Here is a 72089-nt window from a genome sequence, read left to right on the forward strand (position 1 = left end):
ATACACGTTCCAAACACTGTCAAGACTCAACATATCTAAGCACAACAAGCATATGTTTATATCTTGATTTGTTTGACTCAGTGATGAAATGAGGCACACATGCCCAGGGATAGGAGTCTAGCTAACCTGTAAAGTATGGTTCAGTTTGGCCGCATGGTGGCGCTGTTGAAAAGGAAAACCATACCAGCCCTATTGTTTGACCAAGAGTTTTGGAAAGTATTGTGTTTAAAGATGTGCATCTATAGATGCGATATACCAAATTTGGTGCCGATCGGTTCAGCGGTTCTGTAGAAGAGTACATTTTAAAGTAGTCATAATAATTTTAAATGGTCCAAAATACATCAAAAACATATCATATTGCATGATCAGTTTGATTTTGATTTCTGATATTTGGCAAGCGTGGTAAACAGTACCGAAGTAACTCATCCTAGGACAGGCAATGTCTCCAATTTTTCCTGATGGCACAGTGATGGGTAATTAATTATCAGAGCACCATGCAAGCCAGGGAGGCACCATATGCGAGAACAATGAATGCAAGGACAATATTTCATGTATAAAAAAACACTTTTATTGGTAAAGCATTTCTATGACAATATAAAAATATTACAAGGCAATCTTTACAATTATCTAGGATGGTGTGCTTATTGCACACCATGTTTGCTCAGCAATGAACATTATGTTCGTTTTTAAGGCATCTAGATGTTTACAATCCCAAACTTTGTCCAAAAACACAGATTTGCAGTCATTGTCTGTGGGTGTTTAGAACTAAATAAATACTCTGTCTTTCATTATTTGTTCCACAACTCTGTATTGCTGTTCTTCAATCTCATGAATGTAACTGTGCTTTATTACTACACAATAGAATGATTACGACATTCCTGCTATAGACTCTGCAACAATACAAGAGACTATATGCAGACAGTTTCAACATACCAGAATAAGGATAAAATACCCTTGATTCACCCAAAACAGAACGTTAAGCAACAAAAATGCTAATCTCTTGCCATAACAAAAGGCAGAACCTAAAACATCACTACACAATGAATGACTGATAACTGTAGATTCACTGAAATGATTACAATATAATAATCTGATTTATTATAGACACATTTATTATTATTAATTGACGCATTATCAGTCAATATATTCCTGACAGTGCTTATGTGGAATGGTTACTTTGGTATCAGTTGTCCAGTGATTTGACTGATGAATGTGCTTCCTGTCATGAAATTTTGACTAAATATATCATTAAAAAATCAAATCTTAGGCCAACCAGCACTGTGGCTTATACAAGTGATATACAGGTAACTGCCAGAATAAAACACTTGAGTAAATGAGGTATACTGAAAGCAGGTGCTTCCACACAGGTGTGGTTCCTGAGTTAATTAAGCAATTAATGTATAAAAATGCCCAGTTGCCCATTATTTTGGCTACCATGGCATGAAGGAAATATCTCAGTAGGCAGGTTTCCATTGACCCAGGTATATTTGACATAAGCAATGTCACAAAATAAATCATTGCAACATGTGTTATGGAAACGACAGATATAGGAGACATTTTCTAAAGATCGACAACATTTTTATCCGTTCGACAGATGGATTTGTATTTTGTCAAACTTTTTTTATTGCTATAAATGTTGATGGAAACATTCTTTTTCAAATAAATGATGATTGTCAAATCGTTTTGAAGGTACGCGAGGCATGTGATGTCACCACGTAACTATAAAGCTCCACTCTACAATTCATTCTAAATGCCTATGTCTTGCAAAATACATTTTTACAACTATAAAAACAATGTTTCTTTGCAGGACACTGATTGTCCTGACTTTCAAGAATGTGTGAATTGCTTCGCCTTGCTTTTGTGGTTGGCTGGCAAGTTTCACCATCCAATTATTTCAGATCTACAGGAGTGCAAGTTTTACAATGGCACGGACTGTGGTGATACGTTGGCACATGAGAATGATTAGAATATGTTAAATATTAGTCAGTTATTGCATTCTATTCATGCTGGCTTTCGCAGGCTACCTGAGACATGAAACAGATAGGTGGGAGGGCATACAGGCTTTCGCCAATTTATTAACGTGCAATTTGCCTAAATGAGTAATGAAAACACTTCACCCACTACATTTTTATTCCACACTAGGTTTTTGCGAAGTGTGACACCAATCAGACCCCCGAGGACTGGAGTTGCCCATCCCTGGTCGACACCGTCCAACAAAATGCTTACTTGCAGGTTCCTTCTCGACCATGCAAAAACAAATAATAAAATATAAATATACAAACAAAGTAAATGTAGAATACAATAAATATTTCAGCATACGTATAATATAGGAAGGCACAATTTATAGTCCAATATTTACAAGTGTTTTGGAAAGGGGAGATTGGGGGGAAAGTGTTTTTAAATTTTGCAGTATTTAGCAATCATAATAAGAGTCTGGTAGCAGCAGTTGGCTTGTACAGTGCCTTCTAAAAGTATTCACACCCCTTGACTTTTTCCACATTATGTTGTGGTACAGCCTGAATTTTAAACGGATTACATGTAGATTTTTTTTTGTCACTGGCCTAAACACAATACCCCATAATGTCAAAGTGGAATTATGTTTTTATAAATGTTTACAAATTAATAACAAATTAAAAGCTGAAATGTCTTGAGTCAATAAGTATTCAACCCCTTTGTTATGGTAAGCCTAAATAACATGATTTTTGAAAGACTACCTCATCACTGTAGCCCTCACATACAATTATCTTAAAGGTCCCTCAGTCAAGCAGTGAATTTCAAACACAGATTCAATGACAAAGACCAGGGAGGTTTTCCAATGCCTCGCAAAGAAGGGTGTGTAAAAAAACAAACAGATATTGAATATCCCTTTAAGCATGGTGAAGTTATTAATTATACTTTGGATGGTGTATCAATACACCCAGTCACTAGAAAGATACAGGCATCATTCCTAACTCAAGTTGCCGGAGAGGAAGGAAACCGCTCAGGGATTTCACCATGAGGCCAATGGTGACTTTAAAACAGTTATAGGAGAAAACTGAGGATGGATCAACAACATTGTAGTTACTCCAGAATACTAACCTAATTGACAGAGTGAAAAGAAGAAAGCCTGTACAGAATAAAAAATATTCCAAAACATGCATCCTGTTTGCAACAAGGTCCTAAAGTAATACTGCAAAAAATGTGGCAAAGCAATTAACCTTTTGTCCTGAATACAAAGTGTTATGTTTGGGTCAAATCCAATACATTACGGAGTACCACTGTCCATATTTTCAAGAATAGTGGTGGCTGGCATGTTATGGGTATGCTTGTAATCGTTAAGGACTGGGGATTTTTTCAGGATAGAAAATAAATGGAATGGAGCTAAGCACAGGCAAAATACTAGAGGAAAATCTGGTTCAGTCTACTTTCCACCAGATACTGGGAGATTAATTCACCTTTCAGCAGAACAATAACCTAAAACACAAGGCCAAATCTACCCTGGAGTTGCTTACCAAGAAGACTGTAAATGTTCCTGAGTGTCCGAGTTACAGTTTTGACTTAAATCTACTTGAAAATCTAATGGCAAGACCTGAAAATGGTTGTCTACAATCAATCTGATAGAGCTTGAAGAATTTTGAAAATTATGTGAAAATGTTGCACAATCCAGGTGTGGAAAGCTCTTAAGAGATTTACCCAGAAAGACTCACAGCTGTAATCGCTGCCAAAGGTGCTTCTAAAAAGCATTGACTTAGGGGTGTGAATACATATATAAATGAGATATTTCTGTATTTAATTTTCAATCAATTTGAAAACATTTCTAAAAATGTGTTTTCATTTTGTAATTATGTTGTATTGTGTGTAGATTGTTAAGAAAATAAATTAATTTAATAAATGTTGAATTCAGGCTGTTACACAACAAAATGTGGAATAGGTCAATACTTTCTGAAGGCACTGTAGATCGAAACTGTCTCTGAGCCTGTTCGTATCTGACCTCATGCTCTGATATCGTCTGCCCGATGTTAAGGGAGTGGCTGGGGTGTGTGGGGTCCTTGATGATACTGCGGGCCTTCCTCAGGCACCATTTCGAGTAGATGTCCTGGATGGGTAGGAGCACGGCCCCAGTGATGTATGAGAACGCCTTCACCACCCACTGGAGGGTCTTCTGGTCGTGGACGGCGCAATTCCCGTACCAGGCCGTGATGCAACCGGTCAGGACGCTCTTGATGGGGCAGCGGTAGTTTTTGGAGAAGACCTGGGATGGCATGCCAAATTTCTTCAGCCACCTTAGAAGGTAGAGACGCTGTTGCGCCCTCTTGACAAGAGTGGTGGTGTTGTTGCTCCATGTCAAGTCCTCTGTGATGTGGACGCCGAGGAACTTAAAACCGCTGACTCTGTAATACAGTCCCATTGATATGTATCAGGGCATGTTCCCTCCTCTGCTTCCTGAAGTCAACAATCAACTCCTTTGTTTTGCTGACGTTGAGGGAGAGGTTGTTGTCCTGGCACCATAATGCCAGTTCACTTACCTCCTCCCTGTAGGCTGACTCATCGTTGTTGGTTATCAGGCCTATAACCGGGGTGTCATCAGCAAACTTGATGATGGAGTTGGTGACGTGCAAAGCCACACAGTCATTGGTGAACAGGGCGTACAGCAGAGGGCTGAGGACACACCCCTGTGTGGAGGAGGTGTTGTGCCGCCAATCCTCTTGTCCAGATGTGTTAGGGCAGTGTGAATAGCGATGAAAATGGCATCTTCCATGGATCTGTTGGAGCGGTAGGCAAATTTGAGTGGATCCAGTTTGCCTGGCATGCTGGCCTTGATGTGGGCCATAACCAGCCTCTCGTAGCACTTCATGATGATCGGGGTGAGTGCGACGGGGCGATTGTCATTTGGGGATGTCACCTTGTTTTTCTTGAGCACTGGGACGATGGTGGTATCCTTGAAGCAGGTGGGGACTATGGTCTGGGACAGGTTGAAGATGTCAGAGAAGAAACAAATAGTTTTAAACATACTTGGTTAAAATCACCCGTGACAATAAAGACTGCTTCCGGGTGAGAGGATTCATGCTGGCTAATGTTCTTGTACAGTTCGCTGAGTACCACCTTGGTGTTTGCTTATGGCGGTATGTACACAGCTGTGTTAATGACGCACGTGAATTCCCTCGGCATATAGTGGGGTCGGAATTTTTGCATCGGAAACTCCAGGTCGGGGCAACAGGAGCTTGAGATGTTTTCAACTTCAGTACACCAGGAATTCTTGATGAGGAAGCGTACCCCTTGGAGTCCCCCTTTACTTCCTCGTCGGCGTTGACTTCGGTCATCTTGGTCAGCAGCAACAGGTGCGGGGAACAAAGGAGCGAATGTAGTATTCCATATCTGGGAGGTTGAAGTGTGCAGCTTCTGATTCATGATCCAGAAGTGTTTGTCGGTCGTTGGAAATTGCACAAACATTCTGAGCAATCAAGGTAATAATTAATGTAAAAATCATTTTAAAAAAGTCTAACAGGAACCGGCAAGACACGCCCTCCTCAGCGACGCCATCTTATGTGTGTGTGTTTCAGTCACCAGATCTCAACCCAACTGAACACTTATGGGAGATTCTGGAGCGGCGCCTGAGACAGCATTTTCCACCACCATCAACTAAACAGCAAATGATGGAATTTCTTGAGGAAGAATGGTGTCGCATCCCTCCAATAGAGTTCCAACACTTGTAAAATCTATGCCAAGGTGCATTGCAGCTGTTCTGGTGGCTCGTGGTGGCCCAAGACACTTTAAAGTCGGTGTTTCCTTTATTTTGGCACTTACCTGTAGGTTTCCTTGTAATTAAATCAGTGAAACGCATAGATAATGTTCTCTTCCGAGTCTCATTGATAGCACTGTCGAGAGAGGGTGAAGCAACATTCAGTGTTATCAAAAGCTTCAGTATTTCATGGAATTTAAACTGCCATTGTAGAGTCATGGCTCTGTTCCCCTTCGTTTGCACTTGCTCTTTTGGCCTCAGAGAAATTCTCTCTTTCCACACAGCAGCAAAGGTCAGCAGGTATGATACTCCCAACTTTCCATAGATCCACATCTTTGATGCATCTTTTGGAACATTGTCATCATCATCATAGTCATGAAGTCATCATTGGTTTTTGACATCAACAGACTTCTCTAGATTTAGCAGCAATTGTAAGAACCTCTACTATTGCCTTTTAAAATAACGCATCCTCCTCGCTCCATGGAAAGATTGGGATGTTCATCTTCAAAGTTTGTGCAAGTGAGGTCCTCTGCTGCATTGCCTGTTTTATAAGAGCTCCTTTGTACCCATTCGACTGGGGTCACTTCTCTGTGTTACTGAGCTTGCCGTCAAATGCCCCGATCATGGCCCGGAATCTGGAGTTTACGTCTGCCAGCAGGGCAGCAGGGGTGTCGAATTCCAAAATCTGTTATGGAATTAAGAAAATAATTAAGTTCAAGTATTTTCTGACCAACAAGTATTTTGACTCACAACAGAAATGTGCCTTTAGGTATACTGTAGTATATCAAATATTTTGTTTAGTACATTAGCCCATCTTTCGTATGATTCAATAGATTTGAGCTACTTTTGACCAGAGCCCTATAGGCCCTTTTTAAAAGTAGTGCACTACATAGGGAATAGGGTGCCATTTGAGACACATTGTATATTTCTATGGCGCAGAAGACCCACCTGTCCCTGGTCCAATACCATGATCCTGTTACAGCTCATCACAGTGTTGAGGCGATGAGCGATGATCAGTGTGGTGCAGCTGCTGAACGACTCGCGGATGGTCTCCTGAATCAGCCGGTCTGTCTCTGTGTCAATGGCTGCCGTCGCCTCGTCCAACAGCAAGATCTGGCAACACCCAACACATGTCACATTTAAGCACACTTTGCAGAGAATGGTTCAATCACTAAGGTTGGTAGAAAAAGGAAGTAGCAATATAGTAAAGACTGGAAAAATAGTGTTGGGTCTTTGAATATGGACATGTATATTATAATCTTAAGGAGTGTTATAACTTTAATGTTAGGCTAGTCCCTAAATGCTAGGTATTTTGTCATCCTCAGTTGTTTGTATTTACAACTGCATTCTACAGAATCAGAGTGAAATAGCAATAGAAGCCATGTGGTGGCAATGTTACACCTTTGGGAAGCTGCTGCCTTACATTCTCAATGTTCTTATGTGACTACCTCAAAAGTAGGATGTGACGATGCACCCAAGCTTTCCTATGTGGTAACAGAAAAGAGAAAAATCTAATCTAACTGCCCTCATCTATTGTCCTGTGTGTGTGGTGTGGAGAGAAAGAGACGTGACGCTAGTGTGTATGTGCACGCGTTTACCTTACTGTGTCTAAGCAGTGCTCTTGCCACACACAGTAGTTGTCTCTCTCCCACTGAGAAGTTCTCTCCGTTCTCTGTCACCTCGGACTGGAGGGAATGGGGCAGTTGGCTGATCTGAATATGATGGGAGACAAAATAGAGTCAAAACACAATTACTGTTATAAATTACTCTCAGCAGTAATAACACTTTATCTGAAGACGTATAAGGCAATGCATATATACTATAATGCCAAAATAAAGACTACTTGACATTTTTAAACAGACATGTATCAATATATTTGGGGTCAAACTGACATAGTTATCTGTACATGTATTGCTTACTCTATTTATGTTTCGATTGACTATCTATCCCAACTTACCATCTCCTTTATATGGGTCCTCTCAAGTGCATCCCAGATCTGGGCATCTGAGTATTGATTCCATGGGTCCAGATTGGACCTATTTGGTAAGAAAAAATAAGAATAAAGAATCAGACACTGATCTGGGGTCAGTACATTTTCCCACTAATGGTTAAGGTTAGGATTGGGGGAGGGGAAGCTGATCATATATCTGTACCTAGGGGAAACTTAAATAAATCATTCATACATACTTGATGGTGCCAATGAAGAGAACGGGCTCCTGGGGAATGATTGACAGCTTGCTTCTCAGGTCGTCCAATCCAATCTGGGCAATGTTGATGCCGTCGATGGTGATGGAGCCCCCAGTCAGCTCCACCAGTCTGAAGAAAGATACGCCCAGTGATGACTTCCCTGGATAGATAGAAACGGGGTTGGGAGTGAACTACTCAGTGTACATGATAACCACACCAATATGTGAAGATCACAGTTAACTTGATAATGACTACTCTTTTGTTTCTATGAGAATCATTCAAAAACAAACACCAATACAATCAATTCGACACCATTGTTATTACATTATTTCTTAGTAAATACCAGGTAAACACCAGTGGAAATGGGACTATGAAATGAAACATTACCGATGTAAAACTACACATGGGAATAAAGGACGGTAAGTACCTGAACCAGTGCGACCCACAATTCCGATGGTCTCCTCTGGCAGGATGTTAAAGGAGAGTTTCTTGAGCACCATCGGCAGGTCGTCCCGGTAACACATCTCCACGTCCTGGAAGGAGATCCGTCCCTTATCTGGCCAGCAGGGGGCAGGAGAGGATGGCCCACTGATCTGCCTCGGCGCTTCACCCTCCAAGGTCTGACAGAAAAAATGTATCCAATATCGAGTGTTAATCTCTGTATCTCCAATCCCAAGAAGTGAAGCCACCTCCCTTTCAACATAAAATGTATTTATAGATCTCCAAAAGCTTGTTGGCGCTTTGAGAAAAAGTTCCTCTATCAGAGTTCCTCTGATATTTTACATTTTAGTCATTTAGCAGACGCTCTTATCCAGAGTGACTTACAGTTAGTGAGTGCATACATTTTTCATACTGGCCCCCCGTGGGAACGGGGGTGTTTATGGTTTGATGGGTGTTGTGTGAAACAGGTCCTGTCATGTGCTGTGATGTAACGGGCCACACACTGGGTTCTGTATCGGCTTCCTGCTGGGATGTCATTGTGTTATTGGGATGTTGTGTGGGTGCACTGTGCGCAGTAATGTGTATTGTGCGTGTGCCTGCTTGCGAGTATCCTATCTCTGTGTAAGTGTGTGTGTTGTTGCTTCATCTGTGCCTGTGTCCTGCTGCGTTAAGTCTATAGGTGTGTGTTTGTTTGTGTCAGGCTCAGCATGTGTGTACTTTCGATTCAGCCACACATGGTTCAGCCAATCAGCAACCCTTCCCCAGACTGTTTGCAGCACTCCCTGGTGTCATTAGGCCTACCTACCTTTATATAATGATTGATCCTCTCCACTGATGTGAAGCGAGCCTCAGTCTCCGACAGCAGCCTCACGGTGAACTGAAAAAGACCAGTCAGCTGGAGAGGAGAGAGACGGAGAGGGAGATAGAGAAGAGAGCGAGAGAAGCGATAAGTCAATGATTAACACCCTCACACCCTATTACAATCAACCTAGACCCATGTCAACACTAGTGTCCGTCCCAGTGTGCAATGATACCCTATGAATGAGCAGCACAAACCATAAACCTTTACGACCCCTATAGACAGGTATGCTGATAAGGCTATACTTCTCCATTCGGCTCAATCAATTTAGATTCATAGTTCCCTAAGAGTGAACTCCTTCCCACGCCTGTAGTAATCCCACAGTGGAATTATAAATAATACATAAAAAAGCCTTTCCATTAAAGGGGCAGTCTAAATAATTCAACCATAGCAAAAATACACTCTAACATTGTGTGTGTGTATGTGTACCTGCACGGCGTAGGATATAGCCAAGCCTGCGTAGGCTGGGGGGATCTGGTTGTGCATGAAAACGATGAGCAGGGCTACAGTGGTGATGAGAGTAATGCTGATCAGGTCCAGTCGTACAGCCAGCCAGCGCATAGCACAGCTAAACAGGTAGTGGGAGGCCTGGTTGGTGTCCAGTAAAGCCTGGTACCTGAGATACACAGCGATAGACCACTAACAACGGTTAGTGAAAGTCAACGGACTTATAACAGACTTTGTGGAAGTCAACAGCCAATAAGATAGACTTGGTAAAAGTCAACAAACCAATAACAGACTTAGTCAGAGTCAATGGACAAATAGCAGCCTTGGTGAGAGTCTAAGGACCAATAACAAGGGACTTGGTGAGAGTCGAGGGAGTCCAGGCCAAACATGTTGAACCAAGGACACATACATTAAAGGGATACTTCGGGAATTTTGGCAATGATCATTTTTATGTCTCTGAGTCCAGTATGAAGGAAGTTAGAGGTAGTTTCGCGAGCCAATGCTAACTAGCGTCATTGCGAGCAACTTCCTTCAAACTGCATGCAGACTTAAAATGGTATCCACGAGTTCATCTGACTTTGGGGAAGTAGATAAAGGGCCTCATTGCCAAAATCCCAAAGTATCCCTTTAAGGGGCTGGTAAACTGGACATATGTGCTGTGCTAGCCAGGATTCTACTCTCCTCACCTATAAGTCTGCCTGGCACACATGGGTTTCAATGTGAGACTGGCTTCCCTAACCAACTCGTACGATAGAGGCTGCACAGTGTCCACATTAGCTCTGCAGAAATCAAATGCTACTCAACTCAAACTCCAGGAAATGTTACTTAGGGACATTATCTCATTATTAGTTGTGCCATTTGGTAGACTTCTGGTGGGCGAAGCTAATTGGACATGAACTGTCAAAACCAATGTCTTAACAGTGTTTGAACACACGTCCTGTGACAGACAAAGGAAGTGTCTACCTATGAACACTATACACTGAGTTTACAAAACATTAGGAACACCTTCCTCATATTGAGTTGCCCTCAGAACAGCTTTAATTCGTCGGAGCATGGACTCTACAAGGTGTCGAAAGCAAAGGATGATGGCACATGTTGACTCCAATTCTTCCTACAGTTGTGTCAAGTTGGCTGGATGTTCCGTGGGTGGTGGACCATTCTCTACACACAGGAAACTGTTGAGCGTGAAAACCCCAGCAGTGTTCCCGAGTGGCGCAGCGGTCTAAGGCACTGCATCTCAGTGCTAGAGGCGTCACTACAGACCCTGGTTCGATTCCAGGCTGTATCACAACCCGGCCGTGATTGGGAGTCCCATAGGGCGGCGCACAATTGGCCCAGCGTTGACCCTGGCCATCATTGTAAATAAGAATTTGTTCTTAACTGACTTGCGTAGTTAAATAAAGGTAAAATAAAAAGTGTTGCAGTTCTTGACACACACCGGTCCACCTACTACCATACCCCGTTCAAAGGCACTTAAATATTTTGTCTTTCCCATTCTGTTCTCACCTGTTCAAGAAGTCGTCCCCTCTGCCGTAGGCGTGAATGGTGGACAGCCCCTGGAGACTGCTGGTGATGTGCGAAGTGAAAGGTGATTGGCTGATGTTCTCTAGACGCTTCAGCTCACGAATCAGAACCCTAGTCAGAAAAACAGAAAGTGGAACGTCAAGTCTATTACATATAAACGTACCAGAGCACCACTTTAGGGATTGTAAAAAAAGTCAATTCACTCAGCATTTCTAAAACCTCTACTCTGTGACCCTTCTGTGACTCTGTGACCCCCAGCCAGCAACATTGTTGTTTGAGCATGAAACACCCTTTTTCCTACAACAGCCTTGTGAAATATCTAGGGATGGTGCTTGAGGAGAGGATTGAGAAACACTGCATTATAACTCCAATGACAGTGCAGTTATCTGACAGGTTAGTGGACTATGATATGATGAGAGGACACAGGGAGTCAGTGTAATTCTGCCCAGGACAACCATTTCCTGGCACAGCTCGCGCCATTTCTGGGCTCCGCTAGAATAATTTCTGATTTATGTGCGATTTTATGAGCCACACACCCACACTACCACGACCGGACTACACCAGACTGAGTCGGCAGGGAAGTGAGAGAGAGGGGTTTATTGACAAAGGTGGGGTGGAGTTCTACTTTTAGGTCCATAGATAGGATGGGCTGCGCATGTGAATAACAAATCTGACCACGAATAAATCATCCCTTTTTCTCATAAAGCGGAGGGTGGGAGGCAGGCAGGGAGGGAGGACAGAGCATGAAAGAACATGACAGTCCTTGTTGTGAGGTTACCTACACAAACATGTTTATGCAGTTGGTACTTTCATCTATCGATGTCAACTGGCAAAGTAAACCACATCAACAAAGGAGATGTGTCGCAAATGGCACTCTATTCCCTATTTAGTGCGGGCCTTGGTCATAGGTAATGCACTATATAGGGAATAGGGTGCCTTTTGGGTTTGCTTTTAAATGAGGAAATCGGTTTGATGCGATTCAGATGAGTCATGCTGAATAACAAATCTCGAAAAGTCACTGAGTTGTGACTTGGCACGCCATTTCATCACATTTACTTCATCATGCATTGTGGGGGTAGGAGGCTAGACGTGACCCATAAAACATATACAGTGAGGTAAAAAAGTATTTGATCCCCTGCTGATTTTGTACGTTTGCCCACTGACAAAGAAATGATCAGTCTATAATTTTAATGGTAGGTTTATTTGAACAGTGAGAGACAGAATAACAACAAAATAATCCAGAAAAACGCATGTCAAAAATGTTATAAATTGATTTGCATTTTAATGAGGGAAATAAGTATTTGACCCCTCTGCAAAACATGACTTAGAACTTGGGGTGGCAAACCCTTGTTGGCAATCACAGAGGTCAGACGTTTCTTGTAGTTGGCCACCAGTTTGCACAGATCTCAGGAGGGATTTTTGTTCCACTCCTCTTTGCAGATCTTCTCCAAGTCATTAAGGTTTCGAGCCTGACTTTTGGCAACTCAAACCTTCAGCTACCTCCACAGATTTTCTATGGGATTAAGGTCTGGAGACTGGCTAGGCCACTCCAGGACCTTAATGTGCTTCTTCTTGAGCCACTCCTTTGTTGCCTTGGCTGTGTGTTTTGGGCCATTGTCATGCTGGAATACACATCCACGACCCATTTTCAATGCCCTGGCTGAGGGAAGGAGGTTCTCACCCAAGATTTGATGGTGCATGGCGGCGTCCATCGTCCCTTTGATGCGGTGAAGTTGTCCTGTCCCCTTAGCAGAAAAACACCCCCAAAGCATAATGTTTCCACCTCCATGTTTGACGGTGGGGATGGTGTTCTTGGGGTCATAGGCAGCATTCCTCCTCCTCCAAACACGGCGAGTTGAGTTGATGCCAAAGAGCTCCATTTTGGTCTCATCTGACCACAACACTTTCACCCAGTTCTCCTCTGAATCATTCAGATGTTCATTGGCAAACTTCAGACGGGCCTGTATATGTGCTTTCTTGAGCAGGGGGACCTCCGGCGCTCCAGGATTTCAGTCCTTCACGGCGTAGTGTGTTACCAATTGTTTTCTTGGTGACTATGGTCCCAGCTGCCTTGAGATCATTGACAAGATCCTCCCGTGTACTTCTGGGCTGATTCCTCACCGTTCTCATGATCATTGCAACTCCACGAGGTGAGATTTTGCATGGAGCCGCAGGCCGAGGGAGATTGACAGTTCTTATGTGTTTCTTCCATTTGCGAATAATCGCACCAACTGTTGTCACCTTCTCACCAAGCTGCTCGGCGATGGTCTTGTAGCCCATTCCAGCCTTGTGTAGGTCTATAATCTTGTCCCTGACATCCTTGGACAGCTATTTGGTCTTGGCCATGGTGGAGAGTTTGGAATCTGATTGATTGATTGCTTCTGTGGACAGGTGTCTTTTATACAGGTAACAAGCTGAGATTAGGAGCACTCCCTTTAAGAGTGCGCTCCTAATCTCAGCTCGTTACCTGTATAAAAGACACATGGGAGCCAGAAATCTTTCTAATTGAAAGGGGGTCAAATACTTATTTCTCGCATTAAAATGCAAATCAATTTATAACATTTTTGACATGCGTTTTTCTGGATTATTTTGTTGTTATTCTGTCTCTCACTGTTCAAATAAACCTACCATTAAAATTATAGACTGATCATTTCTTTGTTAGTGGGCAAACGTACAAAATCAGCAGGGGATCAAATACTTTTTTCCCTCACTGTACAGGGGAAATCCTACCTTTTTGTGTGGGTGTTGCAAAAAAAAGCTGCACTTTTTATATCTTGTGAATCAAACATGCTTCTTGTCCCACTGATTTTGTATATTACCCAAAGACCTACAGAACCCTAATCCATCTCTACACTTCTTATATTTTAATCAGCACACACACACACACACACACACAGCCAACATAATCCCTCTCGTCTAAATCCATTGGTTGGAGCCTGACCTGGAGACGCGGTTGACAATGAGGAGGAAGGCTCCCAGGGGCAGGAGGGAGAGCAGGAACCAGGGGAATACGATGCCCACCATGGCCAGGCAGAAGAGCACCAGGGTCAGGTTCTGGAGCAGCATCTCAGCCTGCATGGCCAGACGGACATCCACTGTGGATGGAGAGGGAGAGAGAGATAGACAAAGAGATCAACAGAGAGAGAGATAAAACAACAACTGTCAGATTGTCCGCGTTGTATGGGGACCTCAATGCTCTGAGTATGAAGTCAAGGCAAATCATCGGGTGCCTCACCCTCGTCCATGTCGCGGGAGAAGCGGTTGAGGATGCGGCCCAGCGGTGTCGTGTCAAAGAAGCGCATGGGGCTCAGGAGGAGGCGGCGGAATAGCTTGTCGTGGAGCACCGAGGCAGCCCGAACAGTGCACTGTCAGACAGAAACACAGATGTGCTTGAACACGGAGCCAAACATAACACAAGCAAACATAACAAATACATCAAAACAGTCATAACACCGGTAAACAGATTGTAGGGACTCAGGAAAGCTTTCCCAAACACCCAGATGCAACAAATGCAAACATAATACCAGTAGAGCCTAGAGAATCATTGCCAGCATACACAGCTATGTACACATACTAACACTCATATAACACATATGCTATGTTGCTAATGCTAGCTAACCGACAGTGACTACTAATAGGGACACATCGCTATTAGTAGTCACTGTCGGTACCCAAACAAAGCCAAAGGAGAAGGGGACACCTGGCTACTGTGTCAGTGGTTATTAAAAGTTTGACAGCATTGTGAAGTTCCTCTCTGACATCGAATGCATGCGTCCGTACAACACAGAAGTAAGACTTGAGGCTACAGAGCTGCTGAAGGCGGTGACGGACCATGGCTTTAAGTTTACAGCCACCATGTTGCACAGAATCCTCAGTCTTCTCGATCCTCGAAACAAATGACCCCAGGCAAAAGCAACGGATCTTTCCACTGGAGTCAAAGTGGTCCACAGCGCGTTGGAGTGTGTCGAGAAGCTGAGGTGTGACAGCGAGTTCGAAGCCATTTGGGCACAGTTCAGTGCACTGACACACCACCAGCTTCAAGCAATTAGGACAACGTTATGTAAGCACAAATCTCTAGCAATACGTGGTGCACAGTACAGTAGGCCAGCAGGACAGAGTGTAAAATATTGTTCTTGGATGCTGTCATTGGTGAAACGTCAGCACAATTCAGCAAACGCAACAGCCAACTGATGGAGGCTCTATGTGCACTTAACCACAGAAGAAGCATGCTACACCCGAGGAACGCTCAACTAATCCAACTGGCATTTGAGAGGGATCTTACAATAAGATTTCGGGTAGAATATTATGATCGATTATGCAGGAAGTTCCACAGAGCATCAAGGAGGCTGCAACTCTTTTGAAAAGGTAAGAAAATCGAGCTGGTTGGTTTTTTATCAAAATCTTGGGGGTATAGCCAGTGGCATCATTTCAGCAAAAACCTAGGGTATGGGATGGCAAAATGACTTCCTTAGCCGGCCTATAGGTTTTCAACAGCCTTGCTTTAGTGTGTAGGGCACTGTCCATGGTGCTGACAAGATATGCTTATAAGTCCCATGCCATTATTTTATATTATATTATAGTAAGAAGAATATAATTGAATAAAATAGAAAATATATTTTTCCCATTCCGGAGAAAGTGCGCATACGAAGTGCCTATGTTGAGCGTAAAAGTGATCATTTGAAACAGGTCGTATACACAAGAGCTATTTGTCAACTTTAGTTGTGAATGATACAAACCTTAGAATGTCTTAGAAATCAAAACATATATGGGCTGCATGATGCGGCTATAGGCTATTGATTTGAGAAAGTCAAAAAAATAAGCTTGCGCTCTGTTTGTTCCCTCAGGCTGCACAGCTGTTCTCTCGTCAAGTGATCAAATTTTCACCCATCAGAATATTCTCTATTTAATCTTTATTAATATGTACAATTAGTTTAGATTTAGAATGGCTCATTATCAAATGGGCAGGAACAGGGGCAGGGGAAAAAATACATCAATCGTATGCACTCAAACAGCGAATGGAGGCCACACGCTTTCCCGCCGGTCCATTTTCCAATGATGCTGCGTAGGCTACATCGGTTTTATAGCGGAGCATGTGCTTAATATGAGCAGCTGAGAAATAAATATAAGAACACTTAGTTCACTCCACGCGTCAACCACTGTTTGAGGAGCATGCTCTCGCTGCGCGACTGGTGATATTCCGCCCCAACTCTGTTTGCCATGGGCTCTCCAACCCTGTTCCTGCAGCTACCCAGTGCTTAATTTGGGAAACAAAGTGAAATCTGTTTGGGAACATCAATAGAAACATGTTTTCGCAACAAAACATATTTCACTAAACTGTTGGCAGCCCCTCTGCGCACTCGAGGAAGGAATAAAGGATTGAGAGGAGGAGATGGAAAAGGATGGAGGTGAGATATTCTGTATAGCTCAAGGTAATTGTGTCACCCAATTAATTATGAAAATATAAAACATTCCCCAATACTAAGCTATTGAAGATCTAATCATCACCTTAGAAAGCGCTGTCCATTTCGTTGTGTTACGCTTTGAAATAACATCCACAACGACCATGTTTTACACTTCTTTCTTCAAATTGATCATCATAGTGAGCTGAGTTTTAAAAGCATGATATTGTTCTGATAAGCGTTTGATGTGATTTTCGATTGCATTTTCCCAAGTTCTCTCATGTCACCCCGCTCCTCCGCACACTCCACTGGCATCCAGTTGAGGATAGCATCTACTACAAGACCATGGTGCTTGCCTACGGAGCTGTGAGGGGAACGGCACCTCCTTACCTTCAGGCTCTGATCAGACCCTACACCCAAACGAGGGCACTACGTTCATCCACCTCTGGCCTGCTAGCTCCCCTACCTCTACAGAAGCACAGTTCCCGCTCAGCCCAGTGAAAGCTATTTGCTGCTTTGGCACCCCAATGGTGGAACAAGCTCCCCCACGACGCCAGGACAGCGGAGTCACTGACCACCTTCCGGAGACACTTGAAACCCTACCTCTTTAAGGAATACCTGGAATAGTATAAAGTAATCCTTCTACCCCCCCCCTCCCCATAAAAAAAAAGAAGAAAAAAAGTGGTTGTCCCACTTGCTATCATAAGTTGAATGCACCAATTTGTAAGTCGCTCTGGATAAGAGTGTCTGCTAAATGATGTAAATGTAAATTTGCATTGATGTCAGAGTGGACCATGCCATTAGTGAACCAGGCCATTAGGACCTGATGGTCGTTAGCAAGTTGGGTACTACCAAAGCATGTCCAGAGTGCATTACAGGAGATTACCATGACTCAACGATCCCGTGGAATTTTACTGCGGTCATGACTCATGACTGCCGGTGTGGCGGTAATACGGTCACCGCAACAGCCCTAGTATAGCGTGATAGAAGCATAATTTAATATAATTAAAATGCAAGAACCCAAATGACGCCCCTGGGTATAGCTACATATTGGTGCATTTCATCATTATGGTTCTCTTGGTAGCCTATTGGTTTTCGTGGTTGTAAGTGGAACTGTACGTATTGAAAACGTGTTTATGGTAGGCTGGCATTGCTTAATTGATTGCGTGGGTCAAATTTGATCCACAGAAGTGTATTGTGCCATATCACAACGTGTTGCTGAACTCATGAGCGCCATTGATTTTCCATGTTAGAGGCAGGCCTATAGGCCTATTTATTTGGTAAGACAGCAGTGCATGGCTGCATCTCACTGTAGTAGTAGGCTTTGCTTTGGTTATTTGGATCTACATTCACCTTTTGTTTACTGCGTTTGTTTACTGTTAATGTAACTAACCTAAATATAGATTGTGTCATGCCTTTATCGAGCTGATATTTGGTTTACTAGGCCTACTTGGTACCGCTGTTTTGTTCTGTTGGCCTTAATTTGTTCACATTCGCAGTTGTCGGTATTCTAAGCCAAACTGCTATTCAGTATTTTTGTTTGCATGCATAAATAACTTGGCTACTACTTTCAGCATTTAGTTTGCATTATTTTGGTAAGACAGCTGTGTAGGGCTGCATTCACATTGGCTGTTTGTAATAGGTGAATTAGATAACCTACAGATTTCGCGCCAACCTGTCACTTCAAAAGCACTCAACGGTCTTAGAGTCTCTGCATTTGAACTTTATGTTTATTGTGGTATAGTGTGATAAGCAGAATTCAATTGAATTCAAATGCAAGAACCCCAGAAAATGTTTCTCCCTCGTTGATTTTAACTGCCCCCTTAGTCACTTTATTCTGGCACCGGGCCTGGTCACTGTGCTGTTAAGCAAGTGGAATGTTTCTTGTGTCAGGCAATCTGTCAAATTCTCATACATAAATGAATGTCTGGCAGGCTGACACAGAAAGGTTACGACCCCATGTCTAAGTTAACTCAATGAGAAACGTCTGGCCAATTGTACAGAAATTACTTTTGGCAGGAGAGAACACACTAAATCTATTAATGGAATATCCAACACCAACACATTCACGTCACAGCTAGGGGTAAAAAACTAAGATTAGCTATCTTTGGAAAGTTAGTGGCACACAATTCCATGGGGATATGACCTCTGTAATGGGCTGTCAGAAAAGTTTAGCAAAGAAAAGGGGACATATATCCAAAGGGACAGGGACACACAGAGGCACACACACACACACACCCTTTAAAGCAGCGAGTCATGGCACTGGACAGATAATGGATTTAGCCTGCAGGCACTTAAATTATAGTAGCACAACTCATGAAAAAGAGAACGGCTGAAAGAATAGACAATTAGAGGGAGTCAAGGTTCTACCACAACCACTTTGCACCTCTTTCCTTTGAAAGGGCCTGAGTGTAAATCAATGAAAATCTGATTATGTCCCAAATGGCACCGTATGAGCTTTTGTCAAAAGTAGTGCACTATACAGGGAATAGGGTGCCATTTGGGAAGCAACAGTGATGCACTCTCCTTTGACAGGCCAGAGAGTACATCAATGAATGGTCCTGACATCAAGATGGGAGAACAATCCACAATAACCACTCTAAAAGACATTTGAGCAAGATGCTTACCTTGACGAACACTAGCCCCCTCATTGTCTTCAGGAAGAGAGCGGCCCCCATGGACAGCACATAAACTCTTGAGTAGTATTGAACATGAGGGTTGAGCCTCATGCTATCGTTTGCCAACGCTGCCACCGTTTCATTGGTTTCGTTCTCCAGGATTAATGATGTGTTCTGAGAGCAGATGGAGCAACAAATCCCCATGAAGGAAACACACACAGAGCCGCCTCGGAAAAAACAGAATTTCTATCTAATGACTGAAATAAATAAAACAAAGCCAGCTGAGTGCTGAATCCGAGACAGAATACATGAACGAATCAGCCATTCGGATAATGTCGCTATTCCAAATGCATCCTTCAATCTGACATGGACGACAGCTTTGCAGCACATCTGTTTTTCGGCGGCTCGTCCTTTTTTTAATTACAGAACCAGTCAAAAGTTTGGACACACCTACTCATTCAAGGGTTTTTCTTTATTTTTACTATTTTCTACATTGTAGATTAATAGTGAAGACATCAAAACGATGAAATAACACATATGGAATCATGTAGTAACCAATCAAAATGTGAGATTCTTCAAAGTAGCCACCCTTTGCCTTGATGTCAGCATTGTACACTCTTGGCATTCTCTCAACCAGCTTCATGAGGTAGTCACCTGGAATGCATTTCAATTAACAGGTGTGCCTTGTTAAAAGTTTATTTGTGGAATTTCTTTCCTTCTTAATGTGTTTGAGCCAATCAGTTGTGTTGTGACAAGGTAGGTGTGGTATTCAGAAGATAGCCCTATTTGGTAAAAAACCAAGTCCATATTATGTCAAGAACAGCTCAAATAAGCAAAGAGAAACGACAGTCCATCATTACTTTAAGACATGAAGGTCAGTCAATCCGGAAAATTTCAAGAACTTTGCAAGTTTCTTCAAGTGCAGACGCAAAAACCATCAAGCGCTATGATAAACTGGCTCTCATGAGGACCACCATAGGAAAGGAAGACCCAGAGTTACGTCTGCTGCAGAGGATAAGTTCATTAGAGTTACCAGCCTCAGAAATTGCAGCCTAAATAAATGCTTCACAGAGTTCATGTAACAGACACATCTCAGTCTCCAACTGTTCAGAGGAGACTGCGTGAACCAGGTCTTCATGGTCGAATTGCTGCAAAGAAACCACTTTCTAAAGGACACCAATAATAAGAAGAGACTTGTTTGGGCCAAGAAACACGAGCAATGGACATTAGACCGGTGGAAATCTGTCCTTTACTCTGATGAGTCCAAATTAGAGATTTCTGGTACCAACCACCGTGTCTTTGTGAGACGCAGAGTAGGTAAACAGATGATCTCCGCATGTGTGGTTCCCACCGTGAAGCATGGAGGAGGAGGTGTGATGATGTGGGGGTGCTTTGCTGGTGACACTGTCAGTGAATTATTTAGAATTCAAGGCACACTTAACCAGCATGGCTACCACAGCATTCTGCAGCGATACGCCATCCCATCTGGTTTGCGCTTAGTGGGACTATCATTTGTTTTTCAACAGGACAATGACCCAACACACCTCCAGGCTGTGTAAGGGCTATTTGACCAAGAAGGAGAGTGATGGAGTGCTGCATCAATCACCTGACCTCAACCCAATTGAGATGGTTTGGGATGAGTTGTGAAGGAAAAGCAGCCAACAAGTGCTCAGCATTAGTGGGAACTCCTTCAAGACTGTTGGAAAAGCATTCCAGGTGAAGCTGGTTGAGAGAATGCCAGGAGTGTTCAAAGCTGTCATCAACGCAAAGGGTGATTACTTTGAAGAATAATAAATATAAAATATATTTTGATTTGTTTCACACTTTTTTGGTTACTACATGATTACATATGTGTTATTTCATAGTTTTGATTTCTTCACTATTATTCTACAATGTAGAAAATAGTAAAAATAAAGAAAAACCCTTGAATGAGTAGGTGTGTCTGTCCAAACTTTTGACTGGTACAGTATGTTTACCACGTTTCTTTTTTAATTACACGTGTTGAGATTAACGCTCTCACTTTCCCCAATACAACTCAGCAATGCGCAGAAGTCGTTTTTCTTGTGGGAGACATAGCCTCTACACTATACTGAGATATACCTCTCAAGGTAGGCAGAAGTTGCCCTTTCCCACTGATACAAGGTCATATTATTTTCATTCTAATGATTCTAATAAGGATTATCCGTATGGTAATCTGATCCTAGTTGTGTGTCTGTGTGTAAGGCCATCATTTTGATCGAGTGGATCATCATTTGAATCCAGTGCAGAAAAACCAAACTCACCCCGCTGCCCTGGCGGATCCAGTAGCTCAGCCACCAGTTACTGAAGGCGATGCTGCCGGTGGTGAAGAGGAAGAGGATGACGTTGATGATGAAGGCATAAGGGCCTCCAGCCGCTTTGATGTAGGCCTTGTACACATCCCAGGCCACGCCGCCAGAGCCCTTCTCCTCCGCTTTCATGAGCTGGTCTGGAGAGTAAAGAGAAGGAAAGAAGGGCGGAAGTTTGGTTAAAAAAAAGAAAAAAAGAAAAAAAGACCCATGTGAATCATTTCCTTATTTCAAGCCAACTGTTTTGGAAGGAACACATTAACACATTCTATCCACCTTTCTTTTTCTCCATCGGAGGTCTGACGACTTTGGCTACAGTCGCGGTGGACTCAACCTTTTCCTCTCCCTCCTTCTTCTCCTTATTCTTCAGGTTCTTTTTCACCAGGTTCTAGGAAAGAAAGCCAGAGAAAGCTACAGCATAAGACCCCACAAATTACGGCCAAGCCATAACAATGGCCAGTAAGTAATTTAAACAGATATTGGTGACAGGGTCTTTAGCGGTGCGACACCGGTAAATCAATGCACGCATAAATAATGAAAGGCCTTGTATGCGCTATCATTTTCCAGCCACCCGCTTGGCTTCTCCTGCCTCATGAATTATGCAGGATGGACGTGCAATGTTATTGTGTAAAGAGTGATGACAAAGGTGTTTTTACATAAAGGAGAGCTGGAGCTGGACTAGCCTGGTCCCAGATCAGTTTGTGCTGTCTTGTCAACTCATGCCAATGCATGACAATGACCATAGAAGTTGGCAAGACTAGCCTGGTCCCAGATCTGTTTGCAAGACAGCATAAACAGATCTTGGACCAGGCTAAAGTAAAACAGCACAAACACATATGTGACCAGGCATGCGCTCCGTAGTTGGCATTACCTCACGCTGTACACTGTTTAAGAGGGTGGCGTAGTCACGGTCTCTGCCCATGAGCTGGGTGTGGGTGCCATGCTCTGCAATCTGCCCGTCCTTCATCAGAATCACGTCGTCACACTCTGCCAGGTACTGAGAGAGGGTCAACACCAGTGATATATGTGATTCTCCTGATGCAGGATCCTGGGATATAGTATGCTCCTCTATATTTCGATATGGCTCCCTTTCCTCTGCTTTATCTATTCGGGCCAAATTCTTGACATCCTTAACTTAGACATTATACATTCATGTCAATGAGAGATTTGTGTGAAAGCTCAAGTTGCACAATGATCACTGACCTACTGTATCTATATAGGAGAAAGCAAAGCCTAGATAGGGTTTCTCTAATTTCCTTTCACTAGTAGTCCTTTTCAGATTAAGCATTCCATTTCAGATCATGAATGCATTGTACAGGAGTAAGAAAACCATTTCCGATCATTTCGTCATAGTACACAAGTCACTTATTTGCTGCAAATCGTTTTGTATCTCACATCATTCAGATAATCAGAAGCTCATTTTACCTGAAGCTGGTGTGTGACAAAGATGATGGTCTTGCCCTTGGACACTGTGCGGATGGCGTTGTGGAAGAGCTGAGAGCCCACGTGGGCGTCCACAGCACTAAGAGGGTCATCTAAGAGCAGGATGGGTCGCTCGCTGTACAGGGCACGTGCCAGGCTCACCCGCTGGCGTTGCCCGCCACTCAGGTTGGCACCCCTCTCCCCTATCTAGAGTGAGAACATTGAGACAATGTTGACTAAATGTATTAAGGAATATATCTCAATACAAGGGCATCATAGGCCAGATAAGATAAGGACATAAAGATAGTTACATAACACTTAATAATTAATAATACTACAGTGCACCCCAAAGCATTCCATCTATAAATGCATGTACTACTTACTAGCCTGTTACATAGTTATTCCACTTTCTGCTACTTTCGTATACTGTAAGGTCAATGTATTGTACAGTGTGGCCAGAGTTCATATTGAGAGGATATCCAACAGAGAGATGTAATAGAGGTCTGATACATACCTCAGTCATATCCCCATAGGGCAGCTCTGTCAGATCAGGGGTCAAGCAGCAGGCATCGAGCACAGAATTATACCTAATAAGGAAACACAGCCAAGGACATGGGTTAACATGAGAGGGAAACACAGTCATGGTCCAGAGAAATTAGTAAGCCATGAGTTAGAAATGCCTTTGGACCTTGTCAATGTGAAACTATCAAACTATGACATCCAAATGTGGTTTGTCATGGACTACAGATGAAAATGAGCCATCTAGCTAAATCCAGCACTATTATCCCTCAGAATTGTCTGAGTTGTCAATCAATCTTACTTGTCTTCATCGTATTCTTTTCCGAACAGGATGTTCTCTCTCAGTGAGTCGTTGAGGATCCAGGCCTGTTGAGCTACATAGGCAAAGCCGCCACTGGCCGCCACGTTGCCCTCCAGCAGGGTCATCTGTTGAACACCAGGGATAAGACTCATGTTAAAACATACTAGAGGTAAAGCTGACCTGGGCCAAAAGTCAAATGCTTTCACTAGAGGGAAATACTTGAGCTGCGTTTGACTTCATTTGCCCAGTACAATGGAACCAATGGAATAGTCCCAAAAGTGCAAATTTCAGGCTTATTCAAACACACCTCAGTAAACTGGTGATATTTGAAGGCCAATGATCTAGATCCTCACCTGTCCCAGTAGAGCGGACAGAAGCGAGCTCTTTCCGCTCCCCACACCTCCACAGATTCCTACCAGCGTCCCCTGCAGATCAGAATGATACCAGTGATGTATTAGTATGGATTTGTACTTGAAATGCACTCAGTGTTGTGGTACAACCTTGACTCTCTCTAATTGTCTATTCTTTCAGCCATTCTCATTTTTCATGAATTGCACTACTATAATTGAAAGTGCCTGTAGGCTCAAATCAAATCAAATTTTATTTGCCACATGCGCCGAATACAACAGGTGTAGACATTACAGTGAAATGCTTACTTACAAGCCCTTAACTAACAATGCAGTTTAAGAAAAAAATACAAATAGCAAATAATTAAAGAGCAGCAGTAAAATAAAATAACAGTAGGGAGGTTATATACAGGGGGTACCGGTACAGAGTCAATGTGCGGGGGCACCAGTTAGTCGAGGTAATTGAAGTAATATGTACATGTGGGTGGCGTTAAAGTGACTATGCATAAATAATAATAAATAGAGTAGCAGCAGCGTAAAAGAGTGGGTTGGGGGGGGGGGGGCAATGCAAATAGTCCGGGTAGCCATGATTAGCTGTTCAGGAGTCTTATGGCTTGGGGGTAGAAGCTGTCAAGATGCCTTTTGGACCTAGACTTGGCGCTCCGGTACCGCTTGCCGTGCGGTAGCAGAGAGAACAGTCTATGACTAGGGTGGCTGGAGTCTTTGACAATTTTGAGGGCCTTCCTCTGACACCGCCTGGTATAGAGGTCCTGGATGGCAGGAAGCTTGGCCCCAGTGATGTACTGGGCCGTACGCACTACCCTCTGTAGTGCCTTGCGGTCAGAGGCCGAGCAGTTGACATACCAGGCAGTGATGAAACCAGTCAGGTGCTCTCGATGGTGCAGCTGTATAACTTTTTGAGGATCTGAGGACCCATGCCAAATCTTTATCGTGCCCTCTTCATGACTGTCTTGGTGTTGGACCATGATAGTTTGTTGGTGATGTGGACACCAAGGAACTTGAAGCTCTCAACCTGTTCCACTACAGCCCCGTCGATGAGAATGGGGGCGTGCTCAGTCCTCTTTTTTTTCCTGTAGTCCACAATCATCTCCTTTGTCTTGATCACATTGAGGGAGAGGTTGTTATCCTGGCACCACACGGCCAGGTCTCTGACCTCCTCCCTATAGGCTGTCTCATCGTTGTCGGTGATCAGGCCTATCACTGTTGTGTCGTCGGCAAACTTAATGATGGTGTTGGAGTCGTGCCTGGACATGCAGTCATGGGTGAACAGGGAGTACAGGAGGGGACTGAGCACGCACCCCTGAGGGGCCCCTGTGTTGAGGATCAGCGTGGCAGATGTGTTGTTACCTACCCTTACCACCTGGGGCGGCCCGTCAGGAAGTCCAGGATCCAGTTGCAGAGGGAGGTGTTTAGTCCCAGGGTCCTTAGCTTATTGATGAGCTTTGAGGGCACTATGGCGTTGAACGCTGAGCTGTAGTCAATGAATAGCATTCTCATGTAGGTGTTCCTCTTGTCCAGGTGGGAAAGGGCAGTGTAGAGTGCAATAGAGATTGCATCATCTGTGGATCTGTTGGGGCGGTATGCAAATTGGAGTGGGTCTAGGGTTTCTGGGATAATGGTGTTGATGTGAGCCATGACCAGCCTTTCAAAGCACTTCATGGCTACAAACGTGAGTGCTACGGGACAAATGTCATTTAGGCAGGTAATCTTAGTGTTCTTGGGCACAGGGACTATGGTGGTCTGCTTGAAACATGTTGCTATTACAGACTCAGTCAGGGACATGTTGAAAATGTCAGTGAAGACACTTGCCAGTTGGTCAGCGCATGCTCGGAGTACACGTCCTGGTAATCTGTCTGCGGCCTTGTGAATGTTGACCTGCTTAAAGGTCTTACTCACATCGGCTACAGAGAGCTCATCACATAGTCATCCGGAACAGCTGATGCTCTCATGCATGCTTCAGTGTTACTTGCCTCGAAGCGAGCATAGAAGTGATTTAGCTCGTCTGGTAGGCTTGTGTCACTGGGCGGCTTGTGGCTGTGCTTCCTTTTGTAGTCTGTAATAGTTTTCAAGCCCTGACACATCCGACGAGCGTCAGAGCCGGTGTAGTACGATTCAATCTTAGTCCTGTATTGACTCTTTGCCTGTTTGATGGTTCGTCAGAGGGCATAGCGGGTTTTCTTATAAGCGTCCGGGTTAGAGTCCCGCTCCTTGAAAGCGGCAGCTCTACCCTTTAGCTCAGTGCGGATGTTGCCTGTAATCCATGGCTTCTGGTTGGGGTATGTACATACGGTCACTGTGGGGACGACGTCATCGATGCACTTATTGATGAAGCCAGTGACTGATGTGTTGTACTCCTCAATGCTATCAAAAGAATCCCGGAACATATTCCAGCCTGTGCTAGCAAAACAGTCATGTAGCTTAGCATCTGTGTCATCTGACCACTTGCTTATTAACCAAGTCACTGGTGCTTCCTGCTTTAGTTTTTGCTTATAAGCAGGAATCAGGAGGATAGAGTTATGGTCAGATTTGCCAAATGGAGGGCGAGGGAGAGCTTTGTACGCGTTTCTGTGTTTGGAGTAAAGGGGGTCTAGAGTTTTTTTCCCTCTGGTTGCACATTTAACATGCTGGTAGAAATCAGGTAGAACGGATTTAAGTTTCCCTGCATTAAAGTCCCCGGCCACTAGGAGCGCTGCCTCTGGATGAGCGTTTTCCTGTTTACTTATAGCCTTATACAGCTCATTGAGTGCAATCTTAGTGCCTGCATCGGTTTTGTGGTGGTAAATAGACAGCTACGAAAAATATAGATGAAAACTCTCTTGGTAAATAGTGTGGTCTACAGCTTATCATGAGATACTCTACCTCAGGCGAGCAGAACCTCGAGACTTCCTTAGTATTAGATTTTATGCACCAGCTGTTGTTTACAAATATACACAGACTGCCACCCATTGTCTTACCGGAGTCAGCTGTTCTATCCTGCCGATGTAGCGTATATCCTGCCAGCTTTATGTTATCCATGTCGTCGTTCAGCCACGACTCGATGAAACATAAGAAATTACAGTTTTTAATGTCCCGTTGGTAGGATAACCGTAATCTTAGGTCATCATATTTATTTTCAAATGATTGAACATTGGCTAATAGGATTAATGGAAGAGGCAGTTTACTCGCTCGCCATCGGATCCTTACAAGGCACCCCGACCTACGTCCACGATATCTCCGTCTCTTTCTCACGCGAATGACGGGGATTTGGGCCTTGTCGGGTGTCTACAGGATATCCTTCGCGTCCGACTCGTTGAAGAAAAAATCTTCGTCCAATACGAGGTGAGTAATCACTGTCCTGATATCCAGAAACTCTTTTTGGTCATAAGAGACGGTGGCAGAAACATTATGTACAGAATAAATTACAAATTAACACGAAAAAACACACATATTAGTACAACTGGTTAGAGGGCTGTAAAACGGCTGCCATCTTCTTCGGCGCCATTAATCCATTTATCTGTCCAGTGCCAGTGACTCGATCCTTTAGAGTGTGTGTGTGTGTGTTTGTGCATGCGTGTGCATGTGTGCATGCGTACACTACCATTCAAAAGTTTGGGGTCACTTAGAAATGTCCTTGCTTTCGAAAGAAAAGCAATTTATTTGTCCATTAAAATAACATAAAATTGACCAGAAATACAGTGTAGACATTGTTAATGTTATAAATGGCTACTATAGCTGGAAACGGCTGATTTTTTATGGAATATCTACATAGGCGTACAGAGGTCCATTATCAGCAACCATCAGTCCTGTGTTCCAATGGCACGTTGTGTTTGCTAATCCAAGTTTATAATTTTAAAAGGCTAATTGATCATTAGAAAACCATTTTGCAATTATGTTAGCACAGCTGAAAACGGTTGTGCTGATTAAAGAAGCAATAAAACTGGCCTTCTTGAGACTAGTTGAGTATCTGGAGCGTCAGCAATTGTGGGTTCGATTACAGGCTCAAAATGGCCAGAAACAAATAACTTTCTTCTGAAACTCGTCAGTCTATTCTTGTTCTGAGAAATGAAGGCTATTCCATGCGTGAAATTGCCAAGAAACTGAAGATCTCGTACAACGCTGTGTACTACTCTCTTCACAGAACAGCGCAAACTGGCTCTAACCAGAATAGAAAGAGGAGTGGGAGGCCCCAGTGCACAACTGAGCAAGATGACAAATACATTAGAGTGTCTAGTTTGAGAAACAGGCGCCTCACAGGTCCTCAACTGGCAGCTTCATTAAATAGTACCCGCAAAACACCAGTCTCAACGTCAACAGTGAAGAGGCGACTCCGGGATGCTGACCTTCTAGGCAGAGTTGCAAAGAAAAAGCCTTTATCTCAGTTTGTCCATCTTAATCTTTTATTTTTATTGGCCAGTCTGAGAGGAGTGCTTTTCTTTCGAAAACAAGGACATTTCTAAGTGACCCCAAACTTTTGAACGGTAGTGTATATTTGTAAATGAGACGTTTACCTTCTTGATGCACAGATCGATGCGATGCAGGGTCTTGTGCAGCGGCGGGCGGATGGTGGAGCTCTGGGTGGAGGAGATGGTGCTCTGGGGGCTCTCCTGTTCCATGTGGGTGAGGAGATTTTGTCCATTGGGACCCTCGTTGTTCCCCTTACCCTCCTCTGCAATGATATACAGGCTCAGTTTCTCCTTGCGCAGCACACGTCGCATCCCGCCTCTTTTCTTCTTGGGGACAGTGATGGCTTTGGCGGGAGCTTTGGCCTTCTCCCAAGCCAACGTGGCGTCACGGAACTCCACGGAATTCATAGGGTTGTCCGTTTTGGCCATTACAACCTCTCGGTCCTCCATCAAAAAGAGTCTCTGTTGACACAGATATGATAAGATGGACATTGAATATTTGCATGAGGAGATTATTAATTAATATGTCCATTTTTAAGTGTTGTGCTGACAACAGTCCTTGCTGACTGAATGCTAGTTGACTTAGTCCCACAATCATTCCCAATTTTTGTACAACGATCTCATCTGTATTTCTTCTACCTGAAATCGGTTGACTGCCACAGAACCCTCTGATAAAGCTCTTACAGCCAAGGGCGTGACCTTGAGGGCAAAGGTCATTGAGTTGAAGACTGCAACAACGGTGAAGGCCTGAAGGGAGCAACAGAGGGAGGAGGGGTCAAGTAGAGTTAATTTGGTGAAATTCCATCTCTTTAAAAGCTACCGGGAGCTTTCTATGGATTTTATACAAACACAAACATTAACAAAAGCTACCGGTAAAGGCTAAGAAAAGAGCACTCGATTCCTGAAAAAGCACTTGATTCTTTAAAAGCTAGTGACAGAGGGGCTTACCTGGGCTGCAGTGAGGTCATAACCCAAGGCCATGTGTAGCGTGAATGTGCAGACACTGGAAATCACCACGACTATGGGAGCCACGCCCACTGTGAGGCTCTGAACATAACCAGCCCTCTCCAATATCCCCCTCTCCTCTGATCGCACCTCTGGGACAGACAGACAGACAGACAGACAGACAGACAGACAGACAGACAGACAGACAGACAGACAGACAGACAGACAGACAGACAGACAGACAGACAGACAGACAGACAGAGCGTGTGAGAGCGAGAGAGAGCACAGACAGAAAACAGACAATGTGCTCGTCTTGTATTACCACTGGTGAGTCTTTCAGGAACTTAGTCTGGCACTGTATATTTTGTATTCATCCCCAAACAACATTAGACAGACACTTCCAGACATGGATAGAAATAAAAGAGACAAGTTGGGCCTCGCAGCCATAAACGGTATAAAATTGACTTTTAAAATTGTGGGCCATTGGCAGCTGTCTAAGTCAAGTGCCCATCTTGCCCTCCTTGTGTTCATGTTTGTGTACATCTCCCAAATGTATGTGCAGGCTGCTTCATTCAACAGTCCATTCAGTGCACTCTGGCTACAAGACAAGGTTAATTTTTTTCTCACACAGCTAAGGCTACTAACATGACTCCACTCCTCCTAACACATTTCATATTTTTCTCCAGGGACTCACTGCAGTGTTGTTAGATTTACTCCTACTTAGTTAACACATTACAATTGCATTGCCTTTGTAGAAACTGCTACAAAGGCAATGCATATTGATATCAGCAGGTGTAATATGGCTGTCAATGAACAATAACACTAATGAAGAGAACGATATCACAATTCTTGATATTAAACACCCGATATCCCTTAAGATGAACGTCCAATTAATTATCATAATAATAGGTATTATTATTATTTTTATCATCCAAACGATGGGCTGATATGAGGATATGAGTCCCACCTGTCTAATTACAGTCATGATTAAAAGCACCAAATGCTTCTTATCCACAATGTAGAGCCTCATGAGAAATGCCCCCCTCTAACTCTTCAATCTCCTCTAAGTGGAACAACCCTCTGCAGGTCTTTAGGTATCAAAGAGCTTTACCGGGAGCTTTCTCCTGAGTGGCGCAGTGGTCTAACTGTGCCACTAGAGATCCTGGTTCGAATCCAGGCTCTGTCGCAGCCGGCCGCGACCGGGAGACTCATGGGCGGCGCACAATTGGCCCAGCGTCGTCCAGGGTAGGGGAGGGAATGGCCGGCAGGGATGTAGCGTAGTTGATAGAGCATGACGTTTGCAACGCCAGGGTTGTGGGTTCGATTCCCACGGGGGGCCAGTATAAAAAATATATATATGTATTCACTAACTGTAAGTCGCTCTGGATAAGAGCGTCTGCTAAATGACTAAAATGTAAATGTCTTTAAACACTTTTCTAATTAACCTTCGGGCGCAGGGATCCAATCAGGGCTTGCGTAATGCGGAAGGACAGGGAGGGAATCTAAGCCAATGGAATCTAATGGGAACGGAGTTGCCGGGTCAATTCCGGGGATGAGTCTAATTTGAATTGATGATTGGAGGATTTGAACTAATGTGTTTCAGGTAATGGGTTGAATTTCTTGGACTGACTGGAATTGAAATAGAATTGGCCTAACCGAGAGGAAAATGTCAATATTAGTCAAATTAAGGAAGTGGCACATTCTCAGTTGGAAATAATTCCCTTAACCCAGATGCAAAACAGGAAGTGAGTCATGTATTATGATTTTTGCTGAGTCACTGTGTCATAAAAATGATGACTCGGGCCTTGTGTTTTTCCTGACCAAGTGACCTGACCAAAAAATACAAGCCGTGTGTGTGTTCGCGTGCAACCAGTCACTCACTGTGAATGTTCTGAGCGAAAGCGTTTTCCCAGCAGTACATCTTGATGAACTTGATACAGCCAAGGATCTCGTTCATGAGCCTCACGCGCCGGTCAGTCACTACCACGCACTTCTTACGGAAATACGCTGTGAGACGCGATGCCAGCATCTTTCCCGGATGGGGAGAAGAAAGAAAAGAAGGAACAGAGGAGAAATGTGTGTGACAGTTGGGGGAAATGAAAGCAGACACAGTCTATGTCCCAAATAGCACCTTATTCCCTTTTTATTTATTTTTATTTTACCTTTATTTAACTAGGCAAGTCAGTTAAGAACAAATTCTTATTTACAATGACGGCCTACACCGGCCAAACCCGGACGCTGGGCCAATTGTGCGCCGCCCTATGGGACTCCCAATCACAGCCGGTTGTGATACAGCCTGGAATCGAACCAGGGGATCTGTCGTGACGCCTCTAGCACTGAGATGCAGTGCCTTAGACCGCTGCGCCACTCGGGAGCCCGAGTGCAGAATCCCTTGGGCCCTGGTCAAAAGTAGTGCACTGTATAGGGAATAGGGTACCATTTGGGATGCAGACACAGCCATATTGCATCAGCTGTACGTCAGGGTTACTGCAGGGAACAGGCTATAAACGGCTTCCATATCAATACTAAGGTCCCCAACAGGCAGGCTTCAGACTGAAGCTAATGAATCTCTAAGAGGAACAACACTAAAGTCGACAGGAGATTGGCAGGCTGGCAGGTGGAGAGTTTTGGGGAAGGAGTTTTGGGGAAGTTAAGGGGAACAAACAGGTTGTGTTGTGAAGTGAAGGACTTTCACTTTAGTTCTTACAGTTATGGGAAAATATGATTCTGTTTATGACTAATACTATAAACAGGAAAGACAATTCATGAATTACCAAGTGCTGAGAGTGAGATAACTTCAGTGTAATCACGCTCCAAGTAACATTTGTGGGGACACTGCTGACAAAATAATGGTGTTTACCTTTTTAGTGGACAAAATGTTCAGTAACTAAACCTTATACATAAGCTACAACTGTATGAAGCTAAGGTAGCACTAAGATGCCTCTGAGTTAAATAAACAGTGTCAGAGGAGAGTGGCGTGTGTAACTTTCCTTTCGATATCCGTTCAGATTTTTTTTATTAGTCAGCACTTTCATATGGTGTGCATTCCTTTGTTAGTATGTGGAGGACTTCCTACCATAGCAGGGTAGAAGAAGACGAAGATGGCTGATCCAACCAATGCAGTGGGTCCCAGGAAGTAAGTGGTGTAGGACAGACCCAGGATACCCACAAGTGGGCCACCGGCCAGCAGACAGCCCACTGAGACTGCCTCGTATACCCGCTGGCCATCGCTGGAGCAGATGTTGATCAGCTGTAGGTATGGACATTGACACAGAATAATAGAGGACACATTGAAACAGACCATTTACTTCACAAAGACATAGTCAGTCAAAGAAGAGAACGAAATTAACCCAAAGAAAGCTGAAATGCTGCAATGAGAATAAGCTGACATTTGACTTGACCCCAAACTATTTCAACAGTAGTGCATGGCTTTGAAAAAGGACAAAAGGCTGAGACGTTGGCACAATACAAAATTATACTTTGCACGAGTGCAGTGGGTGGGAGTTTTTTTCATTGTTATGTTTGTTTCATGAAACTGATCCAATGAAACTATTTGTTATCTGAGACACACCTGCAATGTAACCACTAGAAGTGCAAGTGCATTTCACTTTCAGAACTGAAGGTATCACACAAACACCCTAGCCTGTTCCCAGATCTGTTTGGGACCAGGCATGGCAATGAACAGAGATGTTGGCTATACAGCACAAACTGATCTGGGACCAGGCTAACAAACACTCACCTCTCCAGCACTGATGTCTTTGGTGCTGCGAAGGCGGAGTATCTTGTGAAAGGCGAATGTGAGCGCTGCACCCCGGAGGCGAGTGGCGGTGCGGTAATTGACGGCCCACATGAGTGCCAGCGACCAGGAGCGCATCAGCTCCATCAAGAAGATCCCCGCCACCAGGGAGAGGCCGTAGGGCAGCCAGCTCTCCGCACTCTGAGAATACTCCAGCAGGGCACGGACCAGGAGTGCCTGGGAATGGGAATACCGGTGAAGGTGGGACAGGGGGGTTAAGAAAGGAGGAAGAGAGGGAGGAAGAGAGAGAGGAAGAGAGGGAGGAAGAGAGGGAGGAAGAGAGGGAGGAAGAGAGGGAGGAAAAGAGGGAGGAAGAGGGAGAGGAAGAGGGAGAGGAAGAGAGGGAGGAAGAGAGAGAGGAAGAGGGAGAGGAAGAGAGAGAGGAAGAGAGGGAGGAAAAGAGGGAGGAAGAGGGAGAGGAAGAGGAAGAGAGAGAGGAAGAGAGAGAGGAAGAGAAGGAGGAAGAGAGAGAGGAAGAGAGGGAGGAAGAGAGGGAGAGGAAGAGAGAGAGGAAGAGAGAGAGGAAGAGAGGGAGGAAGAGGGGGAGGAAGAGAAGGAGGAAGAGAAGGAGGAAGAGAGGGAGGAAGAGAGGGAGAGGAAGAGAGAGAGGAAGAGAGAGAGGAAGAGAGAGAGGAAGAGAGAGAGGAAGAGAAGGAGGAAGAGAGGGAGGAAGAGGGAGAGGAAGAGAGGGAGGAAGAGGGAGAGGAAGAGAGAGAGGAAGAGAGAGAGGAAGAGAGGGAGGAAGAGAAGGAGGAAGAGAGAGAGGAAGAGAGGGAGGAAGAGAGGGAGAGGAAGAGAGAGAGGAAGAGAGAGAGGAAGAGGGAGAGGAAGAGAGAGAGGAAGAGAAGGAGGAAGAGAGGGAGGAAGAGGGAGAGGAAGAGAGGGAGAGGAAGAGAGAGAGGAAGAGAGAGAGGAAGAGAGAGAGGAAGAGAGGGAGGAAGAGGGGGAGGAAGAGGGGGAGGAAGAGAAGGAGGAAGAGAAGGAGGAAGAGAGGGAGGAAGAGAGAAAGAGTTAGCATTTCGAGCAGAAGACAAAAATGTAGGAGGATATCAGAGGTAGAGTGAACTGGAGACTTTATAAGGTGCATTCTATAGTGCGTACTATAGTCCAATCTATGCCAAATACATCTATACAGTAGGCCTACAGAGCACCCAGACAGGAATGTTAGACAAATGAGTAATTGTGTAACTAGTAAATCCAGTTAACTCTATTATGGGAATGAGGAAAGCTGCTAGCACGTATCACGCCACACGTAGCCCTAGCATGACATCCAAATAAAAAGCTAGAGGTGGTGGAAACAATACAGCCACTCAATAATATCGCATTTCGGGAACTCCAAACTTAATTGCCTTTCATCTGAAATGTAATTTAATATGGCTGTAATAAGCGCCCGCATTGTACTGCAATGTACTGTACTGTCAGCACTTTTCCGTTTCACTGCTGTTCGAGGCTAATTTGGGGTATTTTAGATAGGAGGAGGGAGAAAATTAAGCCCAAAGTGTGGCAGTTGGAAAATAACTGCATATTTCTGGGCCATAGTGCGACCATGGTACACACTGGCTAATCTGGAGGATTAATATGGGTCTCACCATCTAAAGCTTTGTAATCTTCTGGTATGTTTTCATTTACATTTTCAGACTAGCGTGAAATGGGATAGTGCTTTTATTTTTTATACACTCGGACAGAGCCAGTGTACTTCCCAAATGGCACCCTATTCCCTGCAGAGTGCACTACTTAGTCCTATGGGCCCTGGTCAAAAGTAGTGCACTACATTGGGAATAGGGCTGAGCCAGTATGCAGACCGAATGAGGACTGCCAATGTTAGCTGAATCAGCAGAAAAAAATAAAGAAAGCAGATTTGGAGTGTACTTACGGGCCCCACAAAGCCGGTGACCATGGTGATGAGGAGGGAGAAGATGGCGACCAGCATGCGGGTCTGGCAGAACCTCCAGAAGACACGGGACAGGGATGCCTCTTCTTTCCCCTTCTGTTTCAGCTCATCATGCCATAGGCTCTCCAGTCTGACCGTAGGGTAAGAGTAAGAGTGAGAGTGAGCGAGAGAGAGAGGTTAAGATGGACTGAAGAAACTTGAGACCACTGACTCAGCAATAGTTTCTCTTGATCACAGATCTAGAATCAGATTAGCATTTACCCAGTCCTAGCCTTTTCCTACTGACAAAAACACCCAACCCTGTATCAATGGTTAGGGAAAACGTATGCCTACTCTGCATAATCATAATACATTCACATTAGCTGCTTGAACTAATCCATGTCAGCGTATTGTCAACCAAGGTTTACAATGATGAAGGAAGTCAATGGTAGACCTATATCTTTCCAAATTAGTATGCACTACGCAGACATATAGTAGGTGAGGTGATAGATCAGCTAATATTAAGATGGTGATTGAAATTAGCATTTTTGGAGGACAAATTATAATCTTGGAAAAATGCACATTTCATACCAGTATTTTACACTAAATTAGACTCTTTATGTGGAAAACCCTCGCCAAAGACCTGCCGATCCCTTAATCTTTATTTTTTTATTTTAAAGCGACTAAGATTTTTTCCTTGTAATGAAAAGCACTACATAAAATAAATCCATTATTGTTATTAAAAAACGTTGTGGGTCAGCTTAATTACAGTAACAGGCAACGAGCCCAATGGGAGGTGTGAATGGATGGTGCGTAGGATAATATCCGTGTGAGCAATACACGCCAACATGCTAAATATGTGCTAATGCACACATTCCCCATGAAGATGGAAAAAGGCCTTATTGACTAAATGGTTCACTCCTAATGGCTTGAAAAAGAGAGGGAAGGAGCAGCTGCCGCAACTAATTTATGTCTTAATGGGTTTATTAAAAACGTTTCAGAGATATAAAGTGCATTAACCCAAGCACGTTCTCCCGCGTGCTAATTCACATTTACCTACGAGCTGAGTGAGAAGTTACAATTAACACAATTAAGCTGTCTTTGCAGAGCGAGTTTTGTAGGAAATGATACATTCAATGTTTAGTATAAATAATATAGCTCCTTTGGAGTTTTTGGTTTGAAGTGAAATCAATGGTCTCTACACCAAGCAGTTTAATTTAGAGAGAAGCCTATCAATCCTGTAAAAGGCCCCAAAAGATAGTGAGTCTACAAGCAAATGAAATCCAGTTCACTGTCTGTAAGGTTGAAAAGAGTCGTCTAGTAGTAGTGCACATAAAGCAACTATAAAACAACTATAAAAACACTTTCACTTAATAATACTCAAACTAATAAAAAAAAATTATATAAACATAGTGCTGCAAATGTGGCCTAATTGCCACATTTTATACCGGCTAGCCTAACAAAAAACAAATGTGGTGACTGAATGAAGCTAGAGGATAGCCTGCTGGCGTTTCATTAATAGCACCTTCTTTTAGCAAGTGTCAACTCGCCCAGAGGGCTCTCTGGCTCCTCTCCCATCCCCCTCTCTGTGGGAGTTGCATTGCATAACTGTTCTAGGCATGTAAACACGAAGTTAAACCCTCCACTCTACCTCTTCTTTTCAGACGCAGCACACGCATACAATGCATGTGGCCGTTTTCAGGGCCACGTTTGGCCCCAGGCCAGCGACACACTTTTTATGCGTCCCTCCCCTATAGCATGTAATAGGCCTAGCTCACAGGAATTTCTGCTTTTGATCAAGATGTGGAAGTCGTGAAAAATGTGAGCCACAAATGCTCCACCAGTTAATATGTCCTTCTTTTGTTCATTCATTTGTTCATTCATTCCATCCATCTACTCATGAATAATAACAGTTGTGTCGCCAGTCAAAGAGACAGTTAATCAGAGACACGGAGAGACAGGCTGTCCCGAGGCGAGGATGAGGGTTAATGACATAACCGCTCTCTCTGTAGGCAGCACTGAGCAGAGCTAGTCCCGGCTAACTCTCTAAAAACACCTTCCAAATCTCTATGGAGATAGGATGTTCATCAATCAGTCAATCAACCCCTGTGGAGGGTGACTCTGGGAAATCAATGGAATACCACATGCGGCAACTGCGGAGGTCCACTCTGAGATGACCCACAATGCACCTGGCTGGTAAACCTTGGCCTGCACTTCTGTTTTCTAGGCCTACCGTCTGTGTTTGTTCAATGTTTTTTTAACATTGGTTGGTTTAACTTGCAAAGGGACAGGAAAAGTGATGAATTGAATGTTTGTTGAAGGGGAAAACAATCACCCTGTTGAACCTATGTAGAGTCAATGGACAGTAGGGTGCTTGGGGATTGATGTTTGACAATAGCCTCACCTGTGGCAGTTGAATTCAGAGGCCTCGTGGCAGGACAGGCCCCATACATCGTCTATGGAGAGGCTGGATGTCTTGTGGGCCCTCAGAGCGAGCGGGGTGAGCCAGTGCAGAGTCATGAAGGAGAAGAGACCAGCGTTGTCGACTGGGTGCTGGTGCCTGCGAGAAAGACAGTGAAAATCTAGGCATCATCTGGGTGTTAGGTGGAGAGAGAGAGAGAGAGAGAGAGAGAGAGAGAGAGAGAGAGAGAGAGGAGAGAGAGAGAGAGAGACAGCAATAACATAATAAAGAGGCCCTGAGCCTTCACTTTGACCCGGCGAAGTGGAAAGATGAATCATGAACAACCGTTGTTTGAACAGCAGTTTGCAGGCACTTCATAGAAATCTTGGGGAGCAGCGAAAAAAAGTTCCAGGGCAGTTTATCAGTCCGCGTGCATTCAAACGCAGAGCCCTCTGTTTGCATTCAAACGCAGAGCCCTCTGTTAGCGATTCCCTTATCATGGCATCCTGCTGCTCTCTCCATCGAAACAGGAACACTATGGTTGAGTCCTAAATGGCACCCTATTCCCTTCATAGTGCACTAATTTTGACCAGGACTAATAGGGCTCTGGTCAAAAGCAGTGCACACTCGGTCTCTTTAGTGTCAACATTGCAGGATTTCAGATTAGGGGCTGAGTAAAGTCCCTAAAAAGAGGGCGCTTACTTGTGTGTTATCCTGAAGGGCTTCAGTATCTGCAGGCTGTGACGGTAGCGGCCAGCTCTCCGCCTGGGACTGGTCCACGCCATCACCTCCCTCTGGCCTTCCTCTTCATCAGGGTCAGGTAAGGTTGGAGTTGCGGGGGAGGTCAGGGGCAAGCCTTCCACCCGGCCAGCTGCCTCTAGGGCATCAGGGAACATGGCTGCCCTTCTATAGAGGGGACAGGCAAACACAAAGGTTTGTTGACATGTAAAAGTGTTCGAACTGGACCTTTCTGTGGGGAACGAGGGTTGGAGTTGAATTATGGTAATAATAATTTATTACATTTGTAAAGCGCTTTTCATTATACAGAACAATCTCATAAAAACATGATTTAAGAAAATAAAGAATTGACAACTAGACAGGGCAACTGACACAAAGAACATAGCTGACGCTTCAAGGCACAAGGACACCAAGGAGCACAGCTATCAACAGAAAGCCTTCCTAACGAGAAAGGTCATTAGGCCCATTTTAAAGGAACCCATAGTCTGTGCTGCTTTCAGGTGGTCCGGGAGGGCATTCCAGAGGCTGGGGGGCGGTCGAGCTGAAAGGAGCAGAAGTTGGTCCTGGGGGCTTGGAGGAGCAAGCCATCACTTGACCTGAGGGTGTGTGTGGGGTTATGGAGGGAGAGCAGTTATTTTAGATAAGGAAGGGCATTGCCATGAATACACTGGAAAGTCAGCAGGAGGGTTTTGAATTCAATCCAGAATGAGACGGGGAGCCAGAGCAGAGATGCCAGGATGGGGGTGAAGTGATGGTGCTTCCTCACTCTCATCAGGATCCTGGCAGCGCTGTTCTGGATGTACTGGAGCTTCTGGAGACTCCTGCCAGGGATCCCAATGAAGAGTGCGTTGCAGTAGTCCAGCCTTGAGGAGATAAAGACATGGACGAGCTTCTCTGCATCAGACTGAGTGAGTGTGGGACAGTGTTTGGCAATGTTCTTGAGGTGATAGAATGACGCTTTACACAGTTGTTTGATGTGGCTGTCAAAGGTCAGGGAGGAATCAAGCTTTACACCCAGATTGGAAACGGAGGGGGAGAGAGGGATGTTCTGTCCTGCAATGGTGAGGTGTGTTATTGGTGAGTGCTGGACCTGATGAGGGGTGTCAACAAGTAGGGCCTCGATTTTGCTGCTGTCACGTTTTTTTTTACATGTGCAGAGACACTTGATGGCCTAAGTTTCTGAGTGCAGTGGTTTCAAGCACTTTAGAGTTGAAAAGTCCTCAAATTCATGAATTTCAGTTCAATCTCTAAATTGAACTTGAATTGACCCCCAACCTTTGTCTGTTTATCTGTCTGTCTGTCTGTCTGTCTATTGCCCTACCACCTCCCTCTGAGCCCAATTAGAGAAGCCTCTGTTTTGCTGACTCACCGGTGGAGACCCGGTGTGACTGAAAAGCACTTTGCTCAGAGGTAGTGTCCCACACAGCCCTCAGGCACAAATATAAAGTGTTTATCTGTTTAAAAATGGCCTGCTAACAGCTTTATGGGCTCGGGAGGCATTAAGAGGTGCAAGGATATTTGAGCCGCTAGTGCGTCCGCACATTGTCACTGATCCTTCAATGGCAAAGCTCCATGATAAGGTCACTCAGACTTGGCGTGTGTTGCAGATAGACCTGGGAATGTGGCCAGCAGCGACTGAGACGAAAGGTTTATTTCTGATAGCCAAGAGGGTTGAGGGACATAATGTTTTATTATTGACACACACATGTTGTCAGGAAATTTTTGGAAGGAAAATAGGACATAGGCCTACACCCAACTGGCCACACACACGCAGCAAAGTAGCACATTGCAAGAGTCAGTTACAGTGCTATGGGAACCAAGGTAAAGTTAAGCTTGACATGTGCATCAGAAAGATAACAACACATGCGCTGAAAACGTAGCACTGTTCAAGTGTCAGTACTGTGAGAACTGCAGTGAAGTGAGACGTTTCACTTCACATTCTGGAGAAAGATCCACTTCCACCTTTATCATGTGAAGTTTGTCACCAGGCTGATAACTTTGCAGAACCAGCTGCTACTGCAGAGACCAGGCCAAAACAATTCCAAAATAGAGGCCCTGTCAATGAAACAGCCCCTGGACTGCACTGCCCAAACCTGTTGAGATCAATTGTATGATTTCCTAATGTCAACTCAGCCTGGTCTCATACACTAGACGTAACATAGTAAATGTATTTGTATGATATTATACATTTGATATGGACCATAAGACAGATTGTTACTTAAGGCAAAAACGAAAGTAGGGTATTTGGTCGGGGTGGGCGTATAACGCAAACTTCTAGCAATCTAAAGGTTGCGAGTTCGAATCTCATAACGGACAACTTTAGCAACTTTTCAACTACTTACTACTTTTTAGCTACTTTGCAACTACTTAGCATGTTAGCTAACCCTTCCCCTAACCTTAACCCTAACCTTAACCCTAACTTCTAGCCTAGCTAACATTAGCCAGCTAGCTAACGTTAGCGACCTAGCTAAAATTCGTAACATATCATACATGTTGCAAATTCGTAACATATACTATATTTTGCAAATTCATAACATATAATACAAATTGTAATTCGTAACATATCATACGACATGAGTGATGGACAGCCACAAATGAATACAAACCATGCGAAATGTAACATATCATACTAAATGGAGTATCTCGGATTTACTACAGAAGAATACGAAATGCTCTGAGACCAGGTTGGTCAACTCAGTCCTGACTCTTTCTACTGCAGGGCTAACTGTGGGATGGGTAAGTGCATGAACTCAATAGTCCACTGAAAACATGAACTCAACAAACGATAAAAAGGCAACAAAATAGATATGGTATTAGACCAAAGCTGGTTAATATTAACTTAATAACATTCATTTTAGATATTACTTTCAACTGACCGAAGTTAAAAGAGGGTGACCTGAGCATAAGCAAACATAAATGTTTGTTTACCCTACATTCTGACATCTTTGTTTGCTGATAGTGTCAAGTCCAAAGAAATGGCCGGTCATACAGTACAAAAGCTTTTTTTTTTTGTCTGGAAAAATAATAATGTATTGATATAATTTTATAAAATGTGATATAATTTTTTAACAACCACAATCACCATCATCATCTCCAGTGAAACATTGTAAAACGTTTTCAACATCTACATTACAGGCTGTAAGAAACTTACATGTGCAAGTCCGCAGTCTTCGTCTCTGTTTGAGTTGTGAGCAGCTCTCAAATATTATGTTTATGAATAATGTTTTAGGTGTGGGTCATTGGGTTTGATAGATACAACTTTCGAAGGTGGCATCAAATGTTATTTTAGTGCACATATGGACACATCTTCTGCGCAACGCCAACGCTTGATAAAGTACATAAGCAACACTTCTATAACGTCAACTGTAAAATAATTTAAGGCGAAGTCCCAAATAATGTTTCTTGCGAGTTTTGTTCGTCCGGATCTCGCTGATGAGTTCTGAACTCGGCTGTTCTTCCACTCCGTGCATACGGAATTCCCTATATCCACCTGACGTCATGACTGCGCAACCAACAGTAGCCTTGCTTGCATCGTCGCCGTAGCAACGTGAATGGTGGCGATAAGAAAGGCACATGGTAATCTCCGACAGGGCGCGCCACCAGATTAGGCGTCTCCGAGCTACACAGTAGCTATACAGTATATTTGGCTATAAAGGTAAATAAGACAACAGTCCAGCCAAGGCCAGGGAGCTGAGTTGTGTCCACTTTGACAGTTAGTTGGGTGGGATGCATGTGATTGTTTATTTTTTTTTATTTTTTATTTTTTTTGGGGGGGGGGGGGGGGGGGTAGATTAGCTTTAATATTGCAGAAATATTGTAACTTCCATCAATGTAATTGTCTGCATCACTTCCAATCCCCCATATGTTTTTTTTCTTCTTGCAAATATATATATACAATTTATATGGGATGGCTGTCAATCCTTTGGTCCTTAAATGAAACTGGTATACTTTTTTATTTAGCACAATTTTCTTTAACCAATTATGCTCTTTAATGCAAGGCCGACAGACAAGTTCCTTACTTTTTCCCCCTTCCACTTTCCTCTTCCATTTTTTGCGGTAATGCTGCAATTATATGATTGTAATTTTGGGTAGAGCAGACATTTCCATATGTTTTTGTTAGCTGCATGTGCGACATAACTCCACCAGTCCTACCTATGATATAATTTACGAAGATTATACCTTTTGAAAACATTTTTTCTTTAATCAATTAGTATATTTGAGTTTAACCACAATATTTGTTGCATTATTTGTTCTGTAGTTTCTGGAGGATTACATTGAAATTGCAACCAACTTTCTATGGCTTGTTTTAGAAATAGTGGTATTTGGGAGATTATTTCCTTTTTAAGTAACTGAAGGTGAGAAGTTGTAATCTGAATAAAGGGGAAAAGGCCATTCTTGAACATTGGGTGAGGCAATTTTACTAATTTGCTAGAGAACCAGTTCGGATTTAAGTGTAACTTTTGTATGACTGAAGCTTTTAGTGATAGGTCTAATGCTTTAATATTTAATCATTTCTGTCCCCCGAATTCATATTCATTATATAAATAGGCCTGTTTAATTTTGTCTGGCTTGCTGTTCCAAATAAAATTGAATATTTTTTTCTCATACAATTTAAAAAACTGTTTGCTAGGCGTAGGCAAGACCATAAGCAAATAGGTAAACTGGGATAATACTAAAGAGTTAATCAGGGTGATTTTTCCACAAATTGACAGGTATTTACCTTTCCATGGTAGCAAGATCTTATCTATTTTTGCTAATTTTCTATTAAAATGTATTGGAGTGAGATCATTAATTTCATTTGGGATATGTATTCCGAGTATATCCACATCACCATCAGACCATTTTATTGGTAAACTACATGGTAATGTAACGTTTTTATTTTTTTGTGATCCAATATGTAATATTTATCATAATGTGGTAGTAATCCAGAGAGGTTGGAACATGTATCTAGGTCCTCTATGAGGCTGTGGAGGGATTCATGTTGTGGATTTAAAAGAAAACATGAATCATCAGCATACAATGACACCTTTGTTTTTAATCCCCGGATTTCTAATCCCTTTATGTTATTGTTGGATCTGATTTTAATAGCTAACATTTCGATGGCCATAATAAATAGATATGCCGATAGTGGACAACCTTGTTTCACTCCTCTTGACAGTTTAAACTTTCTGAGAAATCGCCATTATTGACTATTTTACACCTAGGGTTAATATACATGATTTTAACCCATTTTATAAGAGATTCTCCAAAATTGTGGGTGCATGTGATTTGCATTTTTTACATTGGAAGGACTTTGACAGAATAGTCATCTAAAATAACATGGTGGCTTCAAGCATGCCTGCATTGTATCATGAATGGTTACAAATATTGCCCAAGTTCTCTAAATAATAAGGTATATTGTGCAAAAAGCTCTGTTGTTGATTAGATGCACTTTGATTCCTTATGAAAAGTACAGGGTTGAGAGGCCTATGTCATGTATTATGCAATACTGTAGGTTTAGACAATCCATCTCTATTGCACCATTTATTTCAATAAACTACTGTATTATAATTTGGTGGTGCTTACATTTGTCCTATTTCACACATGTACAAGTGTGTATTAATACGCATGTGTGATTTGGAAATGTATTTTTTTTGCATATCCCAACTCTACCTGAGACACCCTCGGAGAGTGCGGTCACAGCCAGGGTCTGCCACTATCAACAGCGACCCTGGAGCAGTTAGGGTTAAGTGCATTGCTCAAGGGCATGAGCAAGGCAGTGTGTGTGTGTAAACGGGTGCCCAGGGTGTTCATTAGCATTCTTGCAGTTAGCGCTAATGGCCAGGCTGTAGGTGGTAGTAAGGATTTCCATGTCGGAACAGGCTTTGTTCACCCAGCTGGCAGGGGAGTGGGTAGGGGAGATAAAGTGATATTTTGCAAATCAGTAGTCAGTCGGCCCCTGGCAAGATGGATGATTTGAATTGTAAAAAGCTCATGTTTCAGGTAGATGTATGAATAACAATAAATAATACAACTTTAAAGACTCACCTTGAGGGGTTGAGAACGTTTAAATACCCATAGGGCCTACTGCAATTTTGGCCTTGGTAGGCTACACTAGTTTATTAGGAATACTAACACCTCAGCTATAAAGGTTTGGTCTAATCAAGTCATTCTGGCCAATGGACTCCATCGTCTCACCTCTGAATTAGTCTACAGTGACACCTGTTGGCACGTCAAACTCTGCTGCATTGCAAGTGCTGCTTAACCTTGGCCATTGATGTGATCCACTCAGTACTAACAAGCTAAGAACTAACAATGTTAAGAAATCATAACAGCGCTTTACAATTACCTATATGGGTTTTGAGAGGCAGCACAGGTGTTTCTTTGTCCTACCCAGCCCATACAGTGCAACCACTGAAGTTAACACTGTTGGATAGGTGAAAATCAAGGGTTCACTATGTAGGTGTGATGAGGTAATGTTGAAGGAGTCAGGCGCAGGAGGGTAAATCACAGAATAACAGGCTTTATTCCGCAAATACAGAGTTATGCAGAAATTTGTGAAACACTCTAGTGCGCAAAACAGGCTCACTGGAAAATACAAGGCACACAGGGAAATATCCCGGCGATACAAAATACACGGAGCTCCACCGAGCTTAGCTATCCTCCACAATAAACAATCACACACAAAGACAAGGGGGCAGAGGGAACACTTATACAGGTACTGATGAACCAGGTGTGTGTAATAAACAAGACAAAACAAATGGAATGATGAGATGAGGAGCGCCGGTGACGACAAAGCCGAAGCCTGCCCGAACAAGGAGAGGTGGCAGCTTCGGAGGAAGTCGTGACAGTGGGCTAATCCAGTCATGACAGAACATTGGATAGGTACCATTAAAGAAGTGAGAAAGGGAGGAAGAAAGGAAGGATGTATTGTCAAAGTATTTTGAACAGGGCCCAGAGTCTTAGTGAGATCAGCACAGACAAAGCCGTGGGAAGTAGGGGTGCTGATTTGAGTAATAAAACAAATATTTAAAACAATAACAATACATTTTCCCCCCACTAATTTCAAGAGATCTGCAGGCTTCAGGCAAATGAATGGGAAATATAAGCACCATCTGGATTTGGAGTTTCAAGTTTTATTGTCACGTGCACAAGTACAGGGAAATGCCTTTCTTGCTCTTTCCCAACAATGCAGTAATCAATATCACTAGTACTATAAAAAAAAAAGTAAAGTAGAGATTGCATCATTGTCATTGGATCTGTTGGGGCGGTATGCAAATTAGAGTGGGTCTACGGCAGTGGTCATCACACTTTTTGAGTCAAAATGCAAGCCGAGATCTACCGCTCAGATATTTTTTTTAACATGACTTAAAAAACATAAGCATATGAAACATTAACTAATTAAAAACAGGTCTGTAGCAATGAGGTTTGTGCAGTAGGCTATAGGCCCAATACATTATCACTGCATATTGGCTATGCTTGAATTGCCCTGCCAATGTTTTTCTTCTCAGACCATTTAAAAATTACATTTTAAAAGATAAGGTAGGTGATCATACTGGTAATAGATCATTTGTTGGTTACTTGTGTTGTGAGGCACAGCTGAGTGAGCATAATAATGTGCTTTTTTTGGAAGGAGCAACGGTGAGGCCGCCGCTCACCCGACTCACCGTCCCTCCGTTCTCCCTCCCTCCGCTGAGAAAAGGGGACACAATCTTCCAGCTGATGGCAAAACTCAAGTCGCACTGCATTATTTCTGCCTCATGCACTAATTCATATTGTTACTCCTATGACCAGAGAAAGTGAAATATTCCTCGATATTAAAGACAAGCCGCTAATAATAACAAAGAAAGCTTATCGGAACACTTTGCTATACTCATTCATTGCAGCTGCAGTGCTCGTTTCAGCGTGAGTGGAAGTAGGGAGAGTGTGCATTTTATGGCTTATAAAAGTGTTGAACAGTGTTGACAGTGCTGAATAACAACTTAAACATAAACGTACTCATTGCAGCTCTTTGCTGTATTCATTGAGTCTCTCTCTAGCCATGGTTTTAAACGTTTTGAAATCTCACAGTTTCAACTTTGCTGTGCGTTCGAGGCTTCATTTAGAGTCTATGGCTAGAGGAAACTGTGCAGACACGGTGATCTGAGCTATCTGAGTGGCCAGCGGTAGGCCTATAAATGCACTTGTTTTGCTCTCTGGGCCTGCCGGGTAGCACTTCATGATTACAGATGTGAGTGCTACATGACGGTAGTCATTGTGGCACTGTTCTTGGGAACAGGAATGATGGTGGTCAGCTTGAGACGTGGGGATTACAGACTGGGACAAGGACAAGTTGAAAATAACTGTGAATATGCCTGCCTGCTGTTTTGCGCATGTTCTGAGAACGCACCCTGGAATACCTGATTAAAAACCTTACTCACATCGGCCTCTGAGAGTGAGATCACCCAGTCCCCTGGGTCGGCGGAGGCCCTTGGTGTTGTTTTTGTCGAAGCATGCATAAAATGCATTGAGTTCGTCTGGTAGAGAGGCATCGTTGGGCAGGTCACGGCCGGTTCTTCCTTTGTAATCCCTAATGGACTGTAGCCCCTGCCAAATGCGGTGGGCGTTTGAGCCTGTGTAATAGGATTTCACCTTGTTCCTATACTGAACAAAAATATCAACGCAACATGTAAAGTGTTGGTCCCATGTTTCATGAGCTGAAATAAAATATCCCAGAAATGTTCCATATGCACAAAAAGCTTATAAAAAAAAAAAAATCACCACAAATTTATTTACATCCCTGTTAGTGAGCATTTCTCCTTTGCCAAGATAATCCATCCACCTGACAGGTGTGGCATATCAAGAAGCTGATTAAACAGCATGATCATTACACAGGTGCACCTTCTGCTGGGGACAATAAAAGACCACTCTAAAATGTGCAGTTTTGTCACAAAACACAATACCACAGATGTGTCAAGTTTTGAGGGAGCGTGCAATTGGCATGATGACTGCAGGAATGTCCACCAGAGCTGTTGCCAGATAATTGAATGTTAATTTCTCTACCATAATCTGTCTCCAACATTGTTTTAAATAATTTAGTAGTATTTCTGTCTGTAATGAAGCCCTTTTGGGGGGGAAAACTCATTCTGATGGGCTGGGCCTGGCTCCCCAGTGGGTGAGCCTGGCTCCCAAGTGGGTGGGCCTATTCCCTCCCAAGCCCACCCATGGCTGCGCCCTTGCCCAGTCATGTGAAATCCATATATTAGGGCCTAATGAATTTATTTCAATTAACTGATTTCCTTCTATGAACTGTAACTGTTGCATGTTGCGTTTATATATTTGTTCAGTATATATTGTCCTTTTGCTTGTTTGATGGCTCTGCAGGACTTCTTGTACTTGTTTATGTCCTTAGCCGTAGCCTCGGGGTTGGCTGCAATAGCACTGTGTGCCGTAGCCCTGTCTTTTAGCTTAGAGTCAACCTCAGTGTTAATCCTGGGCTTTTGATTGTGGGGACAACGTCTGCGATGCATTTCCTAATGAAGCCAGTGACGGAGGTGGTTAGCTCGTCGATGCTATTGGCGGAACATACTGTATTCCTGTCAGCACTAGCAAAGCAGTCCTGGAGCAGAGCCTCCAATTCGGAGAACCGCCTCCTCTGTCTTGCAGAGGAATCATATGACTACTTCCTTGTGTACTATCCTTTTAAAACCAGCTTTGCACATTCCCAGCACGGGAGCAGTATCGGGCAGGAGCAAATGAAGGCCTCATGCTGCCCTGGTGCACTTTACACAAGAAAGTAATCATTCCCCTGCAAGACAGAGCAGGCGAGCCACACCGACAATTTGAAAGGATGCTCAGCTGTGCCCTTTAAAGAGGCATCGACTTCCAATCAGCAACTCTAAGCTGATTATCTAAACGCTAGAAATCCATAGTCAGAGATCCAGACCTAGCAACCAGTCTCATAAGTAGGTCCTTACATGACCTGAATAATGCCCATTGTAAACGTTACAGCTGGATCATTTACAATCCTATAGGCTTTCTATTGGGATTATTCTGCGCTGAAATCCCTGGTCAATTGTTGGGGAGCACGGCTTACAACTTGACTATAGGCGGCAGGTAGCTTAGTGGTTAAGAGCGTAGTGCCAGTAACCGAAAGGTCGCTGGTTCTAATCCCCGAGCCGACTAGGTGAAAAATCTGTCGATGTGCCCTTGAGCAAGGCACTTAACCCTAATTGCTCCTGTAAGTCGCTCTGGATAAGAGCGTCTGCTAAATAACTAAAATGTAAATGTAAATGTAATCAGGCCTAATAAGGGGTCAGACCTGCGTTCAATGGGAGCTCCCGGGCCGACGGCCATCACTGTTGATTTTGTCGGAGCATATCCCTTGGATCTTGATCTTGCACTACAGCCAAGGATCAAAACCCATTACAAAGGGACTGGGCCGATATCAAGGTTCACCCAGCAGTGTATGTTCAGCTTCACTGCATCTCATTAATAGGAATTACACTAATGCAGCTTTTCGACTGTAACACTAGTGTTACACTAGTGTATACACATTATGTTATACTAGGGATAATCAACCTCTGCATAAGAAGATGTTCACAGTTCAAAGTTCACAGTTTGCAATTGTTAAGTTGATAGATTCATTATTAATGACTAATTATTACACCCTGAAACTGTGTGAAATGTGTTAGAAATGTGTGAGTGTAGGACCAGTAAAGACTATGGCATTGAGCTACTATTTAGCAATGTGAGTAAGAGTTAGACCAGACAACAATGGAGAACTGTCTAAACCAAGATAAAAGGGCCTCCCAATTTAGGGAGGAGAGAAACTGTTAGACTTTTTGAGGAGTATGCAGGATATTGTGAGGATGCGATAACTGAAGTTTGCCACCTGGCCGAGCAAGGAGTAGGAAAAGATAAGAACAGTGTGTGTCCTAATGGTCAGGAGAGCAGAGGAAAACATGAGCTGAACCGAAGTGTGTGTGTGCTTACAAGATGTGTATAGTGGAAAAATACAGGCCGCCTAAGGGGGGGACAGGATGTTTGTATGACGTATGAGTATAAAAGATGGACTCTGAAATTGTGATGGCAGAATTCTCAATGAATAAACATCTCTGACTATGCAGACCGGGACTCTGTCCGTTACTTAAATCCCAAAAGATTTACAACCTTTTGGGAGACGCACAGAGACACTGAAATAGTTTGTTAAATAATTCACATAACATAAGTAAGTGCCAGCTGAAAAGTACCAGTGGCCTGGCTTTGCCCCAAGTGAGAGCAGGTCTGCCGGAGCCATGGCCCAGTGAGACACGGGTGCCAGACCGCGTAGATGGAAACAGAAAAGTCTGACCTTTTGGGGTAAAACACTGGGGTAAAATCTTTATGGAAATGCGCCATAAGAATACTTAAATATATTTACCTGCTTTCATAGCGGTACTCTTATAATGAAGAGTGACTGATGTCCGACTCAAGGGTTTTGGTAATGTGCAAATACTATGACGACCATAGTAAAATTAGCATGATAACTGTGATATGTGGTTGTTTTTTTACTACTTAAACTTATTTGAATGCACTGACTGTAAGTCTATCTGGATAAGAAAGTCTGTTAAATGACAAAACATTTAAATTAGCACAATCATGTAGCATGACCATATAAACTATTGATGTTCTACAGTGTGCCTTTCTGCAGATCACAATCCCAAAGGTAGAAAATGTCATGCCCTCCTTTATAATTCATTTCATCCTCCAAATCACTCAGGAAATCCCATTTCACTCAGGCAAGTCATTTCCTTGAATTTGCCATCTACCATGTTGGTTTGGAGCTTGTTTGTGAGAAAGAGACAATATGGCTCAGCTTTAAGAGAAAACCGCCTCCCAAAGAAGAGAATCTGAAATCTGATGGGAAAATAACTATATCTCAAAAAATATGAAAATTCTCTCGGAGCACATACTCTCGGAGCACATACTACTCTTCTTCTGCAAAAGGTCAGGCAATTCTAAAAGGCGTGAAGAGCAGGCATCACTCATTAGGTGCAGTTAGGCACTGTGCCATGCAACATTATGCCATCACCCTGGCATTAGGGGCTGGCACCACTGGTCTGGCATTTCAAATTAAACACACCTTAGGTGCATTACAGGATGGTCATTACACCGATTAATGGGTAAGAAAAAAGAACAGGATTGTACTCAACTGTATGCACACACAGAGACACAACTGACTATACAACTCTCTTCAATATGGACTCCACACAGTGTCAGCACACAGTTTGATAGGGGTTTTGACAGATTCTCACTCCATGTGTACATCTCAGTAGTCTAAAGTGGCTTTCTCTCCCTTTCTCCTTTCCTTCATCTGCACTGATGTGAAAGAACTGGACTGGTGAGAGTGAATAAGCGATGGACATTCTACGTATTCTATGTTTTAGAATGAAAGAATGAAGACAACGAGAGAAAGCAACTTTAGACTATTGACATGAACCCTTTCACCAAGCTTTTAGCCTACACTCTATTCTGTGCCAGCTAAGAAAGCACAGTGGCCAAAAACCTGCCTGTCATTCAAAGTCTGGAGGTGTTAATAATTATTCAACTGAATATAAATAATTCAAGACGATCTTTGTGCAAAGCACAGCTTGGCTTCTCTCTCCCACTAGTATCCGCAAAGAAATATACATCTCTTTAGTTCAAGCTTTAATATTCAATAGTCTGCAATTTCTAAGATGCCATTCCATGTGCCCGCCGTGGGCAAGAGTTTCTGGAGCAGTGCTCGCTGTACTGGCTGTGCTTTATCTCTGCTGCAGCACCGGCTCTTGGAGAGCACTGTGATTTTAAAGCCCCTTCTGCGCATACATAAATGAATGTGCTCGGTGCAGGGTTTATTGAGACGTGAGTCCACGTGAGCTGCTCCCTAAAAGTATTCCATTTAGAAAGTATTCATACCCTTTGACTTATTCCCCATTTTGTTGTGTTACAGCCTGAATTCAAAATTGACTCCTTTTTTAAATGTATTTTTATTTACACACAATACCCCATAATGGCCAACTGAAAACATGTTTTAGAAGAAAAAAAATGAAATACAGAAATATCTCATTTACATAAGTATTCACACTCCTGAGTCAATACTTTGTAGAAGCACCTTTGACAGCAATTACAGCTGTGAGTCTTTCTGGGTAAGTCTCTAAGAGCTTTCCACACCTGGATTGTGCAACATTTGCCCATTATTATTTTAAAAATTCTTCAAGCTCTGTCAAATTGGTAGTTGATCATTACTAGACAACCATTTTCAGGTTTTGCCATAGATTTTCAAATAGATTTAAGTCAAAACTGTAACTCGGCAACTTAGTAACATGATTTGGCCTTGTGTTTTAGGTTATTGTCCTGCTGAAAAGTGAATGAATCTCCAAGTGTCTGGTTCAAAGCAGACTAAACCAGGGTTTCCTCTAGGATTTTGCCTGTGCTTAGGTCCATTCCGTGAATTCTTTATCCTAAACAACTCTCCAGTCCTTAACGATTACAAGCATATCCATAACATGATGCAGCCACCACTATGCTTGAAAATATGGAGAGTGGTACACAGTAATGTGTCGTATTGGATTTGCCCAAAACATAACACTTTGTATTCAGGAGAAAAAGTTAATTGCGTTGGCAAATATTTTGCAGTATTATTTTAGTGCCTTGTTGCAAACTGGATGCATGTTTTGGAATATTTTTTCTGGACAGGGTTCCTTCTTTTCATTCAGTCAATTAGGTTAGTATTGTGGAGTAACAGCAATGTTGTTGATCCATCCTCAGTTTTCTCCTATCACAGCCATTAAACTCTGTAACTGTTTAAAGTCACCATTGGCCTCATGGTGAAATCTCTGAGCGGTTTCCTTCCTCTCCGGCAACTGAGTTATGCCTGTATCTTTGTAGTGACTGGGTGTATTGATACACCTTCCAAAGTGTAATTAATAACTTCTTGGGGCAAAAGGAGAGGTGGAAATAGGAGTGGCTAATAAGTCTGGCTGCACATCTGACTGGCTGACTCACTGCAAATTGAGAAATGATGTGACTAAACTCAACAAAAAGAAGAAACTGTATTATGAAGCCAAGATCAATGATATAAAGAATGATTGAAAAAAACTTGAGTACTTTAAATGAAATTATGGGCAGAAAGACAAATTCAACTCCATCTTTCATCGAGTCAGATGGCTTATTCATCACAAAACCATTTGATGTTGGCAATTATTTTTATGATTACTTAATTGGCAAAGTGGGCAAACTTATGCAGGAAATGCCAACAACGAACAGTGAGCTATCGTATTCATGCATAAAAAAAAACAAATAATGAAAGAAAAGCATTGTAAGTTTGAACCTCCTGGCATTGACAACTTAGATAGAAAGCTACTGAGGATGGTAGCTGACTCTATAGCCTGTGGCGATTTTAGCATGGTGGGGCAAACAATTTTTATTTTTTTAGATGCATGCCAGCAAAGCCACTACACAACACAACACAACACAACACAACACTAAACAATACATTAATTGCACTATAACGGTGACAAAAGGTGCCCACAAACTGTTAGAGCCTACATAAAGCTGTCCCAACAGCAGAGCTTTCTTTTCAGCACCATGGAGTGAATCTTTACCACTGCTACAACTGGCTATCAGAGGAGCCTTGTCTGGCAGCGAAACAGTTCATTCAGCCTCATTTACTGCCTTAAAAAAAAAACATAGCTGATATGGCTGTCTTGCTTAAACAAATGTGGTTTCTACTGACAACTGAGATGTACAAACTATGGCATAAGGGGACGACGAGCGGATAAGAGGCAACCCGTAATTTCGATTAAGACATTAATGAGCGAGCTAGGACGGACGTAGTCAATATAACTATTTGTTCAGCACTTTTGAAATGTACAGCGACAGAATTCAGAACATGGGCCGTTCTTACAATATTTACCCTGTACACCAACTCAGAACCGTAGGATAAATAAAGGGGGCATATAAGCAGACAATGAAAGCTCGTACAATATTCGATGATGACATTTCTCTAAAACAGGCTATAGGCTACATGTGCACCCCTGAGTTAGAACAGTAGGCTAAGTTATGAAGGGGAAAGGGACCAAATTATTAGGGTGAGGCACATGAGCTACTAACAGCTTACTACACAACATACACTTAGTGTTACTTTCTTAGCTACAGTATACATATCTCCCTGGCATATTACATCATTTATGCAGCAGCATACAATACATTTTTGGACTCACCTTGTTGTACTGTGCTCACTTGAACAGGAAGGTGGCGCGGCAGTCCTTGTTGTCATCAAAGTCTGGCATTCTCTGGATTTATGGTGCTTTCAGGACAACTGGAAACTCTGAAAAAACAAGGTTGAATCATTACGTCAGTGATCTTCAGGTCAGAGCTCTAGAAAGAGGCCCGAGTTCCCGACTTGGAATTCTGAGTTGGATGACCGCTCAAAACGTATTTTCCCAGTCGGAGCTCATTTTCTTCCGAGTTCCCAGTTGTCTTGAACTCACTGAAGTCTGAGATTTCCCAGTTCCGAGTTTCCAGTTGTTTTGAATGTGGCAGAAGGCATGCTGGATTGACAGCATGGCCAATGTATTCAAACTTTTCTGGCCCATGGTGTTAAATGTTTATCCTTTTAAGCTTGGAAAAGAGACCCTTAAACCCAGACTTGGACCACACACCCACTCCACTGAATAGCAGGTTAGTGATTGCTTTGCAACACTTGCAGTTAGCCACTGATTCCTTCCAAGCCACTCATTGTTGAATTTGTGATTTCCAACTTGTTGTGTAATGTTTATGCCCAATGGCCGATGAGCACCGAAACGTTTTATCTATAATTTCTCTTCATAAATTCTCTTCATATGACAAGGATTGAAAAGGATTTGCCAGTAGATTGCCGACTTGATTCAAAATGATGACTGCTAGCTTGCTAGCTAAGATTTTGAAAGTATGATGTTGACATTCCAATCAAAGCTACGGTTGATTTAACGTGATTTGACGTCATTTTATCTGTGGCCAATGACCTTGAGCCTTCTTGGATGGGCACTTCTAATGTAGGGGCGGCAGGTAGCTTAGTGGTTAAGAGTGATATGCCAGTAACTGAAAGATCGCTGGTTCTAATCCCCGAGTTGACTAGGTGAAAAATCTGTCGATGTGCCCTTGAGCAAGGCACTTAACCCTAATTGCTCTGGATAGTGTGTCCCCATGTAGTGTCCCCATGAGTGACAGAACACTGAGCCAATCACGGCACAACTAGAGGACATTACCAACCCCAACGCTCCGGATTTTCTGCTGGCTGCCCCACCGTCACAGAAAGCACTGAGCTAGGCTGAAACACCTGCATTTTGGAGCTGCCTTACTCAATAAAGCAAAAAAAAGACACCATGTTTGTATGCAGCTTTATTAACTCGATGATTGTTTAGTTTTTTTTTACATTTTTTGCAAACTGATACAGTTGAAGTCGGAAGTTTACATACACTTAGGTTGGAGTCATTAAAACTCGTTTTTCAACCACTCCACAAATGTCTTGTTAACAAACTATAGTTTTGGCAAGTCGGTTAGGACATCTACTTTGTGCATGACACAAGTAATTTTTCCAACAATTGTTTACAGACAGATTATTTCACTTATAATTCACTGTATCACAATTCCAGTGGGTCAGAAGTTTACACACACTAAGTTGACTGTGCCTTTAAACAGCTTGGAAAATTCCAGAAAATGATGTCATGGCTTTAGGAGCTTCTGATAGGCTAATTGACATCATGTGAGTCAATTGGAGGTGTACCTGTGGATGTATTTCAAGGCCTACCTTCCAACTCTGTGCCTCTTTGCTTGACATCATGGGGAAAATCAAAGGAAATCAGCCAAGTCCTCAGAAAAAAATTATTGTAGACCTCCACAAGTCTGGTTCATCCTTGGGAGCAATTTCCAAATGCCTGAAGGTACCACGTTCATCTGTACAAACAATAGTACGCAAGTATAAACACCATGGGACCACGCAGCCGTCATACTGCTCAGGAAGGAGAGGCGTTCTGTCTCCTAGAGATGAACGTACTTTGGTGCGAAAAGTGCAAATCAATCCCAGAACAACAGCAAAGGACCTTGTGAAGATGCTGGAGGAAACATGTACAAAAGTATCTATATCCACAGTAGAACGAGTCCTATATCGACATAACCTGAAAGGCCGCTCAGCAAGGAAGAAGCCACTGCTCCAAAACCGCCATAAAAAAACAGACTACGGTTTGCAACTGCACATGGGGACGAAGATCGTACTTTTTGGAGAAATGTCCTCTGGTCTGATTAAACAAAAATAGAACTGTTTGGCCATAATGACCATTGTTATGTTTGGAGGAAAAAGGGGGACTCTTGCAAGCCGAAGAACACCATCCCAACCGTGAAGCACGGGGGTGGCAGCATCATGCTGTGGGGGTGCTTTGCTGCAGGAGGGACTGGTGCACTTCACAAAATAGATGGCATCATGAGGAAGTAAAATTATGTGGATATATTGAAGCAACATCTCAAGACATCAGTCAGGAAGTTAAAGCTTGGTCGCAAATGGGTCTTCCAAATGGACAATGACCACAATCATACTTTAAAAGTTGTGGCAAAATGGCTTAAGGACAACAAAGTCAAGGTATTGGAGTGACCATCACAAAGCCCTGACCTCAACCCTATAGAAAATGTGTGGGCAGAACTGAAAAAGCGTGTGCGAGCAAGGAGGCCTACAAACCTGACTCAGTTATACCAGCTCTGTCAGGAGGAATGGGCCAAAATTCACCCAATTTACTGTGGGAAGCTTGTGGAAGGCTACGCGAAACGTTTGACCCAAGTTAAACAATTTAAAGGCAATGCTACCAAATAGTAATTGAGTGTATGTAAACTTCTGATCCACTGGGAATGTGATGAAATAAATAAAAGCTGAAATAAATCATTCTCTCTACTATTATTCTGACATTTCACATTCTTAAAATAAAGTGGGGATCCTAACTGACCTAAAACAGGGAATTTTTACTAGGATTAAATGTCAGGAATTGTGAAAAACTGAGTTTAAATGTATTTGGCTAAGGTGTATGTAAACTTCCGACTTCAACTGTATGTGACACACATTAATGGCAAAAGAACATGCAAAACAGGCAAAAGAAAACACATTTTTTAAAATTATTATTTGAATGATGGGTCACCACTGTCTATAGCCACTCCTATCTGTCATATATTTAATCTGAGCCAAGAGGAAAGTGTTTGTCCTCAGGCCTGGAGGGAAGCCAAAGTCAATCCGCTACCCGAGAGTGGTAAAGCGGCCTTTACTCGTTCTAACAGCAGACCTATAAGCTTGTTGCCAGCTCTTAGCAAACTGTTGGAAACAATTATGTTTGACCAAATCCAATGCTATTTATCTGTTAACAAATTAACAACAGACTTTAAGCATGCTTATAGAGAAGGGCACTCAACATGTACTGCACTGACACAAATGACTGATGATTGGTTGAAAAAATTGATATTAAGAAGATTGTGGGAGCTGTACTGTTAGATTTAAGTGCAGCCTTTGATATTATTGACCATAATCTGTTGTTGAAAAAACTTGTGTTATGGCTTTTCAACCACTGCCATATTGTGGATTCAGAGCTATCCATCTAATAGAACTCAAAGGGTTTTCTTTAAATGGAAGCTTCTCTAAATGGAAAACGTGTAAAGTGTGGTGTAACGCAGGGCAGCTCTCTAGGTCCTCTACTCTTTTCTATTTTTACCAATGACTTGCCACTGGCATTAAACAAATCATGCGTGTCCATGTATGCTGATGATCAGTGGGGAATGAACCAGCATTTACTGCAATATGTCCTATGCAGAAGTCAGGGTATTCATACGTCTTGCGCTTCGAGGAAGGAAGTTGTCTAGGAAGTGAGTTTGTGTTTAAACAGGACCTCCCGCCCCCACCTACCATCAACCAATCATGTCAATGTGGATCTATACAGAGTTATACTGAGCCCTCCTCATTGTTACAAAATTTGGGAGGCGCACGGCGATGCCGTACGGATCTCGTTGTAGCCTCTGCAAGCCTTCCGGAGGCTCCGCAATTACGTCACACCCTCAGTACGGAGCCTCTGGATCGCATTTCCGGAGCAAGCATAAATTGGTTTTTAGCATCACCCTTTTCAAGATTAACTTACAAACTTTGTTTACAAATGATCACTGTTTTTTGTTGCAGCTCACTTGCTGTTAGCTATCTCTTTGAAAATAACAACTGTGAAACATTGTTGCATTTCAACTTTAGATCACCGGGTAGTGTGATGAACGTGATGCAATGGGAAGAAATAGCTGGTTGTTAATTTCATTTTGGACATGAAATGGTTATGCTTTTATATTATGATTTCATGGGACCTACTGGAGTGAATGGGTTGCTTATTCTTTAACTATATTTGATGCTGTGTGTATCTGCTGTTGCCTGTCTGTGTTTGACCAAAATTGGCTCTCATTCAGTGCCATGGAATGCACAGGTATTATGGTCGCTGTCCTTTCAGCATCATGAGCCTGTCACCTTTAATGTGACACTGTTGTTGTCGCTATTGGTGATTGTGTGATAGTGGTGCTGGCCACTATAAGTTGTATAAACAGTGCATTATTTTATGCTGTGTGTTATGATGTGTCCAGGTTGGTTCTGTCTCTGTGTGTGGGGCAGCCAGAAGCGCTGCCAGGCCCGTTTGATTAATTCATAATGTCATCAAAAAGTATTGCTCTTCCTTCACTCGGTTCAGAACCTAGAATGGTCCGGCTAAAGAAGATATAACGTTGGGCGCATTAAATGATATGTTTTCTGTTATTTTTTATATTTTTTTGTTTGATACAATGTATTGGAAGATTTTTGGTCCCTCTGAAGGACTATGTCCTATAATCACGGTTCGTCACTGCTGATGATTCAACCATATACAGTGGCTTGCGAAAGTATTCACCCCCCTTGACATTTTTCCTATTTTGTTGCCTTACAAACTGGAATTAAAATTGATTTTGGGGGGTTTGTATCATTTTATTTACACAACATGCCTACCACTTTGAAGATGCAAAATATTTTTTCTTGCTGTGGGGATGTTTTTCATCAGCTGGGACTGGGAAACTGGTCAGGATTGAAGGAATGGTGGATGGCGCTAAATAAAGGGAAATCCTTGAGGGAAACCTGTTTCAGTCTTCCAGAGATTTGAGACTGGGACGGAGGTTCAGCTTCCAGCAGGACAATGACCCTAAGCATACTGCTAAAGCAACACTCGAGTGGTTTAAGGGGAAACATTTAAATGTCTTGGAATGGCCTAGTCAAAGCCCATAACTCAATCCAATTGAGAATCTGTGGTGTGACTTAAAGATTGCTGTACACCAGCGGAACCCATCCAACTTGAAGGAGCTGGAGCGGTTTTGCCTTGAAGAATGGGCAAAATCCCAGTGGCTAGATGTGCCAAGCTTATAGAGACATACCCCAAGAGACTTGCAGCTGTAATTGCTGGAAAAGGTGGCTCTACAAAGTATTGACTTTGTGGAGGTGAATAGTTATGTACGCTCAAGTTTTCAGTTTTTTTTGTCTTATTTCTTGTTTGTTTCACAATAAAAATATTTTGCATCTTCAAAGTGGTAGGCATGTTTTGTAAATCAAATGATACAAACCCACAAAAAATCAAGTTTAATTCCAGGTTGTAAGGTAACAAAATAGGAAAAATGCCAAGGGGGTGAATACTTTCGCAAGCCACTGTAGATGCACACACACACACACACACACACACTACATGTTAATGTTTTAAAATGTAATGTATTTTTTGTTATGTGTTGGACCCCAGTAAGACTAGCTGTCACCATTGGGCTCGGCTAATGGGGATCCTAATAAATCAAATAAAAATCAAATAACTTCTGCATGCTCAAAGGGATATTCAATGTCTGCCTTTTTAAAATGTTTACCCATCTACCAATAGGTGCCCTTTTTGCGAGGCATTGGAAAACCTCCCTGGTCTTTGTGGTTGAATCTGTGTTTGAAATTCACTGCTTGACTGAGGGACCTTGCAGACAATTGTATGTGTGGCATACAGAGATGAGGTAGTCATTCAAAAATCATGTTAAACACTATTATTGCACACAGAGTCCATGCAACTTATTATGTGACTTGTTAAGAAAATGTGTACTCCTGAACTTATTTAGGCTTGCCATAACAAAGGGGTTGAATACTTATTGACTCAAGACATTTCAGCTTTTCCTTTTAAATTAATTTGTAAACATTTTGAAAAACATATTCCACTTTGACATTATGGGGTATTGTGTGTTCGACAGTGACCCCAAAAATCTACATGTAATGCATTTTAAATTCAGGCTGTAACACAACAAAATAGAAGGGGTTTGAATACTTTCTGAAGGCACTGTACCAGCTGCCACAGCAAATGACCACCATCACAGCTGTGGAATATATTATATTGTTTTGTAGCTACGTTTCTAGGCCAGTAGGGGGCGCTATTAACTCACCACCTCATGTGAGGGCTTTTCAGTGGGTTATCTGAATTATATATTGTATAGCACTTCATTTTGGTCCTCTGTAGCTCAGCTGGTAGAGCACGGCGCTTGTAACGCCAAGGTAGTGGGTTCGATCCCCGGGACCACCCATACACAAAAAAAATGTATGCACGCATGACTGTAAGTCGCTTTGGATAAAAGCGTCTGCTAAATGGCATATTATTATTATTATTATATTCATTTTGTGTGCAGTAGGGTCACTGGCAGCTTCCATCTCCGAGTTGTTTAGCATACAGATGGGCTTTGTTAAGGGCCCTACACATCTTACGCAAACAGAGCGACGGAGAGTCGTATACGGTCCGTTCCAAAATTTGAGCCACTAAAGTATGTAGAACTATGTAGGAAATGACACTCTTTGTGTAGCGGCCTAGAGGGGCCACGCACCTTCAGCGGGTTGTAAAAAAAAACTGAAGCATCCTCTTTTTAGGGGAAAAGCAGAGAAGAGGCGAACCCTGAAAATCGGATGCTTTCTGTTTCTGCCGACCCTACTCAGGCATTTCTTTTACGTCTGTAACATCAGGTTAGAGGTCACGGGGAAGAATGGAGCCATGCCCTTCGAACAGTTTTCCTACTTTTCTGAAGGACCCTCACTTGCACAACTTTCACACCCCTAAACACACATAGGACTATAAGCTGCAACCACAAATATGCAAACACACACACCACTCACACACAGACACACACGCACACAAACAGGCAAAACATATTCTCACTTGTGTACTCAGGGGAGACCATGTTTATAATTAACTGGATCTCGATGGCTTGAGGAAGTGGCATAACGACTGGAGTAATCAGAATTATCTCAAGCATCGTGTCACATCACCCAAAATAACCTTATCGTCTCACATCCAATAACTCCTATCACACACATGATTTGAATGTCTTAAAAGAGATTTAAACTCTTTATGACACTCTGGCGTATTCATTGTTCGACACTACATTCTCTGAGATACAGGCTCCTGTATTTGTTATTCAAAACAACTCGAGCAGAACGAGGGAAGCTGCTCAAGGACATCCTCCGAACATCGCCTTCTGTAGGGGGGAAATGTGCGCATCGGCTTTCGTAGCCTGTAATACACTTGTGTCCCCTGGCAACCGGTTCATACATAAAACATTCAGGCATCAAAGGCTTCAATTTCCTCCTTAACTAGATTTAATGACAAGAAGGCAGAAAAAAACAGGGCAAATATGCGTACTTTCTTTATGAAACACAATTTTCCACCATCATGCTTGAGTGGCTAATGCCTAGGAATGCTACTTCCTGATGTTCAGCCAATCAGGTTGCAGCAGTCTGTTGTTTACCCCTGGTTGAACGCAGGGTGCAACATCAGGAAGTATGTTTTATGTAAGCACCGGTCGCCAGGGGACAGGAGTGTATTACCTGCCATGATGGTAGTAGAGATCCATGAAGCCCACTAGTGGCTTCCCAGGCTAGGTGGCACCCTTGAACAGCTTTTGCTTGAATCTTGAATCCCCCTTGTATTTAATTAATGATGAACTCTCTCCGGTATGGCGATGAGAAGACAACACCAAATGGAAAACACATTTACCGCCGACTGCGAGCAGATTTAGGCCTAGATTAAATCAGATCAAGCGTTAACCGGCGATAGCCGACACCCGCATAGATGATGTTTTGGCGGTGCTGGAGGTGTAACTGCGTTGGAGCTGTCAAATCGGTGAGCAGTTGCTCTTGATCATCCTCACAAAGCCACACCCCTCCCAATTGCTTTAGAAGTTCAGAATGAGAAAGTGTAGGTTATATATAAATAATTACGCTGAAATTGAAAATCATAAAACGAAATCTATCAGCCTAATTGAGGTGTAGATTACATCTCAAATTCCAGTGTATTGTAAACCAGGCTGCATGGGATTTCTCTCAATGTCAGCTTTAGGTATAATGCCAGGAGCCGCTTGTGGATTTGACAGCTCTAACTCAGTTCCACCTCCGACACCGCCAAAACAACCACTATGCGGATGTCGGCTAAAGTGGATCTGATTGAATAGAGCCCTTAATTAGGCTGTGTTGACCTCCTTTGCGTGATGCACCGAAAACTTCACTCCAGTCTGAAAAGATGAGTTATGAATGCCTCCTGTCTAACACAGAGGCATCAAGTCTATGGGGAGATTGGGCTCGACAGAACACAGCATCTTCAGTGAGGATAGAAACTGTCAGTATTATCATCGAAGCCTGTTGTTGTAGGACAGGGTTTCCCAAACTCGGTCCTGGGGCCCCCCCATTGGTGCACATTTAGTTTTTTGCCTTAGACAGGTGATTGAAATAATGAAAGCTTGATGAGGAGTTGGATATTTGAATCAGCTGTGTAGTGCTAGGGCCAAAACCAAAACCTGCACCCAGGGGGGCTCCAGGACAGAGTTTGGGAAACCCTGTTGTAGGAGACTAGTGAAGCCTCTGTCAAGTGCACCGTCATTTGCCAAATGGGCTGGTCTGCTATGACAGATACACTATATATACAAAAGTATGTGGACACCCTTTCAAATTAGTGGAAGCGACTATTTCAGCCACACCAGTTGCTGACATGTGTATAAAATCGAGCACACAGCCATGCAATCTCCATAGGTAAACATTGGCAATAGAATGGCCTTACTAAAGAGCTCAGTGAATTTCAACGAGGCACCGTCATAGGATGCCACCTTTCCAACAAGTCAGTTCGTAAAATATCTGCCCTGCTAGAGCTGCCCTGGTCAACTGTAAGTGCTGTTATTGTGAAGTGGAAACGTCTAGGAGCAATAACGGCTCAGCCGTGAAATGGTAGGTCACACAAGTTTACAGAACGGGACGCCGAGTGTTGAAGCTTGTAGTGAGTAAAAATCGTCTGTCCTCGGTTGCGACACTCACTACCGAGTTCAAAACTGCCTGTGGAAGCAACGTCCGCTTCATGAAATAGGTTTCCATGGCCAAGCAGCCGCACACCAGCCTAATATCACAATGTGCAATGCCAAGCATCGGCTGGAGTGGTGTAAAGCTCGCCGCCATTGGACTCTGGAAGAGTGGAAACGCGTTCTCTGGAGTGATGAATCACGCTTCACCATCTGGCAGTCCGACGGAGGAACCTGGGTTTGGCGGATGCAAAGAGAACGCTACCTGCCCGAATGCATAATGCCAACTGTAAAATTCGGAGGAGCAGGAATAATGGTCTGGGGCTGTTTTTCATGGATCGGGCTAGGCCCCTTAGTTCCAGTGAAGGGAAATCTTAACGCTACAGCATACAATGACATTCTACACGATTCTGTGCTTCCAACTTGGTGGCAACAGTTTGGGGAAGGCCCTTTCCTGTTTCAGCATGACAATGCCCCTGTGCACAAAGCGAGGTCCATACAGAAATGGTTTGTCGAGATCAGTGTGGAAGAACTTGACTGGCCTGCACAGAGCCCTGACCTCAACCCCATCGAACACCTTTGGGATGAATTGGAACGCCGACTGCGACCCAGACCTAATCACTCAACATCAGTGCCCAACCTCACTAATGCTCTTGTGGTTAACTGGAAGCAAGTCCCCGCAGCAATGCTCCAACATCTAGTAGAAAGCCTTCCCAGAAGAGTGGAGGCTATTATAGCAGCAAAGGGGGGACCAACTCCATATTAATGCCCATGATTTTGGAATGAGTTGTTCGATGAGCGGGTGTCCACATATTTTTGGTCATGTAGTGGATATAGTGTTTGAAGGGCAAGCAGAAAGCCCAGTGGAGTGATGCACAGATCAGTGCCTGTCTGTCTGCATCTCTCTGTCTAAAGGGCACTGAGAGCAAAATAGAAAGAAGCTAAGAGCATGAAATGAATGCTTTGGTTCCAAAACAATCTATGCTTCCTATATGTTTTGTATAGTATTTGTATTTGTATTTATTATGGATCCCCATTAGCTGCTACCAAGGTAGTTAAAAAAATCTAAAACATTACAATACATTCACAACAGATTTCACAACACATTAAGTTTGTGTCCTCAGGGCCCTACTCTACTATCACATATCTACAACACAAAATCCATGTTTACGTGCGTATAGTGCGTATGTTATTGTGCGTTTGTATGCATGTGTCTGTGCCTATGTTTGTGTTGCTTCACAGTCCCCGCTGTTCCAGAAGGTGTATTTTTATGTTTTTTTTTAAATCTAATTTTACTGCTTGCATGAGTTACTTGATGTGGAATAGAGTTCCATGGCTCTATGTAGTACTCCCATAGTCTGTTATGGACTTGGGGACTGTGAAGAGACCTCTGGTGGCATGTCTTGTGGTGTATGCATGGGTGTCTGAGCTGTGTGCCAGTAGTTCAAACAGACAGCTCAGTGCATTCAACATGTCAATACCTCTCACAAATACAAGTAGTGATGAAGTCAATCTCTCCTCCACTTTGAGCCAGGAGAGATTGACATGTTAGCTCTCTGTATACATCTAAGGGCAAGCCGTGCTGCTCTGTTCTGAGCCATTTGCACTTTTCCTAAGTCCCTCTTTGTGGCACCTGACCACACGACTGAACAGTAGTCCAGGTGTGGCAAAACTAGCGCCTGTAGGACCTGCCTTGTTGGTAGTGTTGTTAGAAAGGCAGAGTAGCGCTTTATTATGGAGAGACTTCTCCCCATCTTAGCTACTGTTGTATCAATATGTTTTGACCATGACAGTTTACAATCCAGGGTTACTCCAAGCAGTTTAGTCACCTCAACTTGCTCAATTTCCACATTATTCATTACAAGATTTAGTTGAGGTTTAGGGTTTAGTGAATGATTTGTCCAAAATACAATGCTTTTAGTTTTTGAAATAATTAGGACTATCTTATTCCTTGCCACCCATTCTGAAACTAACTGCAGCTCTTTTTTTAGTGTTGCAGTCATTTCAGTCGCTGTAGTAGCTGACGTGTATAGTGTTGAGTCATTCGCATATAGCTTTACTCAAAGCCAGAGTGATGTGGTTAGTAAAGATTGAAAAAAGTAAATTGAAGATATGGCAAATAAGTGTGGCAATATCGTCCGCTATTATCCTCAGTAATTTTCCATCCAAGTTGTTAATGATAGACAACTATAATTGTTTTACCTCTTCCACACTCTACAGAATTCAAAATTACAATGCCTGTCTTTCATAATTTGGTCAGATATTATTGGATGTCAGCGTTTGTTGCTGGCATGTCATGCCTAAGTTTTCTAATCTTGCCAATGAAAAAAAAATTAAAGTAGTTGGCAATATCAGTGGGTTTTGTGATGAATGAGCCATCTGATTCAATGAATGATGGAGCTGAGTTTGCGTTTTTGCCCAAAATTTCATTTAAGGTGCTCCAAAGTTTTTTACTATCATTCTTTATGTCATTTATCTTTGTTTCATTGTGTAGTTTTTTCTTATTTTTATTCAGTTTAGTCACATTACCAATTCTCAATTTGCTATATGTTTGCTAATCGGTTGTGCAGCCAGACTTATTTGCCATTTATTTTGCCTCATCCCTCTCAACCATACAATTGTTCAATTCCTCATCAACCATGGGGATCTAACAGTTTTTACAGTCATTTTCTTAATGGGTGCATGCTTACTAGTAACTGGGATAAGCGATTTCATAAATATGTCAAGTGCAGCGTCTGGTTGCTTCTCATTACACACCACGGACCTACAAATATTCTTTACATCAACAACATATGAATCACTACAAAACGTATTGTATGACCTCTTATACACTATATTAGACTTCAACTGTATTTTCTAGGTGATTTAAATATTGACTGGCTTTCTTCAGGCTGCCCACTCAAGAGAAAGATAAATAACAAAGATAGAGTAAACGACACGAAGCTAAACAATCACACACAACATCATACAGAACAGTCAAATAGGGCAAAATAGGGGTGGTGATGAGATGATGAGGTGCAGGTGCGCTGGAGGTGATTAGGGTGCATTGGGTTTCCATTCCGGTGTTGCCGAGGTGGTGCGCTCAGACCTGTGGCTCAGTAGACCGGCGAATCAGAGCGCCGGAGGGGAGCAACGGGAGGAGACGTGACAGATAACCTGAACCAGGTTGCAGGCACTAGATACAGTTTGAAGCTTTCTCTTGAGTGGGCAGCCTGAAGAAAGCCAGTCAATATTTAAATCACCTAGAAAATACAGTTTAAGTCGAAAGTTTACATACACTTATGTTGGAGTCATTAAAACTCGTTTTTCAACCACTCCACACATTTCTTGTTAAACTATAGTTTTGGCAAGTCGGTTAGGACATCTACTTTGTGCATGACACAAGTAATTTTTCCAACAATTGTTTACAGACAGATTATTTCACCTATAATTCACTGTATCACAATTCCAGTGATCAGAAGTTTACATACACTAAGTTGACTGTGCCTTTAAACAGCTTGGAAAATTCCAGAAAATGATGTCATGGCTTAAGAAACTTCTGATAGGCTAATTGACATCATTTTAGTCAATTGGAGGTGTACCTGTGGATGTATTTCAAGGCCTACCTTCAAACACAGTTCCTCTTTGCTTGACATCATGGGAAAATGAAAAGAAATCAGCCAAGACCTCAGAAAAAAATGTGTAGACCTCCACAAGTCTGGTTCATCCTTGGGAGCAATTTCCAAACGCCTGAAGGTACCACGTTCATCTGTACAAACAATAGTATGCAAGTATGAACACCATGGGACCACGCAGCTGTCATACTGCTCAGGAAGGAGACTAATTCTGTCTCCTAGAGATGAACGTAGTTTTGTGCAAATTAATCCCAGAACAACAGCAAAGGACCTTGTGAAGATGCTGGAGGAAACAGGTAGAAAAGTATCTATATCCACAGTCAAACGAGTCCTATATCGACATAACCTGAAAGGCCGCTCAGCAAGGAAGAAGCCACTGCTCCAAAACCGCCATAAAAAAAGCCAGACTACAATTTGCAACTGCACATGGGGACAAAGATCATACTTTTTTGAGAAATCTGATGAAACAAAAATAGAACTGTTTGGCCATAATGACCATCGTTATGTTTGGAGGAAAAAGGGGGATGCTTGCAAGCTGAAGAACACCATACCAACCATGAAGCACGGGGGTGGCAGCATCATGCTATGGGGGTGCTTTGCTGCAGGAGGGACTGGTGCACTTCACAAAATAGATGGCATCATGAGGAAGGAAAATTATGTGGATATATTGAAGCAACATCTCAAGACATCAGTCAGGAAGTTAAAGCTTGGTCGTAAATGGGTCTTCCAAATGGACAACGATCCCAAGCATACTTCCCAAGTTTGACCCAAGTTAAACAATTTAAAGGCAATGCTACAAAATACTAATTGAGTGTATGTAAACTTCTGACCCACTGGGAATGTGATGAAATAAATAAAAGCTTAAATAAATAATTCTCTCTGCTATTATTCTGACATTTCACATTCTTAAAATAAAGTGGTGATCCTAACTAACCTAAGACACGGAATATTTACTAGGATTAAATGTCAGGAATTGTGAAAATCTGAGTTTAAATGTAGTTGGCTAAGGTGTATGTAAACTTCCGACTTCAACTGTATACCTCTCTGTTGATATCACATACATTATCAAGCATTTCACACGTTATCTAGATACTGACTGTTAGCACTTGGTGGTCTATAGCAACTTCCCACCAGAATGGGCTTTAGGTGAGGCAGCTGAACCTGTAGCCATATTACTTCAACAGTATTTAAAATGAGATCCTCTCTAAGCTGTACAGGAATGTGGTTCTGAATATAAACGGCCACACCTCCACCTTTGGCATTTCTGTATTTTCTATAGATCTTATAACCATGTATTGCTACAACTGTATCATCAAAGGTATTATCTAAGTGAGTTTCTGAGATTGTCAGAATTTGAATGTCATCAGTTACTAGCAAATTATTGATTTCATTAACCTTGTTTCTTAACATACATATGTTAACGTGGGTTATTTTTAGCACTTTTCTGGGATGCTTGATTGTTTTTGTTGCTTTACTGGGAAGCTTAGAAGAGGTAGACATGCTCAGGTTATTTATGTTAGTACAGGGTGAGCTGCACACAGTGCAATTCCTGCTAGAGCACACCGCCTCAGTGCTAACAGTATAACTCTGGTTCATAGGCACATGATTGCTGCATACAATAGTTGTAGGATCAGCAGAGGCATTCAGGGCAGTAAGAGGGACATAAATTAGGTTACTTACATTGTGTCTTCCAGCGCCCCTGGGATAATGTACATTTTCTGAAGCATTATGACAACTAAGCGACACGATGGTTGGGATTAAATGAGCTGGGCTTGGGTCATTGATAAGTCATTGTCTCAACGCAGCCTTATAATGCTGTGAAAGGATCCAGGAACCCAAAATGATTTGGGTGGATCCAATCCTTATAATAGTCTAAGTCCATAAGAGAATCTGACTAAAAGTATCTAACACCGTGTCTGAATGCCAAACATGAACCATTCCAAGCATGGAAATAAATGTTCATTTAACTAACCTGAAAAACATGTGTTGAAGCAATTGAGTGTGCGGGCCCAACTTCATTACTAATACATTTGCAGAACCACCATGCTCTTTCTTGTAATACAAAACCTAGGGATTAGAAGAAGACTATAGAGATCCATATATAATACAGTACACACATCTTCACTCTGCTCTATGGTTCTGCGATATGTGTGTTCACTCCACTCTGCATTCTTCCCCTTTGGATCCATGTTAATAATACATGCCAAGACAAATTAATATGTATAGAAGGGAGCCTTGCAGGGGGAAAACCAACTCAATACCTATTATTAATTCAGGTGGGACGGATGGTGTTCTGACAAGTTCGTGGACTTAATGTTTCATACACAAGGCGTTGGGAGAAGGCGGAGGCTGATGAGAGCAAATCATGTGTAATAAACCTTTGGTTTCCCCAAGCAAAACAGGGGAAGAGAGCGTGCAGACAAATTGCCAAACAGAGGCACATTAGGAACGCTCCAGCTGGCTTTTGTGAAGAACCTCCGGTCCTGGCTGCCAGGATTCAACCTGGAGGGGCAACCTCTGTTCTGTAATAAAACTGGCTTCTATACACACACTGTAACGAAGACGCTGTGAGTCAAGAAGCAGGTGCAGGTGAAATGTTTAATAAAACAACAAACATGGAACGAGACCACATAAAAGTAGCGTCTACGCTTAACCACAGGAACAATACTGACTGGGGAAAGAACCTAAGGGAGTGCCAGATATAGGGGAGGTAATAAGTGAGGTAATGGAGTCCAGGTGTACCTCATGATGACGTCCATGTGTGCCTCATGATGACGTGTAGGTGCGCGTAATGATGGATGCCAGGACCGGTGGCTAGTATACTGGCAATGTCGAACGCCGGAGGGGAGGAGCAGGAGTAGACGTGACAGTACCCCCCTGGGACGAGGAGTGGGTCCGTCGGCGAAGGTGGAAATCACGGAATGTCCTCCACCGGAACCCAACACCGCTCCTCTAGGCCATACCTCTCCATCAGGTACTGAAGTCGACCCCCCACGACGTCGGGAGTCCAGTAGAGATCTGACGGCTAGATGTCTTCCGGAAGGCCATAATGCCAGAATACCTACTGGAATAGTGCCTTAGCAACCTGGAGAGCAGTAGTGAGACCAGAAAGAGGGATTAAATGACAGGATTTTGAAAATCTATCCATAACCACCAAAATGGTGGTGAACCCGTCAGAGGAGGGGAGATAAGTAACAAAGTCAATGGATAGATGAGACCAGGGATGCTGAGGCACGGGAAGGGGAAGGAGTTTCCCTGCTGGAGCATTCTGGGGGGATTTAGTTTGGGCACATACGTAGCGAATGACAACAGGAGTTGACGTAGCGAATGACATCCTGCGCCAAGATGGGCCACCAGTACTTCTCAGAGATGGATTGGGTAGTGTGAGAAATACCTGGATGTCCAGCGACGACAGCTGTGTGTGCCCAGGTCAGCAGCCAATCCCTTATCCCCGTGGGAATGTAGATGCGCTCAGGAGGAACGTTAGTGGGAGCGGGCTCCCTCTCCAGAGCCTGGCGAATGTCCACATCTATGTCCCAGTCCACAGGAGCTGCGACTCGGGAGGATGAGATTATAGGTGCATTTAGGACAGGACCCTCTCCCGAATCGTAGAGACGGGACAGAGCATCGGCCTTGATGTTCTTTAAACCTGGGCGATAGGTCAGCGTGAAGATGAACCTTGTGAAGAAAAGGGCACGGATTCAGCCTCCTCGCTTTCCGTATGTACTCCAGGTTCCGATGGTCGGTGAGGATGACAAATGGTTCCTTGGCACCCTCTAGCTAGTGTCTCCACTCCTCCAATACCAACTTCACCGCCAGGAGCTCTCGATCAACGACGTCGTAATTCCTCTCTGCAGGGGACAGTTTCTCAAGTAATATGCACAAGGATACAATTTCTGTGGATTACCCTGTCGTTGAGACAGAACTGCCCCCACGCCCACCTCTGAAGCGTCCACCCCCACCACAAAGGATATCGTGGGATCTGGGTGTTTGAGCAATGGGGCAGAGGTGAAACGTCCCTTGAGTAGACGGAAGGCCTCGTTGGCTGCTGGGCTCCACACCAACCTACGGGGACCACCTTTGAGGAGAGAGGTGAGGGGGCGGCGACAGAGCTGAAGTTCCTGATGAACCGGTGGTAGAAGTTGGCAAACCCCAAAATCCATTGTAACCCCTTTATGGTGGTTGGGACTGGCCATGACCTGACCGCATCTACCTTCTTGTTGTCCATCCTCACATCCCTGCGGGCTGATTTGGTAGCCTAAGAAGGAGACAGCCTTCTGATGAAATCGGCACTTCTCAGCCTTGACGAACAGGTGGTTAGCCAGGAGGCGTTCCAGGACTGCTCAAACGTGATTGATGTGATCCTCCAAGGTAGCCTAGTAGACCAGGATGTCATCGATATACACGACCACCTGGTGTACGAGCATGTCCCTGAACACCTTGTTAACGAATGCCTGGAACACTGACGGAGCATTGGCTAAACCAAAAGGCATCACCAAGTACTCGTAGTGACCAGACATCGTGCTAAATGCAGTCTTCCACTCATCCCCCTCCCAGATGCGGATGAGATTGTATGCACTCCGCAGGTCCAGTTTGGTAAAGAACCGGGCCCCGCGGAGCTGTTCGATTTCTTCCGGCACCAACGGGAGAAGGTAACGGTACTTCGTGGTAATTTCATTGAGTCCTCTGTAATCAATACATGGACGTAACACTCCATCCTTCTTGGCCACGAAGAAGAAACCAGCCGACGCAGGAGAAGTGGACGTGCGGATGAAACCTTGTTGGAGCGCCTCTTGGATGTAATCCTCCATGGCCTGGGTCTCAGCCACCGACAGAGGGTAGATGTGTCTGCGCTGAGGCGCAGACCCTACCAGCAGGTTGATGGCACAGTCCCAGGGGCGATGAGGAGGAAGACAGGTGGCGCAGGTCTTGGAGAATACCTTCCGTAGGTCCTGGTATACCTCCGGGATGTTGGGCTGAAGGGCAACCATAGGACTCTCAACCGACGTGGAACCACAGGGGATGGGGAAGCAAGTCCTCCGGCATTCGGGTGACCAGTCTGTGATTCTAATCCTCTACCATGAGATGGTGGGGTTATGGCGTTGAAGCCAAGGGAGGCCGAGGATGATCTTGTGACCTGGTGCACTGGTGATGAAGAAGGGTATGTTCTCCTGATGAATGGACTCCACGGTGAGGGTAGGTGGTTGGGTGATGTGTGTGATGGTTCCGGCTCCTAGTGGCCGATTATCGAGGGCTTGAACCGGGAAAGGAGAGGAGAGCGGGTATGAGATGATGTTAAGAGAGGAGGCAAGGGACCCCGCGGCACCGGAATCCACTAATGCGGTAGACACAGTACATGAGGGACAGTCAACTGGTGTGATGGACACCAAAAAGAGTTTAGCAGAAAGGGATGAAGACGGAATACTCACTCCTGCCCAAGGAGGTGGAAGATCACGTGACCGTCCCTCTGCTCTTGTGGATCCCGGATTAGAAAGTGCTGGACACCGCTGGAGCTGGTGCCCTCCTTGACCACAATACAGACAGAGCCCCAGCTGTCTCTGTCTGCGTCGTTCCGCCGGGGGGAGGCGTGTGACACCTACCTCCATGGGTTCAGGCTCTGATCCAGAGTGTTCACTGAGGGAGGGAGAGAAGTGATGAGAGTACCGACGCTCCCGAAGTAGGTTATCCAGACGGATGGCCATCGCAATGAGTGCGTCCAAGGAGAGGTTGTCGTCTCGACAGGCCAATTCCGTCTGCACCTCCTCGCGCAGACCTCTTCTGAATAGCGTACGAAACGCTGACTCGTTCCAGCCGCTGGATGCTGCTACTGGATACTGCTACTGGATGCTGCTACTGTGAGCGCGTACTCGGCAGCC

General features: G+C 43.4%; 1 protein-coding gene across 1 annotated transcript; it reads right to left on the reverse strand.

Moving 5' to 3' along the window:
• Window positions 1–545: 545 nt before the first annotated feature.
• On the reverse strand, window positions 546–41707 carry LOC311104872 (ATP-binding cassette sub-family C member 5-like). Its single transcript, XM_084146836.1, has 29 exons — window positions 41415–41707; window positions 38228–38431; window positions 37529–37684; window positions 35128–35275; window positions 33198–33431; window positions 32535–32708; window positions 31340–31487; window positions 29462–29610; window positions 29153–29260; window positions 28619–28975; window positions 24117–24188; window positions 23764–23888; window positions 23458–23530; window positions 22947–23150; window positions 22393–22518; window positions 21798–21909; window positions 21477–21661; window positions 19204–19368; window positions 14413–14542; window positions 14119–14272; window positions 11160–11288; window positions 9636–9822; window positions 9153–9242; window positions 8334–8526; window positions 7907–8066; window positions 7677–7755; window positions 7318–7431; window positions 6668–6832; window positions 546–6404 (listed from the first exon to the last, which is right to left on the reverse strand). Exons 2-29 carry the CDS (start codon window positions 38419–38421, stop codon window positions 6300–6302), a joined length of 4236 nt encoding a protein of 1411 aa, XP_084002962.1. The 5' UTR covers window positions 38422–38431; window positions 41415–41707; the 3' UTR covers window positions 546–6299.
• Window positions 41708–72089: the final 30382 nt, after the last annotated feature.

Source organism: Coregonus lavaretus (genome assembly GCF_964263955.1).
Source record: "Coregonus lavaretus genome assembly, chromosome: 29".
Taxonomy (NCBI): Eukaryota; Metazoa; Chordata; class Actinopteri; order Salmoniformes; family Salmonidae; genus Coregonus; species Coregonus lavaretus.

Bases quoted from the DNA above. Each gene is read 5' to 3' on its own strand.
- LOC311104872 (XM_084146836.1), bottom strand. From the start codon at position 38,421: ATGTTCCCTGATGCCCTAGAGGCAGCTGGCCGGGTGGAAGGCTTGCCC. The intron at 29,611-31,339 runs GTGAGTGACTGG...TGTCTGTCCCAG, and splicing joins TTTCGCTCAGAACATTCACA to AGGTGCGATCAGAGGAGAGG. The intron at 8,527-9,152 runs GTAGGTAGGCCT...TTTTTCTGTCAG, and splicing joins GGATCAATCATTATATAAAG to ACCTTGGAGGGTGAAGCGCC.